The sequence below is a fragment of the Solanum dulcamara genome, chromosome 10 (genome assembly GCF_947179165.1).
Source record: "Solanum dulcamara chromosome 10, daSolDulc1.2, whole genome shotgun sequence".
NCBI classification, from domain to species: domain Eukaryota; kingdom Viridiplantae; phylum Streptophyta; class Magnoliopsida; order Solanales; family Solanaceae; genus Solanum; species Solanum dulcamara.
In genome coordinates, this window is record NC_077246.1 from 5,979,564 (window position 1) to 6,046,325 (window position 66,762).

At 33.9% G+C, this 66,762-nt stretch overlaps 5 protein-coding genes and 1 non-coding gene across 6 annotated transcripts in view; 2 read left to right on the top strand and 4 right to left on the bottom strand.

Moving 5' to 3' along the window:
* The window catches only part of LOC129870297 (citrate synthase, glyoxysomal-like), an 8,531-nt gene extending 6,443 nt beyond the window's left edge, over positions 1–2,088 (bottom strand). The window contains exons 1-2 of the mRNA XM_055945025.1: positions 1,672–2,088; positions 923–1,103 (exon numbers count right to left, since the gene is read on the bottom strand). Coding sequence (XP_055801000.1) covers positions 923–1,103; positions 1,672–1,926 — 436 coding nt within the window. The 5' untranslated portion in view covers positions 1,927–2,088. The remainder of the gene's footprint in view (positions 1–922; positions 1,104–1,671) is intronic.
* A 17,246-nt stretch (positions 2,089–19,334) lies between these two features.
* Positions 19,335–21,483, bottom strand: LOC129871428 (protodermal factor 1-like). Its single transcript, XM_055946338.1, has 3 exons — positions 21,119–21,483; positions 20,123–20,906; positions 19,335–19,916 (listed from the first exon to the last, which is right to left on the bottom strand). Exons 1-3 carry the CDS (start codon positions 21,279–21,281, stop codon positions 19,598–19,600), a joined length of 1,266 nt encoding a protein of 421 aa, XP_055802313.1. The 5' UTR covers positions 21,282–21,483; the 3' UTR covers positions 19,335–19,597.
* Positions 21,484–29,141: 7,658 nt separating this feature from the next.
* On the bottom strand, positions 29,142–32,638 carry LOC129871484 (phosphatidylglycerophosphate phosphatase 1, chloroplastic/mitochondrial-like). Its single transcript, XM_055946404.1, has 5 exons — positions 31,866–32,638; positions 31,680–31,757; positions 30,869–30,942; positions 30,691–30,798; positions 29,142–29,372 (listed from the first exon to the last, which is right to left on the bottom strand). The coding sequence occupies exons 1-5, from the start codon at positions 32,449–32,451 to the stop codon at positions 29,259–29,261; spliced, it is 960 nt and encodes a 319-aa protein (XP_055802379.1). The 5' UTR covers positions 32,452–32,638; the 3' UTR covers positions 29,142–29,258.
* On the top strand, positions 30,144–30,244 carry LOC129871833 (U6 spliceosomal RNA). The gene has a single exon (XR_008762311.1). It is a non-coding gene; the product is annotated as a U6 spliceosomal RNA (small nuclear RNA).
* A 10,776-nt stretch (positions 32,639–43,414) lies between the features above and the next one.
* LOC129870428 (xyloglucan endotransglucosylase protein 1-like) lies at positions 43,415–44,919 on the bottom strand. Its single transcript, XM_055945217.1, has 3 exons — positions 44,602–44,919; positions 44,288–44,481; positions 43,415–43,945 (listed from the first exon to the last, which is right to left on the bottom strand). Exons 1-3 carry the CDS (start codon positions 44,875–44,877, stop codon positions 43,543–43,545), a joined length of 873 nt encoding a protein of 290 aa, XP_055801192.1. The 5' UTR covers positions 44,878–44,919; the 3' UTR covers positions 43,415–43,542.
* Positions 44,920–50,735: 5,816 nt separating this feature from the next.
* Positions 50,736–52,368, top strand: LOC129870392 (xyloglucan endotransglucosylase protein 1-like). Its single transcript, XM_055945164.1, has 3 exons — positions 50,736–51,161; positions 51,284–51,477; positions 51,795–52,368. The coding sequence occupies exons 1-3, from the start codon at positions 50,817–50,819 to the stop codon at positions 52,195–52,197; spliced, it is 942 nt and encodes a 313-aa protein (XP_055801139.1). The 5' UTR covers positions 50,736–50,816; the 3' UTR covers positions 52,198–52,368.
* The last annotated feature ends 14,394 nt before the right edge of the window (positions 52,369–66,762 follow it).

Sequence of the window (66,762 nt, forward strand, 5' to 3'; positions counted from 1 at the left end):
TCATTGTTTACATGATATTGAACCCCCCATCCTATATTGTTCAGCTCCCGATATCCAGTCCTGGGCGTGCAGGGGGTGTTGAGTCCTATATCTACTCAATAGGGATGGGAGGTCTCTTTATATCACTTGAGCAATCCTTACCTCATGAGCTAGCTTTTGCAGTTGAGTTAGGCCCAAGATCCATTTCTTTAACTGCCACACAAGACAACCAGCAGGCAAACTCCCCAAACTAAGAAGGTGCATCAGAACTACCTAGTAATTTCTCAGTTTATAGCTCTACAAAAGTTTTACAGCATTGCAGCTTCTTCCAACTTCTACAATAGAATTCCACGTCTATACATTTGTCTTTTTGCAACAGCAACAAGCTCCCAAGATAATATACTTCACGCTGATTCCTTAATTCTATCCATTTGTTAATGTAAGCTAGGCCTCAACTCAAAGGCGCAAGTTAATCGCTCTGGTTGAGGTTGCATTCATTTACTCATATTCAACTTGACACTTGGGAAGGGCTTACTCTAAGTCTCTACTAGTGTCTCGGGTTGGTCTCTCTCCCTTCCAGCACTATTCCTCCCCACTAGAAAGAGCGATTGAGAATCTCGAGAACCTTTCCAAGCGTCTATCTTCGTGGTTAGATTGGAAAAGAAAGGAGTATTTAATTCTTTTACTGCCATCCATTCCAATCTGGTCTTAATTCTCTTCAAATGCTACAGGTTTGAGGAAAAATCTGTTGTCCTATTTTGTCATTTAATATCAGAAAAAACCTTCAGCATTATTACAATTTTTGGACCTTGCTTAATCCTTATTTTTGACAAATTTCAAGAGTGTTTACACTACATAGAAATCACTCTAGACAACATAAAGATGAATCTGCCAGCACAGTAGAAATTTAAATATATACAAAATTATCATAAGAAACACTTACACAAAAGATATGCAACTTCCAAGAAGGAACTTCCCTCGGCCAGCTCTTCAATAGGGTAACCTCGATATCTAAGGATCCCGGCATCCCCATCTATATAACATATTGATGACCTAACAGGTGCCGTGTTGAGATAGCCTGGATCATAAAGCTTCAGACCCTTATCATTTTGTCCTGTTGTTATCTGCAAAACAATTATACCAGAAATTTATTACTACTCACATTTTCAGGAAAAGATACAGCGCAACATACAGAAGCAACGAATTAGCATAGATCATTAAACAACCACAAAAGTTACATCCACTGAGTATCTGTACCCGAATTGTAAAGATCACCTAGGAGAAGAACTCCATTCTTTTTTGCGCAATTCACTCAATCGCTCTACAGTATCCCCGACTCGAGAAACAATTACATACTATTCGGTTGTGCGTATGTCTCTAGATAGAGGTAGATACACCATAAAGTCATTCCCTCCCATTCTAACTGTATATATATATGTCATCAAAAAAATAATCTAAAGACATGTATGTGTATTTAAATTATTCACGCACCGGTTCAAAATTCTAGATCTGTCTCAACCTATAGCTAAGACTACATACAACGCATAAGCGAGTGTGATTTTTTTTAAAAAAAAAGAAATATTACTAAAGCTACACAGTCAATAATAGCTACTGAGAAATTAAAAATACAAAGGACAGAAATCGTCGTTATCGTAAACAGAGTTCAAAATTCAATCGGAATCTGATGATTACCTTTTTCAAGTCCGTGGCTTTGATAGTGCCATCCTCGGAAACCTGAACCGGATACTTCTTACCGGTCCGTTCATCGATGATCGTCAACGTGCCTTTTAGATTCGATGGAGTTGCGACGCCGGAAACGGCGGATACACCAGAAGTTTCTAGAAGTTTATAGGTTGTGGAATCGGAGACGTTGAGTGAAGCCGCGAGGTGAGCTGAAAGCACCGCCAATCTGCCTCGAGCAACTGCTGAAGAATTTCCGTTCTCCATTTGTATGCTTTTTTTTTCCTCGAAATTTTTGTGTGTTCGCTTTTGATGATTAGAAATTTATTTGATCTTGTATTGGTTATTTATATATATACTGTGTGTGTGAATTTATTGATCTTGATTTTACAGACTGGACATTGATTAGCAATTTGTGATGAATTACTGTTAGAATTTTATTACATTGCGATAATCTTTACTTATTTACTGTATTATGTTAAAATATCTAACAATGCTATTTTGGAATTTTCAAATATTGTCCAATTTATAAATTAATAAATAATTTATCATGATATGTGTATTTTATCATTGCTATTAAATACTATTTATTTTTTAATATTTAAATAACTTGTATTAGATAAGATATCCCTTTTATTTATAATTTTTTTAAGAAGTGTGCAAAGTCAAGGAATAAGTACTATTGGACGGAGGGAGTAATCCTATAATTTATTATTTTTTAATCATTATGTCAAGTTAATAGTAAATAACTATTGTTGGATAGAATAATCTCGCTCTATTCACTTTTACTTGTTCTTTATTTCAAAATATAGATTTTCACTTTTATTTATTCATTATTTCAAAAAATAAAATTTTTATTTTTTGATAATAATTGGTTTTTTTGGTCTTTCTGTAATATTTAAAATAAATTAATTGTTCAATATTTAAGAGAGTTGTTAGAAAAAAATTTCATTTTTGCCCATCATTTATATTTTCTAAGTGATAAGTTCAAGAGAATTAATTGTTTATATTTGTGATTATACTTTGAATTATTTTTTTCAAGAATAGTTTGAGAACAATTAAAAGAGTAAAAATAGAAAGTGGTGTTTAATTCATGTCTTAATTTTTTTCTTGATATGTGTGTATTACTTTACAAATTTAGTTAATATATATACTAGAAGGAGTACGAAAAATAAATTAATAAAGATAATGTGATAAAATAATTATATTAATCATTTTTTAATAAGAATGTCAAATACAAATATAAAAATATCAAACAAACATCAAATTGGAAATTGCTTTTACCAAAAGAAGAGTGAAGTTAACGTGAATTCACAAGTTAAATCAACAAGGATACCAATATCAAGAGTAATTTTTTTTTATTTTTTCATTCGCCGTTCGATATACATATTGAAGCTCGATTAAATTTGAATTCGTATTAAAAAATTCAAAAATTCATAAAGTGTTTCCTAAGTGTGAGGTTTTCTATGTAGTTTGACTTGTGTTTGATATCACATACAACGTGTTAATCTAACCAATTAATTCTTTTATATTTATTCATTTCATATTAAAAGTTATTTCAAATTATTTATTATTTTATAAAATTAAAATAAAATTATTAATTTTCTTTTCATTTTATGCTTAAAATTATTACTTTTAAAAAAACAGACTAATAAATTAATAAAATTAATCTTCTTATTTATAATTTATTTTTAAAAAGTGTATAAAAAATAAATAACTAATATAACACGGAGAATTCGGCGCACGATTGCGCTGGCAAATAAGGTCATTCATTTATAGATAATGGACCTCACATTTATTTATTTGTTATTACTTTTATTTTTGTGTTTTTTTAATTATTTTATATTTCTACGAAGTATTATGATAAAATATGTCTATATTCTATCCTTTTAAAATTTTATTAATAATTATAGTTGTGGTATGACCTGACCAAAATAAAATGATTTGTTATTAGAAGAAAAAATAAATTAGAAAAACATGTCAGTAGTAATTCATAGATAGGCAGTGACGTAACGCAATTTGCCTTGGGATGCACAAAATAATCAACGCCTTATGGATATCATATCCTACTTTCCTGTTGAAAAATATATATTCTGTTTTTAATTCCGCTCACGTTTTCCAATAGGTAGTTAACGACGTTATCACAGAAAGGATATTTCTCCTGAACTTGTCAACCTTATTAAATATATACGGAAAATGATTAAAATTATTTTTTAATTATTTAAAATAGAATATATATAATCTTAAATTATATTCTAGCTTTAAAATGATAAAATAAAACAGTGTATATAAATTCTCTTCTTGTCTGTCTGACCTTCATCTCTATTCTAATATTTATACAAGTTTGTATGGGCCGAAATTGGTAGGAGCCCAATATAAGCCCAAAATATCTTAACCTAATTTTATTTTATTTTATTCTTATTTGTCTAAATCTTCTGGAGACTTCTCATATTCTCTCTTCTTTGTTCAACTTCTGTCTCATCTCATCTTCTCTTTTCTTCAACTCTGTCTCAACATATTCTAAACATAGAAACCATAGATATGGAGGGGATAAATCTCAACACCCCCCCTCAAGTTGGAGGGGAGGATGAAACACCCAACTTGTCCAATAACCGATGGTGAATCGGCCCAGTGAGAGACTTTGTAAACAAATCTGCAATTTGCGAAGCCGATTTAACATAGGAGAGGGAAATCAGACCGGCGAGGTATTGTTGACGGACGAAGTGACAATCAATCTCAACGTGCTTAGTCCGTTCGTGAAAGACGGGGTTCTTTGCTATGTGAATGGCGGCGAGGCTATCGGAATGTAATGGAATCGGCAATGAAATCGGAACGGACAGATCCTCAAATAAGCGTACCAACCAGATAAGCTCAGCTACAATTCTTCGCATTGAACGATACTCAGCTTCAGCTGAGCTAAGATAAATAGAAGCTTGTTTTTTAGATTTCCATGAAATAGGTGAAGAACCAATTGAAATATAGAATCCACTAACTGATTTGCGTGAATCTGGACAGGTCCCCCAGTCAGAGTCACAAAATGCGAGTAGTTTGTAGCATGAGGAAGAAGACATGAACAAACCAAGTCCTGGATCCTTCAAAAGATATCGCAAAACCCAAAATGCAGCAGCAAGATGTGGTTCATGAGGATCTTGCATAAATTGGCTCAAGTGCTGGACTGTGAAAGATAAATCTGGCCTTGTGTGAATAAGGTAATTCAACTTACCCAACAAATGTCTATATAGAGTAGGATCTGTGATTGGACTGCCTGTTTGAGCTTGTAACTTGATGCTGGGATCCAAAGGAGAAGAAACAGGTTTAAGAGTTAATGAATCAAATTCATGTAATAGAACAATTGTAAATTTCCTTTGAGATAAAACAAGACCATGAGATTCTCTAACAACTTCCATACCAAGAAAAAAATGCAAATTTTCCAAGTCTTTTATTTGAAATTCCTTATCCAGAAACATCTTAAGGGAATGTAATTCTGCCTGATTGTTCCCAGTCATTATAATGTCATCCACATAGACTGCAACAATAGAAATGAAAGAACCTTCCTTTTTTACAAATAGAGAATAGTCATTTAAGGAATGTTTGAATCCTTTGAAACTGAGGGCAGATGTCAGCTTTGAATACCACTGTCTAGATGCTTGTTTAAGTCCATAAATGGACTTTTTTAGCAAACAGACATGATTAGTTGAAGGAGGTGAGATACCTGGTGGAAACTTCATGTAGACTTTCTCATCTAAATCCCCATGTAGAAAAGCATTGTTAACATCTAGTTGAAAAAGACCCCATCCTTTCTTAACTGCCAAAGCCAAAATACACCTTATGGTTGTCATTTTTACAACAGGTGAAAAAGTCTCATTATAGTCCACACCTTCTCTTTGAATATCTCCTCTAATTACTAACCTAGCTTTAAGTCTTTCAATACTGCCATCTGAATGCTGTTTAACCTTGTAAACCCATTTACAAGGTAAGGCTTTCTTTCCAGTAGGTAGAACAACCACATCCCAAGTATTATTCAACTCTAAAGCTTCAATTTCCTTGTTCATAGCTTATTGCCAACCAGGATGGTAGGTTGCCTGTGCATAACTAATAGGTTCTTGGATAGTAGAAATAGAGTTAAGTATGTCTTGATTAACAGAAGATAGGTTACTAAAAGGAAAGCATTCAACATTAACTGGACTAAAAAAACAGTTTGCAGTCATATTGGTGTGTGTGATAGCATTGCAGATATAATCTTTGAGGTAGGAAGGAGTTGTTGGAATCCTAGAGGATTGTCTAACAATGGTTTCAACAAGAGGTTCAGGAGAAATAGGAAAAGGGGAGTGAGAGATATCAGAAGAGCTGGGACTATTGATAGGACTAGTAGAAGGACATATAACATTTTTAGTGTCATTGCAATCATAGGAACTAGGATGAGAACCTTGAGATAAAGAGTTATCTGTTGAAATGATGGCTGGTTCCTCATTAGTTGATGGAATTTTAGACTGTGGAAAATAGGGAACAGAAAACAGTTTCTGAGGGTTGTGGGGAGCAAGAGAAAAGAAAGGATAAAATTCCTCATGAAAAACAACATTTCTAGATACTGAAATCTGCATAGTCTTAAGATTCATAACCTTGTATCCTTTCTTATTGGAAGGGTAGCCTATAAAAACACATGGCAGAGCCCTTGGATCAAATTTGGATCTGTGACTTGGTAGAGTTGACACAAAACATAAACAACCAAAGCATTTTAAATGAGAATACAAAGGCTTTGTTTTAAACAAAAGTTCATATGGTGTTTTGGAGTGTAAAACTTTAGATGGGAATCTGTTTATAAGATAGGTGGCTGTTAAAAGACATTCTCCCCAATAGGTGATAGGTAAGTGAGATTGAAATAACAAAGCCCTTGAGGTTTCAAGAAGATGCTTGTGTTTCCTCTCCACCACTCCATTTTGTTGTGGGGAGGATACACATGTGGTTTGGTGTATAATACCTTTAGATAATAGAAAATCTGATTGCACTTTACCACTTCCTAATTCAAAAGCATTATCTGATCTTATTATTTTTACTTAAGAATTAAACTGCCTTTCCACCATGCTTAAGAAGGATTGCAATACTGAAAAAGCATTTGATTTTGTGCTCAATAAATGAGTCCAAGTAGCTCTTGTAAAATCATCCACAATAGTGATAAAATACTTAAAACCATCATGGGTAGGAGATTTGTATGGTCCCCAAGTGTCTATATGTATTAGATCAAAAGCAGATTTAGTTGTGATAGTGCTTAAAGGGAAAGGTTGCTTGGTTTGTCTTGCCATAGGACAGATAATGCAAGGTGAAATAAATTTAGAACAAGGAGAAATTGACACAATATTTTTCATATTACTTAAAGGAGTGTGACCCAACCTATAATGCCACAATTTCTCTTTTACACTTGGATCAAAAACACTGGAAAAAACAGAAAACACAGACACTGAATTAGAAATGCAAATGGACTGATCCTTAGCTAATTTAAAACTAGAACTAGACAAATGACTAGATACAGCCTTAGGAAAATTATTAGAAACTGCTGGCTGATTTGGCTTTAAGATGTAGAGTCCTCCTTGTTCTTTACCAAGCTTCTGAGGGGTTCCTCAGTGAAAGGTCCTGCAAAAGAAAACAGGCACTAGGTGTGAAGAGAAGAAACTTTCTGAGTTGTTTGCACAATTTATGTGCAGATAGAAGATTGAATCTAAAAGAGGGTATATATAGGACATTATGTAGGATAAACTTAGAGGAAATGGAGACAGATCCTGAATAGGTCACTTTGACCTTTTGAGAATTAGGAAGATTGACCATAATGGGCTTAAAAAATGCTTTCAAATTAGTGAACAAACTTCTGTTAAAAGTCATATGTTCAGTTGCTCCACTATCTATTATCCAGGATCTATTATCAACATTGATTAGGCAAGCATTTGAGTTAAAAAACTTAGTCTTACCAGCACATGTTGGATTTGCAGCAGCCTCAGTGGAAACTCCATTTTGCTGGTTCATTTTAACTTGTTCCAAGAGCATCAATAGTTGAGAAATATTGTCTTGACTCAAAGACTTTGCCTCATTGTTACCCCCTGATTGTTGTTGATCATCTCCTGAACTGAATGCATTGTTATATTGAATAGCATTTTGAAACTTTCTTGGCTTTGTAAACTTGAAATCAGTTGGGAAACCATGGATTTTGTAACACTTGTCAATATTGTGTCCTGGTTTCTTACAGTAGTTACAGTAAAGTGTGTTTTTCTTAGTGTCATAGGCAATTTTCTGATTCTTATAATCATTAAACTTTCTTGACTGCTGATTATTTACCATAAAAGAGGATGATTCCCCTAGGTAAGTAGGAGTTGCATGAATTTCTCTTTGTTTTTCATATTGAATAACTAGAGAGTAAGCTTGCCCAATACTGGGAAGGGGTGAGAGTAACAAAATATTACTCCTTACACTTATGAAAGTGTCATTCAAACCCATTAAAAGTTGTAAAAGTCTCTTATCTTGATGTGCCTTTACTGTCTTTTCTTTTGCACCACATATACACTCACATCCATAGGCAGAAAAAGTATTCATTGCATCCAGTTCATCCCATAAGCTTTTCATTTTTGTGAAATAAGTAGAAATGCTAAAGCTCCCTTGTGTTAGTGCATTTAATTCTTTCTGAAGTTGAAATAATTTTGCCCCATTTGCCTGACCAAATCTATCTTCCAGGTCAGACCAAAGTACTTGTGCACTGTGGGAGTACAATACACTCTCAGCAATTTCTTTTGATAAAGAGTTCAGCAACCAAGAGAGTACCATATTGTTGCATCTTTCCCAAGCTTTCTGGAGCACCGGATCAGCTGCTGGAACAGTTAGAGATTCATCAATGAATCCTAACTTGTTCTTAGCTGAAAGAGCTATGATAACAGCCCTTCTCTAGCCTCCATAGCTTCTACCATCAAAGAGAGCACCCACCAGGTTCATTCCTGGATAATCTGATGGGTGAATGTAATATGGATGAGATGAATCCACAACATTAGTTGTAGTGGATCCATCAGTCCTTTCAATAGAAGAAGAAATACTTTCTGGTGTAAGTATTCCATCTCTAACCATTGTAAATTAATATACAGATTTAAGAAAAAATTGCAGAGAAAGGAAAAATGTGATTGTAGATTAAGAACAGACTATAGGATCGTAAATATGACTGAAATCAGACCTGCTCTGATACCATGATAAAATAAAACAGTGTATATAAATTCTCTTCTTGTCTGTCTGACCTTCATCTCTATTCTAATATTTATACAAGTTTGTATGGGCCGAAATTGGTAGGAGCCCAATATAAGCCCAAAATATCTTAACCTAATTTTATTTTATTCTTATTTGTCTAAGTCTTCTGGAGACTTCTCATATTCTCTCTTCTTTGTTCAACTTCTGTCTCATCTCATCTTCTCTTTTCTTCAACTCTGTTTCAACATATTCTAAACATAGAAACCATAGATATGGAGGGGATAAATCTCAACATAAAATATCTTTTTTTATACTATTGACTCAAAAATATCCTTCACGTCATATCATTTCTACCCCTTCGTTTGACGGAATGAATGTGACATTCTATGTGCATTAATTTACGCCACATAAGCACCCCACCCCATCAATTAAAAAATCCAAATTCATTTATTAAAAGATCCAAATTCATCATTGACTCTCGTAGTTATGGTTTTCTTGACTCTCATAGTTATGTCTGCCACAATTAATTTGCAGCAGTTTTTAAGCAAACTATTAATTGACTATTTAATTTGTTAAACTATAGTTTTTCATCTCGTATACATAACTAACAAAGGGTGATAGGTTTAATTTTTCAAAATGACAATTAAGCAAATGTGCTACCTGATCAAACAGTTGCTTTCTTAGGAAGAAGATGGGTGTTGAAGGGCCTGAAGTGAGCTACAAAGCAACATAATCATATGTTCAACGTAATCCATAGATGCTTGAGAAGTAGCTGAAGTATTCTTCCTAAAGTCAGGCCAATAAGTAGAGGTGTTTGACTGCCGCAAATTATTACGGGAAGTTGCTTAAAAACTTCTGCAAATTAATTGTGGCAGCCATAACTAAGGGTGTTAAGAAAACCATAACTACGAAAGTCAAGAATGATTTTGGGTCTTTTAATTGATGGGGTGTGGTGGGGTGCTTATGTGGAGATCCTATGTGATGTAAATTAATACATATGAGATGTCACATTTTATTTCGTCAAACAGATAGATAGAAATGAGCCAATAATATGACATGAAAGGTATTTTTGAGCCAGAATATAGTTTAAGAGTATATGTGCTCTATTTTAAATAATTGAAGAGTAGTTTTGATCATTTTCCATTGATTATAAATATTTGTCATTTTAAAAAATTAAGATATAATAAAGTATCTTTTTATTGTTCTCTTAGCACTTAGAGGTCATTATTAACATTGACTACTTTAGTAGGTATAAGAAATCTAAGTAATTTTTAGATTAACTCATGCCCATTGATTGTTTCATATTAATTGCTTCAAATCTTAACTATACCTCTTCCATTGCATTTATTACAAAACGAAAAAAAAATTACACTAAATCTATTTTACTTATATTTTAGAAATATAATTTATTTGTGTCAATTTTATTTTTTATGGCTCAAATAGGTTTTGAACTTGAATATATATATATATATAGTTTAGCTGATGAGGAGAGTTTAGTATGAGCTAGAGCATCACTCTTAGCTTCTGTCTGATCGAAATCATTAAAAAACCATAGATCTTAAGGGAGGTGTAAATAAAAAATATGACGAGCATTTAGGTAATGGGGATAGCTTTTATTTTGACTCCTTTTTTGTTGGAAAAATTACTTGGGTGATCACTTTTTAATAAATAATTATCGATTTTAGCGATATTTTTTATTTATTATCATTTATAACAATATATAACAATATTATAATAAATATATCATGCATTAAAAGTGAATTATGCATGCAGTATAAATGTATTATATGTGTTTTAAAATATATTATGTTTGTTTGGTAAGAATTTGACACAATATATTATAAGTGTATTAAAGTGTGTAATAAATATATTATCCGTGAATAAAACTTGTATTATATGTGTTTTATAAATTATTATCGATAATATGTATTATAAATGTATTATAATTCGCGCAACATTTGTATACGTTTGTATAACTCACTATACAATTCGTAGTTTTTGTATAACGTTTGTATATTTCACTATACAATTCACGCACAACGTTTGTATAATTCGCTATACAATTTGTAGTATTTGTATATTTCACCATACAATTCGATTCGCGCACAGTTTTTGTATAAATCACGCGAATTATACAAAACTCAATTGTATAATCGAGCGAATTATACAAAATTCAAACTGTAATTACAGCTAGATGTTTTTCACGGACCATAATTAATTCAAAATATAGTTATGTTAGTTAATTAATTAGTATATATTTATTTATCCACGTAATTTTCCCTATTTTTTAGGGAAAACTAAATCCATGCCACATAAAAGTAAAATAATTGCAAACAAGTACCCCTTTATAATTCATATCCCCAAAGCATGAGATTCACGACCAAGATATCGTCGCAGTAGCATATACTGACATGATATCATTGAGGTTGTTTCAGTCAGTAATGATACAACCACAGTATATCTATATACTGTCTTGGTATCATTGATATCTACGTTAATCCTTCAGCTACATATCCATGAAACCATCATATACTGACATGATATCATTAAGGATAGTTTCATATGATCATTAAGGATTGTTTCATACAAATGTTGAATGATACTATCACAGTATATTCGTACATTATCATGATATTGAAAATCCTTAATAAGACACTTTTAAAATTCTCAATGATACTATAACAATGTATTGATACCTTATCGATATCATATAGGATTGAACTTTTTTTTAAGAAATAAAAATAAAATAATTAAGAGTAAATATTAAAATCACAATCTTATTTATTAAACTAATTAGTAAATATATTCTTTGTGATACTCCGTCGGTATATTGATATCATATCAGTATCATATAGAATTGAGTATAATCCTCTGTGATACTCCATTGATATATAATACTCTATCGGTATCGTATAGGGTGGGCACTAACATCAGCATGATGTCAGCACACGAATTTAAAAATAATTAAAGGGAGTACATGTGTAATTAGTTTGGCCGAATAGGTACTTTCCTTTTTTTATTGTCTAACATAACAATAATTTATAACACAAACAACTTTTTAAATTTTGATCTGTTATTGGGGACATTAATATTGTTATAAATAAATTAGGTGTCAGTGTCAAATCCTATAACATTTTGCGACCTCATAGTTTTAGCTCCAAAAATGCTTGGTAGCTCGGAATCAAGTCGTCATTAGTATAAAATACTCACACTATAGCTCAAATATAATCAAAGTATAGTAAATAAAAGATTAAATATAACTAAAAGCCCCGTTACACTCAATATATCTTATAAGTATAGGAAATGCCTTTTCACGCCCGTTGCCAACCATGCTAAAAGTTGTTACTTGCCTTCATTTTTTATTGTCAATTTTAGACTTATGTTGCTAGAACTTATCAAAAATTGATGTTGCACTCGTGTTAGATCCTTCAAAATGTAGTACTCTTAGAGTATCCAATTAACATTCACCCCTCATCATTTTTGAATAGTCTGAGCAATATAGTTGCAGACATGTGAATATCTATCTGTGTAGAAAGATACTAACTAGTTATTTCATTAGGCTCTTTTCTATTGGGAAAAGCAAGCACCAACAAATATGCACAGAGCAATAGCAGAAGAAAACTCAAATCTAATTTTTTTTCCTTCTATTTGAATTAAGAGGAGGCAAACTAATGCAAGCACAAACACTGTTTTGAGCAACAAGTATATCAACCAAATCAAACAAGACAAAGCAAGAATAAATCAACAACACAAGACACCAAGATTTACGTGGAAAACTCTTCAGTGTGAAGAGTAAAAACCACAATGACCAAAAGCTACACTATAATCAACAAGAGTTACAAAAGTGTTCTCCAAAATGGCTACCAAAAAGTGTCAAACAAGGAACAACAACAACTACAAGATAACACAAAAAACTAGAGAAGTAAAAGGAGCAAAATCACCAAATGCAATTATTTTTCATGAGCTAAAATCTGGAGCTATAGGAATCCAAAACAATATTTGTCAGTTCTCAATCAAATATTAAGTCGAAAGGAACAAGATGTCCAAAAATTAGGTCAATTGGACAAGGAACGAAGTGGGAATCTCGATTTGAAAATGGCTGCTAGGGCTTGTGCACAAATTTCACTCTCTCACTTTTCTCTCTTGTGTTTTGCTATACTCTCTAGTGAATATTGAAAAATAAGACCTAGAAAAGTCTTACATATGCATCATAAGAATTGGGCTCATGGGCAAAAGTGGGCTAGTTAAAATTGGACTTTTATTTATCCACATAGGAAGGGAAAAAAACCAAAACCCAGCAATTCTCCCCCTCCCAACTATGTGGAGGAGTCTGCCATTCCAGCGATCATGCAGCATTCTTCAAACTTCCCTCTTGGCAAAGCCTTATTCACCATGTCAGAACCATTATCATCCGTATGAATCTTTTCAAGTTCAAGCAACATAGAATCCAACACATCTCGAATCCAATGGTATCTCACATCAATATGTTTAGATCAACTATGAAATGTAGAATTTTTGCCAATGTGAATAACACTTTGACTGTAGCAATAAAGCACATACCTCTTCTAAGCACACTAAGTTAACCCAAAAATCTCTTCATCCAGAGCAACTTTTTACAAGCTTCAACAGCAGCAATAAGCTCAGCTTCTGTAGTAGATAAAACTATAGCTCCTCCTGCAAAAGTAGTTAAGTAGCCTGAAGTAGACTTATGGGTATCAACATCACCAGTCATAACTGAATCAGTGTAACCACAAAGAATAGGTTTTTCTATTCCAAAACACAAACTCACACTAGAAGTGCCACAAAGATATCTCAAAATCTACTTTACAACATTACAATGCTCTCTTCCTAGATTAGAAGAAAATGGCTAACAATACTAACAACATGAGTAATATCCGGTCTTGTACACACCATCGCCTACTATCAACGGATGAAGCATAAGGAACTTTCTTCATATCTTCTTTCTCACTATCACTGGAAGGACAATGCTTCGTGCTCAATTTAAAATGCATAGATAAAGGTGTACTGAGAACCTTACCTTTGTCAATGTTAAATCTGTGAAGTACTTTCTGAATGTACTTCTCTTGTGATAACCACAACTTCTTTTCCTTTCTATCACGGACAATTTGCATGCCAAGAATCTGCCTTGCTGGTCCCAAGTATTTCATAGCAAATAACTTATTCAACTCTTGCTTCAACTTTCGAATCCTGCAAGAATTCTGACCAACAACAAACATATCAAAAGAAATCAAAACAATGATAAAGAGCCCGTTTGAATTGACTTTAAGTTGGTCAAAATCAACTTAAAGCCCCTTTTTAGCTTTTGGACGTGTTTGCCTAATGCTGACTTTAAGCCATAAAGTTCTTAAAGTCAGTCAAAAATAAAAAGTTAGGATTCCTAAAAAAAAAATCCAAAGTGCTTAAAGTCATTTTCTTTGACCATGGAAATTACTTTTATATCCCTTATATTTTAACTAAATTCTCAAACTACCTTTTTTTATTCTTTTAACCCTAAAATTCACATCATAAACACTTTTATCCAAACACTCAACTGCTTATTTATAATAATAACTTTCAGCACTTCAAAGTTCTAAAAGCACTTCATAAATAAAAGTTACTTTTTTTAACCCATCCAAACGGGCTCAAAGTCATTCTCAGAGAAATTTTTGCATAAAAATACAATGGTCTAAAGAAGTCTTTTTAAAGCCCTACTGACTCATAAAAGAACCAAACTTCCTATATTATTGCCTAGGAGCTTGTTTTAGACCATACAAGCTCTTCTTCAATTTGAAAACATAATTCTCTTTTTCCTTGACTTCAAGACCTTTCGACTACTCCATATAACTTTCTTCATCTAAGTCACCATGGAGAAAATCAGTTTAAACATCCATTTGCTCAATTTCTAAGTCCAGACTTGCAGCCAAGCCTAGAACCACGCGAATGAATGACATATTCACAACTGAAGAGAATATCTCATCAAAATCATTTTTTTTTGTTAAATCTCTTCACAACTAATCTAGCTTTGTACCATGGAACTGGTTTGCCATCTTCACCTTTCACCCTGAAAATTCACCTATTTTTCAAAGATTTTCTATTTTTAGGCACCTTAACTAAATCAAAGATATGATTATCATGTAGATACTTGATTTCATCTTTTATAGCATCAAACCACTTTTTTTTCTTCACTTTCCATGGCCTCGTCAAGACTCTCTGGTTCTCCCCTGTCAGTCAAGAGTACTCATTAGAAGGATAATGAGATGAAGATATTTTCTCTCTAGTAGATCTTCTGACAGAACTCTCTAGAGCATCAATAATAGTTGGTTGCTGATCAACTACATCATCTTGCACTGGAGCATCAACATTATGCTGGTCATTATGAATATGATCATCATCTTCATTATCAACTTGATTTTCATCATTTTGAAGATTTTCTTCTAGTACAATAGTCAAAGGTACTGGATCAACATCAACTAAGTTCTCACTGCTCTGAGAATCAATTTTCTTAGCCTTGTCAATATCTTCAATTGTTTGGTCTTCAAAGAAAGCAACATCATGGCTTCTAACAAGTTTCTTCTCAACTGGTTCAAAAAAACGATAGACAAATTCATCTTGACCATAACCAACCAAGATACATTGCCAAGTTTTAACATCCAACTTTGACCTCTCATCCTTAGGAACATGCACAAAGGCTTTACACCCAAATACTTTAAGATGATCACAAGAAACATTCTTACTAAACCAAATTCTGTCAGGGACATCACCATTCAAAGCACTAGTAGGAAATAAATTGATAATATAGGCAACAATATTAAGTGCTTCTGCCCAAAAGAAATCTAGCATCTTAACATCTGAAAACATACATCTAACCATATCAACTAGAGTTCTGTTCATTTGTTCTGCTAAACCATTTAGCTGAAGAGTCTTTGAAGGAGTTTTTTGATGCCAAATACTCTGCTCTCTGCAATATTTATCAAAAGAATCAATATACTCACTACCATCATTTGAGCGGATGTATTTAAATTTCTTCCCTCCTTGACTCTGAATCAAGGCCTAAAGATTTTTGAACACATCAAATACTTGATCCTTGGACTTGAAAGAGTATACCCAAAATTTGCGAGAATGATCATTAATAAAGTCACAAAATAAAGTGCACCACCATGAGATCTCATCTTAAAAGGACCACACAAATCAGAATGTACCAACTCCAGTAAATTAAGCTTTCTTGAAGGCAGATGACTCTGGAAAGAAACTTTTTTCTGTTTACCGGCTAAGCAATGAACACATTTCTTTAACTTTGCTTGTTTCACTCAAGAAAGCAAATTTGTCTTAGCCAAATTATCAATCTCATTCTCGCTCATATGACTCAACCTTCTATGCCATAACTCTGATGAAGTATCATTCTCCACCAAATTTACCGAGTCTCTAAAAATGTAGCTCTGGAATACATACAAGTTAGAAAACTTGTCACCTCGAGTCACAATCATTGAACCTTTAGTAAGCTTCCACTGGCCAGCACCAATGGTGTTAACATAACCCTCATCATTGAGGTTTCTTACAGAAATCAAATTCAAGAGAACATATGGAGCATGCTTGACATAGTTGAGAACTAGTCTTGAATCATTGTTACTTTCTAAATAAATTGTGTTAATGCCAAGTACCTCAACCTCATTATCTTTGCCCATTTTCAACATTCCAAAATTACCTGGAGTTTAAGAAGAAAATAATTCCTTCTTTGACTTGTCATAAGAAGTAGCACCAGAATCCATAAACTAGCTAGACTCATCACAAACAAGATTAATGACATCTTCACCACAAGCAAGATTAATGACATCTTCACCACAAGCAACAAGAAGATCATCCTTAGCAATAATAGCAACACGATTTTCATTATCGTCTTTTTTCTTTTGTTGTTTCATATCTCTCTTGTACTTGTAGCAATATTTCTTGATATGCCCATTTTTGTGGCAATAGTCACATGTAATATTCTTGTACTTAGACTTTAACTTTCTTCTACTTTTATCTCTATCATTGTGACCTCTGAACGTGCTTCTCCCCCTGTCTCTAGTAACCAAAACATCGGAGTGTGAAATTGAAGAAGATTTTGAGATCTTCTTCTCATCTCTTTATTTATGACACCACTCTTAGCATATTTCATAGTTACAATACCACTGAGAGCAGAATTAGTCAAAGAAACTCGAAGAGTTTCAAAAGAGTCTGACAGAGTATTTTGAAGCAGAGTCTTTGTATTTCTTCATCAAACTCTATACCCATTCCGGACAGCTGGTCAAGGACACCTTAAAAATCATTTATATGATCATAAATAGGATTACCCTCTTTATATCTGATATTCATCAACTGTTTAAGCAGGAACAATTTATTATTGTCAGTCTTCAAAGGATAAAGTGTCTCGAGCTTATCCCATAAACTTCTGGCATTTTCTCATTCACAATGTGATTTCTAATATTATCTTCATCCCATTGTCTGATATAGCCACAAACCTGTAGGTGCTCAAATTCTCAATCCTCATCATTCATAAATTCGGGTTTATTAGAAGCAAACACAGATAAATGCATTTTCTTGACAAATAGAAGATCTTTCATTTTACCTTTTCAAATATGATAATTTCTACCATTCAAACACATCATCTTGCTCATATTTGACTCTATCATTCAAATAGATAATCAGTAAAATGCTCTAATACCACTTTGTTGGGAAAGGCAAGCACCAACAAATGTGCACGACTGGATTATAGTGGAAGAAAACTCAAATCTAAATTTTACCTTCTATTTGAACCAAGAGGAGGCAAACCAATGCAACATAAACACTGTTTTGAGAAGCAAATATATCAACCAAACCAAACAAGACAAAGCAAGAATAAATCAACAACACGAGACATCAAGATTTACGTGAAAAACCTCTTTGGTGTAAAGAGTAAAAATCACAAAGACCAAACAAGGAGCAACAAAAGCTACAAGATAGCACCAAAAACTAAAGAAGTAAAAGGAGCAAAATCACCAAAATGTAGCTACTGTTCACGATCTAAAATCTGAAGCTACAGGACTTCAAAACCACCTTTATCAGTTCCCAATCAAAGTTTAAGTTGAAAGGAACAAGCTATCCAAAAATCAAGTCAATCGGGTAAGGAACGAAACAAAAATCGTGATTTGAAAATGGTTGCTAGGATTTGTGCGAAAATCTTTACTCTCTCACTTTTCTCTCTTGTGTGGCTGATATACTCTCTTGTGAATTATTGAAAAATAAAACCTAGAAGAGTCTTACATATGCAACATAAAAATTGGGCTCATGCGCAAAAGTGGACTAGTCCAAATTAGGCTTTTATTTATCCACGTAGGAAAGGAAAAAGACCAAAACCCAACATATTCAACAATGTTACAAGCAGAACTGGAATTGTAAATGTATGCAAGCAACAGTACTGTTTCACCTCTCGCAGAAATGCAAGGTAAGAATAGAGTGCTGAGGTTGAGAGAGCATAACAACAAATTCAGTTGATGCCATGATCAGAATACCAGCCTATGATTTCTCAGCCTTGCGATTGCTCGGAATTCCTTCCCAGTAGATGTTTTTGAACCTAATCCACATTGCTGTCGCCACGGCCAAACTGCTCTCCAGTTTTAGTAAGCTTCTCTTCACAATCTACCGGGCAAAATCTTGCTATCAACTACTTCAGCTTTAGCAAATTGCTTAGATCTAGCACATGAACTAGAATTTTGTTGGCATTCATGATATGATCAGCTAATGGATGATCAATTTCTACCTCGCTTGAATTTTGACACTATACAGCCTAGATAGTTGATGGATGTATTTATTCACTCTCATTTTATTACCCGAAGATTTAGACAAAATAGCTGGATAAAAGAACTTTAGAATCATAGTATGAGTTTGGGCCTATTATCTCGAATTCGTAGCTATTAATATAGAGAGATGCAGCACTTCTCAAAGTGTAACATTGAAGATATGGAAATGTATTGTAAGATGACTTTGCATTAGCTATACCTTATATGATTAACCTAATGAATCAAGAAGATCATGAGGGGAATCTTAGTAGTTAAGTTGGTTGGTTGCCAGAACTGTTTCCTTATTGGTGAGGGTTCAATTTTCCACCTTGTAATTCTGTCCCCCATTTCCCCTACCCTGCCCCCAATTTTAAACATTTGGCATTTGTAGTGTGTTAATTTCTAGTCTCATCTGTTCAACTTCAAGCTGGGATAGTACGGCCTGTTCATGAGTGGTTAAGTCATGAAGATTCACAACATCTTCAAGATCTCAAGGTTAAACTAGTCAAATTTGATCAAAAATGAAAACTTAGGATATTTTCTTTAGAAATATGTTGCTGCTAATTATTTTCCTGCATAAACATAAAACTAATTTCTCGGAGCTATTTATTTAATCTATCTCAAAGCACACTACCATATTGAGTTTAATTTTTTGCACAGTCGATATACAATAATATGTAACTCTTCATCTTAAGTTCAATATGATAACATAGAAAACAGAGTTTCTGAAATCGGAACGTGGCATTCACCCATAGCCTACATCAACAAAGTCCTAGCCTCTTAATATTGTAACATATAAAAGCACAGAGGAAAAATAAACATTACTAGTATTCAATCTTAAGTAAACACACATGATAAACATACACTATGAAACTAGACATAGCAAGAAACTGAAAGTGACGATTTTGAAAAGAGATCACGAATTCTGCTCAAGCCCGACCCTCGTTGGCTAACTTGAACAGCTGTGCCTGCGCTGCTGCTGACTTGTCTGAACTAAGTGCTGAAACAAATCTATCCCTGACTTGGTTGGTAGTGTAGGTAAAACTCCTGCTCACCATGGAGTTCAATAAAGAAGCTGTTCCTTCCCTATAGAGATCCCCGTAGGCATCGGTACGAGAGTTAGAAAGTGCTTGGAGTAAGTTCATGTTTGACCCAAAACCTGGAACACTAGCCACACCAAATGAATTGCCTACACTTCCCCACCAGCCAATCAAGCCCCATATAAGCGTCGGGTGAGTCCTCCAGTAACTGCAATTTATAACATTTCACGTTAGGACATGTTAGATCAGATCATACTGTAGTTGAAAAGTTTAATGCTAGGATATTTTCCGTTATACAAAAATTATTACATGGACAACATGTTTCTTATCCAACTACCAAATGATCCTTAAGTTCTCAGAGTACTTTATATATATGTAAAATGAAATGGAGAGAATAATTTTCGTTTCACTTACTTGCATGTAAAAGGTGGTGAGTTGGGGTCAATTGGAAAGACACCTGGAGCACTTGGAGTTCCGGGGTCAATGATAGGAGTAGGTGGTGTTTCAATGGTAGGCGTGGAGGGAGTAGTAGGTGTAGGGGAAGGATAGTAACCACCACCACCCGGAGTGCTTGGAGTGCCAGGGTCGATGGTTGGAGTAGGTGGTGTTTCAATGGTAGGTGTCGGTGTAGATGGAGGATAGTAACCACCACCTCCCGGAGTGCTTGGAGTTCCAGGGTCAACAGTAGGAGTAGGTGGTGTTTCAATGATAGGTGTAGAGGGCGTAGTAGGTGTCGGTGTAGATGGAGGATAGTAACCACCACCCCCCGGTGTGCTTGGAGTTCCAGGGTCAACGGTAGGAGTAGGCGGTGTTTCAATAGGAGGTGTGGAGGGGATTGATGGTGTACTAGGGGTACTAGGTGTAGGAGTAGTAGGAGTCGGGGAAGGATAATATCCACCACCCCCTGGAGTGCTTGGAGTGCCGGGGTCAGGAGTTGGGGTAGTTGGTGTACTAGGTGTTGGATTACTAGGAGGGCTTCCGCCTCCACCATGATGAGTTGGTGGAGACGGAGAATAACCACCACCTCCATGGCCTCCTGACGGAGGGGATGGGGTAGGGTTATGGTGATGGTGATGGTGATGCCCTCCACTAGGGGCCGGGGTACCACAGTTCCCACCTGGTGGTTTTCCTCCGCTTCCATGCGAAGGTGTTCCATGACCACCACCTCCTGAACCATGAGATGGAGGTGTATATGATCCTGTCAATCATAAAATATACTATGAGTGTTAAAATGTTATATATATATATATATATATATATATATATATATATATATATATATATATAAATGATTCAAGTTATATACACTGACAATAACGTAAAGAAGTTTATAACTTGTTAATTATAACAAGTAACTTGTCTTATTTGCATGTTACCATATTGTATATATAAAATTATCAGTGTAAAGACCTGAACTTGGAGGAGTTCCGGTATTAGGATCAGGAGAGTGATATGTCTTTTGTTCTTCAAAAGAAGCTCTAGACATGACAGGAATGACCAAATTATGTGTGAGCAATGCAGCAGCAACAGCCCACAAAATTAAAGAGTTTTGCTTGCTTCCCTCCTTCCCCATCTTTGTTTTGCTTCCCAAGAGCTAAAAAAGCAGAGTGAATAAACAGAGAGAGAGAGCTAATAAGAGTTCAGTGATGTTTAGTGACAAAAGAAAGGAGTTAGCTGCATATTATAAAGGGGTAATGGACACACAGAGAGAGAAGTAAATATGAGCAGGTGAAAGAGTATGTGGTTAGTTGTGTATGCTGCAGGTGCATTTAAGGCCTCATTTAAATCTCACTACTGTGCTGTAAGCCTGTAATTATATGGAGAAAAGTCCCTCCATAACTATAGTCTAGACAAGTTCAAAATATGTTCCATGCCTTTAGTTGTGAAACTGTGAAAACTCAATTGACACCTCAGTGACTAGAAACAACTCTCTTTGGATACATTGCATGTAGTATTTATTGTTTTCTTGGTGATATTTGTCCATGTTAGACACACTACTTATGTGTGTGTGACTACTAAGACCTTTTAATGTGACACAATTTAGGGTGCCCATGTTAGACACACTACTTAGGTGTGTGACTACTAAAACCTTTTAATGTGATGCTCTATACCTCCGAATCTTAAAACTTAGATCATGAAAGATCCAATCTCTAGGTCCACACTCGTATTAACACACACACCAGAGTCCGAGCGACTTAGCAGATAGCAGCGGATTCAATAGCTGGCTCCCAAGCACTTGGGCAGGACCGAATCCATTGATTCAGAACCCAATTCATCCCAACACAATAATTTCTACGTGAAGGATGGATTGTTATGTGAAAATCTCAGAAATTTCAACAAATATTTAGATTTGAGCTCATAATTTTAAAAATACAATGAATTCAGTGTTAAGAATCTTGAAAGTTGAATCCATCAAATTAAAATTCTAAATCCGCCTTTATTTATGAGTTGGAAAAAACTCAGCAAACTTGGAGTCTAATTCTATATAGTATATCTTAAAAAAACACAAATATATATGGAGTTAAGTATTCATTTTAACACTTACTCTCACCAAGAAATCCATAAAGTTCAAATTATGAATCGTTAAATTATGATATGCAAATATAATGTAATCCTTACTCTACTCTTAGCTTCCTTGGAGTAGGGAGCTGCGGTGCTGCACGTATACATGTCCAGTTTTATCAGATTTTTAAGTTGTGGCAAAGCCATTTTTGTCCGAGGGGTGTCAATAATAGACTATTTATACCTTTTTTCTTTTTTATGTATATGTATTATATGTGTTGAATTTTTATTTTTTAATATATAGAGAGATATTATATTATGATTATTTTAGTGAAAATTCTGACTCCAACCTATCGAGTTAGTCTACAAAATGGTGAAAATTTGGCCAAAGAAGGACATGATGTTAGCATGATCATAATTTAGTTACTCTGTAAATTATCTAATGCGATTTTGTTGAAAAAGGAAATATAAGTAGAAGGAGCTGGTTCCAAGATAAAAGTTTGTTCTTAGAAATTCAGTGCCATTTCCTCCCTCAATGTGCTTCATTTCTTGGGAAAACTACGTTGTGCCGCCCACCAAAATTATAATCTCTCTAGTCCATATTAAGTAAATTATTGGGGTTTGATAAATTCTTTAAGAAAATTATTTAAGAACATAAATTAAAAGTTACTTTCCAATATATGTATATATATATACCCAATAGACATATAAATACAATTCGTCTCTTTCCTCTCGTTACTCCGTCTCTTGTTTGCTTCTCTTCTCCCTCTTCCCGTCTCGCTTACCTCTCTACAAATCTTAATTAAGCAAACTATAGTTAATGAGCTTGATATGTTTCTAGTCTTAATTAGTTATTTTTTAAATTTCCTCTTTTAAATATGCAGCGTTTGAAAGATTAGGTTTTGTCAAGCCTAACTTCAGAAACAAATGTTTTCAATTTCATATAGCTGCAGTTCAAATTTTTTTCTTTAAATTTCGAATAGAAATATTTAACTTTAGCCAAATATTAGTTATGTAGAGATTAACTAATTATGTATTAGTTATACATGTATTTAGTTATTCCACCTTCTATCTTGCATAAAATATTACATAAATTCCATCATAACTTATACGTATTTAAGTTATGCAGGTTTAAAAATAGCAAATCCAAACACATTATTTATTTTATACATGAATAATTTACCTCTCAATTAACTATCAAACGTAAAATTATTTATGAAATAATTTACCTCCAAATCAGCTCCTAAATGATAAATGATTTGTCTAATGCTGCACCTAAAGAGTTAAAGATGTGTCTAATCACTAATGTTGCACTTATGAGTTAAGATGCTTAAAATCAGTTATAATTCTTTTTTTAAAAAAAAATGGTGAATTTAAGGTTATTAGAGCTGTTAATGATGTTTAAAACTGTCCTTGTACTGCTACCGACAGTCAATGTACCTATTATGTATACTTCAATGTTAATGAATGCTCTACTCAGCTACTGCAAACAAAAAAAAAATCAGTTTTTTTTTAAAAAATTCATATATATTGATTTTAAAAAATTGTTTCAATTTTTAATAATATTTATATATTTATTTATTTCAAAACAATTCGAGATATATAGTTTCTTTAGATAGAATTTCAGATATTCTTTCCTGAAGTTGACACAGAATTAGTTAAATTTCAGTTATTTGTATAAATTTTAGGCAAAAATACCTAAATTTCTTAAAATAAATACTCCCTCTATTCCATATTAAGTGAATTTGTGAGACAATACACACATATTAAGAAAAACATTCAAGGACATAATTTGAACTATAGTTTTCACTATTATTCTTTGTAAAATCATAAATATAACTTTGCAAATAGTGTGATTTATCTTCTAAAAAATATAAAACTTCAATAAATAAAAGGACAAATATGAAAAATGTTTCAAACATCTATCTTGAATTTTGAACAATTCAATTATTTTAAACAATGAAAAATTCGTCAAAAATTTATTTAATATGGAATGGAGGGAGTATAAAAGTAAAGAAAAATGATGGTGACACTTGGAGAGCATGGCATAAACAGTGGGTATTAATCCTGATCTGCCATGAATTATGAGGCATAATAATGGCCCTGCCAGATCTACAGCTTGGTGAAGAAGCACATTGTGAATTGCAGTATAGTAAATTAGACACTTTAAGTATTGTCCCTCTTGTGATATTCCACTTTTATTTGTTCAATTGACAAATTAAAACATTAACTAATTATATTATATCTATTTAACTTTGTTATTAAGTATTATTTATTTCACAATATTTAAATAATTTATAATAACAGACTTATATAATAAAATTACTTTTTTGTGAGTTTTATGGTAAAATTACTTTATTGTGAGATTTATGGTTCTAACTATTTATATTTTTTTTATCTGAGCTATCATTATCTATGTATTAAAACACACATCGAAGCAGATTAGAGTCTAGACCAACTATTGTCTTAGTTGTTTCTTTTTCATATTTGAACTATCATTATCTACTCAACTAGGTATTTTTAATACATAGATGGTGATAGTTCAGATAAGAAAAAGGAACAACCGATAGTTGGGTGTGAAATTGAAAAAAAATGATAATTCAAGTGTATTTTGGATCATTATCCTTTTATTTATTATTTCTTAAAGGGGCGTGTCTAGAGGTGAACTAAAGAGTTGTGAGGGTATTCATCTGAACATGTTCAATAAAAAATTATATGGTATATATAAAGTATTTTTTATTACGTTTTTATTAAGATTTAAATATTTGAATCTGAATGTACATCTTAATGATTAAGATATTATCTTTAGATTTGAACATTGAATGATTAAGACTATTTATTTTTCAACATTTGAATGCATATAATTTATTTATATGAACATGGTAAATATATAACTCAAATAAAAACTAATTAGATATTTAAAAAATTAATAAAATAAAATCATTATTTGATTAAAAAAAATGAAACACTTATGCTTGCTAGTGATGACGGAGGTAGTTTGTAGTGGTGGTAGTGATGGTAATAGTTGTTAGTGGCTAGTAATGATGGTGATAATAATTCAGACGGTGGAGGTGCTTGATATTGTGGTAAATGTCATAATGCGAGCGGCGATTGGTAGTGATTTTGGTGGTTGTATTGGTGAAGTTGATAGGTGTTAGTATTCGTTGATGGTGGTGATAGAAGAATGTGTTGTGGTTGATGATGTGTTTGTGGTAGTTGACGACAATGCTAGTTATGATGATGAAGGTGGTTGGTAGTAAAGATTGACCATAGTGGTGGTAGTGGCTGATAATAGTGATGGCGATGGCGGGAATGGTGGTGGTGACCGAAGAATGTATTAGTTGGAGGTGGTGCTAGTTGTGGTGGTGGAGTTTTGTTGGTAATAGGAATTGACTGTATTGGTGGTAGTGATCGATAGTGATGGTGGAGGTGGCGGCAACTATAGAGACCGAAGTGGTGGTGGTAATGAATATAATTTTAATGATAGAGGAAGTAAGTGTGGTAGCAACTGACGTTAATAACAAGCAACGGTGGTTGTTGTGATGAAAGAAGTGGTTGGTGGTAGATGACGGTAATGGTGGTGGTGGTTGGTGATTATGAATAGAGCGATAATAAATATTATACACACAAGAATACCTCTTAAAGATTTATTCAGACCAATTAAATGCTTAAAACTTAATGAAAACAAATGCACTTAATCATCTAATGTCTAAACCATTTAGATTAAGACCTCTATTAAGTATAAATAAATAAGATCTCAGTGATTTAGAAATTCAAACTTTACGTTGAAGTTTCAAATTTAAATCTCAAACACTATATTTTTATTTTTTCAATTACAATAATAAAATTTTTGAATTTGCTATTATTAGATATGTCAAATCAAATACCAACAAATAAATATACGAATTCTAATAAATTAGTCTTGTATGCTCTCTGTCTGTGTTTAAAGCCACCTTGACTATTTGGCTTCTGAATCAGCAGAAGAAAGTTTGGCTTCCCTACTTCCATCACTGGTGGTTGGATTACCAGCTAGGTTTATACTTCAATTGTTACTTTCTCTTTTATTTATTTGTTTTTTTAAAAAAGTGTTTTTTTTATATTTAATATTTCTTCAATTCACCATTAGTGATTTTTAATGTTTTGATATCAAAAATACATTTAAATTATCACTCTTCTGTCAGTTTCATATTTTAATTATCAATTATTTTATTACTATCTAAATTATCACTTTCTTTGTACTAAAAACATACTACCATATTGAGTTGATTAAATATTATTTTCACTTGATAATAAGTGTGTGTAGGTCAACACAACATCAAGGTATAATTTAGTACAAAAAGAGTGATAGTTTAGCTAGGTAAATGAAACGATAAATTGTTGAAGTATAATTTTTTCAAAAAAGTGATAATTTAGTGAGTGCATTTTTTACCATTAACTCTATTAAAAAATACACAAAATACCATTAAAAGAGTGTTATAAGATTTAATTACTCTAATTACTCTTTAAAAAAAATACAAAGAAGCATTTCAAGGCTTTATAGAAATTTGTTTATATCGTTTATTAGATAATTTGGAAAAGAAGAATTAATAGCCTTTCTTTTTTCTTTCTAAGCAATTTCTTATTTTGGGACAAATTTGAAAGGTTAGAAAATCACATATGTGGACTGACGATACTAAGTCTTAATTCTAATATTCTAATTTCACGCTTGATGATATATCCTTATATAAAAATGACATAATGTTTAAGAGGATATGGTGTTCAAAATTAATTTTATATTTTAAAACTTCATTCTAAAAAAAAAAAAAAAGAGGGAGTCCAAATATTGCAGCATATGTGATAAGGATGTACATGGAGGATCTCTATCGGGTCGGAACTAGAAGTCTGGATACAAATTCGGCTAAATTCAAGAGTTTTTGTTCAAACAATATATTTATAATTTTATATTAATAAATTTTATTAAATATGTATAAATATTAACTTTAAAATTTAATTATCATCATTTAAATTTGTTATTTTAAAATTTAGAACTTATAAAATTAAAATTCTGACTCCACCATTGATCTGTGCTCAATCCTTAGTTTGTATGTGTGAATTAATTATACAAATTAATCCAAACACCTAACATCAGTAAAAGAAGAGTTCTTGAAACAAAAGAAAAGAAAAACAAAAATTTACGCTGGGTATAGTTTAATGATCAATTTTTATAATATAGATTTATATTTAACTGACCTTTACCCTAGATATATTAAGGTATATGTTCAAATTAAAATCTATTAAATATGATACGGAAGGGATACTTATTATGAAAAGGAGGGATCGGAATATATGAATTGAGATTAAAATGGTGACATAATTTTTTTTAAAAAAAGAGAGAGAGAGACCATCATTAATAAGGAGGTCCCATATTCTATTGGCATAATTATTCATAAAAAAACAAGTGGTAGGTTTGTATTTAATGATTTATATTCCAGTCTTCTTTCAACATATGGCAATTTGTTATTTGTGCCCCCGTCATGATGAAAATTTTAATATGTCAATAATTTAGGGTGTGTTACGAAGAGAAAAATAATTCAAAAACGTAAATAAAGTATGTACTTATTTTTCTGTTGTGTTTAATATATAAATAAAAAATATTTTCTTCAAAATATATTTATGTATTTGTCTAAAAAATATACAATGTACAATATACAAAATTGTATATTTTTTTTAGACAAAATTAACAAGAAGAATCATTCTTTATACAATATTTGTATAAAAAATATTGTCTTAAAAATATTTGTCAAAAATAAAATAAAATATTGTCTTATATTTGAACTTTCATAATTAAATTGTGAAAGTTTGAAACTCTAAACACATTATGCTTAAGTTTTACTATCTCCGTCTCATAGTAATTGATCACTTACTAAATTATGATAAAATTAGTTAAATTTTTTTCATTTTATTCCTATAATTAATATGACCTTTTTAAATACGAACAATTCCCAATACAAGTTATTCCTATACTTTGCATATTTTTTCTAACTTATTTTTATGTTCATTGATATGAACAAAAAATAAAATAATAAAATTGATCAATCTATTAATAATTTTTTAATTATCGTATAAAATAAAAACTGTCCATCTAACATGTTACTGAGGGAATACTTGTCAGAGCTTCGAACTCCAACATCGTGTGATGGATGTTTTGTGATTTAGCTAGAGATATTCTTTCACAAAGTTTATTTTCCCATTAAAAATGGATACTTTCCAATTACATTTAGCTAGCGTTTGGTCATAAATTTTTCTAAAAATATTTAACTGTTTCAAAAAAATATTATTTTGTACCTGTAAATTTTAAAAATTATTAAAAACATCTGTAAATTTGTGTTATCATTTTATAATAAAAATGTTACGTTAAAAAAATCTTATAACATAATTGATAACAATCAACATAAAAAAATAACAATATGAATAAGAGCAATATATTAATTAAATTAAAAATAAATAATTCTTTTTTTCCAATCTTGTCACTCAAACTTTGTTTTTCTGGAGGAGATAATAAATAGAAATGTTATTTAATGGTGTTGGTTTGCCACATTAATGAAGTAAATTGATAGATAAATATTAGTTGAAATTAATAAATGATGAATGTTTTTATAAAATATAAAAGTTTTGGAGTAATTTTTAAATTTTGTTTCCAAGTTCTAGTTTTTTCCAGAACTTGGGAACTTGAGATATTTGCCAAATAATGACAAATTATATGATCAAACACTAGTTCTCAAATTTTTCCCAAGTTTTGGTCATCCCGCCTAATTTTTATTATTTTGTCCGGAGGCAAGCACATGAACTATATGGGTCCTGAATGTCTGACAATCCACTGACCCATTTAAGTTGACAGGATCAAAGCAACTGTAGTCAGTACTCAGTACCGTACATCCCCTAGTATGCCCTGTTAAAACAACACAAGAAATTTTCCTGTATATAATAAATAGCTAGTGGTAGTAAGAAAGATGGCTGTTCAACATATACTTTTCCACCTTCACTAAAAGATATCCCTAAAGAGTAAAGACTATAGTAGTTCATCCTTTATACAATGCCGGCAATCAGGAAGAAGCCAGTGACTAATTGGTTTTATCCCTTTACTAGACCATCGGTTCACAAGGGCCATTTCCAGTTTCCGGACCTGCAAGGACCAAAACGAAAGGAAGTGAGGCGGAGGCAGAAGTCCAAATACTAGTCTGGTCGAACTCAATAGCTTTTGGTTAAACAGTGTAATTGTATTAAGAAATTCATTAAATATGTTAGAAATTAAATTTAGAACCCAATTATTAGCACTTGGAGTCATTTTACTGAAATTCAGAACTCATAAACTTAAAATTCCGACTTTGCCGCTTGTGATGAAGGTATTGGTCCCAATTATTAGCACTTAAAGAGTCACAAATCTGTCTTCTTACAATCTGCAAACTAGATAAAATGGCATCACCAGTAGCAGGACAGTACCCATAAAGACTGCCAAGATGCCTTATTAGTTTGTCCTTCATTCAGCAACAATAAAACAACAACAGCAAACCCTAGTGTAATCGCACAAGTGGAGTCTGGAGAGGATAAAGTGTATACATGCCAATTCTATTGAAGACAGGTAGCTTGAAGCGAATGGGTGAAATAAAATTAATATATCAAACGGGCTAATTAACAGCAAGATGCTAAAACTGTTTTAAGCATCAGATGATTTGCTTTGACGACAGATTTGTCATTATAAGAGAAGTGCTAAATTTAGCTGAGATTTTCAAGTATAGGAGAATGGGACATCCTCTCTACAGTTACTACCAAGGATTTAACGTGGAGATGAAATCCAATAAGGAATAACCATTAGTAGACAATTAAACGGGAACCAGTAAGAAGTCTTATCGATATCTGGCTGGGTCAGAGGACTTGAAAAGAACATGGCTAAAAAGTCACTTCGGGAACATCTGATAAATTGAAACGATACAGAGAAGATTAGCATGGCCCTGAGCTAGGATGACATGCACAAATTGAGAAATAGTCTAAATTTTTAAAAAACTTTTCAGAAAAAAGAGAGAGGCTAAGAAGCCTCATCGGCATTCAGAGGTAGAGAATCAGCTTAAAACTCTCAACTTGCTAGCTCCATGTAAACACAAACTAAAGTTATTACCATAGCAAAGAAAATTTGACAATGGATATTGTATAATTGCAATTTAATAAGGTCGGGAAGTCATTAATCAAAAGAAGAGAAGGTCCAAAATCAGGGAAAACATAGAAGTTAGAGAAAAAACATAAGATTGATAGTCCAAGAGAACTTATAACACAAACTGTCAAAGCAGTTTGATAATCTATTTTCCCTTTTTTTTACCTCCTCAGGAAGTTGAAATTCTATAACTCACATGATGCCAGAGGAGTAATGCAACCAATAGGTAATTCATTAGAATAAACAAAAAAGTTTTATCAGGCACATCCGAGAAGGCTGGTTTGAGAAGCCTAACCTGCTTCACAATAAATGGCTCCTGTGAGAGACTTAACGGTGCTGTCAAAATAGTAAGAAATCCATTTCTGTTTCCATAAACTATGTCTGTGAAAGGCCGATCGCCCACCTGCAAAGGACGCCGAATGAAAAACGGATGGAGAAACTGAAAAAAAAGAAGAAAGAAGAATCACTTCTACCATAATAAGTCTCGAGGATTTGCAACCGAATTGCCTTTCAATTTCTTCGGCTGTTCCAGCTGGCTTCTTCAACCCTATAATTTAGTGTTAAAGAATCAGCATATAAAATTGCATTAACTCAAGGCTGGGCTATGTTGTTCGAACTCTTCAAAAATGTTGCCGCACCCGTGTCAGATCCTCAAAAAATACACAAGTTTTCAAGGATCCGACGTGCACCCGGTGCCATTTTTGAAGACTCCGAGCAACATAGAGGCCGAGTTAGGTGACAAAAGAGAATTAACATACAAAGGCTACCATAGTAAATAAGCAATTTGATAATTGACACTCCCATCAAAATTTATACTACCCACAGGGGTGGAGGTAGAATATTCACAATGGGTTCGGACGAACTTGGTAGTTTTTGCTTAGACTCTGTATTTGTATGAGGAAATCTATTAAGTATATATAAATATTTAATTGCAAATCCAATAACTAAGACAAGCTATGGGTGCAATGACAGTTCGAACCTCATAAACTGTAAACCTTGGCTCCGCCTCTGATTACACACATCTGTTTGACGCTATTCAGCTAATAATATTATCCTACACAATTTCATATCTTTCAAGAATACAAATTCATGTAATTCCTCATACTATAAATTTTGATGTGATGCTTTCTCTATTAGACCAACTTTTTAATCAATACTTCAATGCTTACTTCCAACGTAAGTAAAACAACACGCAAAGTCTTAAATATGTCCTAATCAAACAACGTCACATAAAAGTGGATGCAAGTGCACCAAATAGCATAGGCATAGAGAGGAACAACTTACTATGCCTAATAACTTTAATTCCGATTGCACGCTCAAGAATCCGAGCTTTCCTACCATCAAGGTCATATTCAGCTAGTCCTACAAATTCCCAAATCATCAAACACTCAGTTCTGCAGAAAAGCAAAAAAACACCTTTAAAGTTATACGAAAAACACGAAACCAATCAAAAGTTCCTAATGCGATTACCTGCAGAGTTGCTAAAAACTGCAATGTTGTTTCCAAACAAAGATTTACACTGTTCCATGGATGAAGCAAGAGGAGACCATAAGTTTAAAGAGTAAGGAACAGTAATTGTATTGTCCTTGTCGAAAACTACGCCTTCGATTCCCCTTTTCTTCAGCTCATGCCAATCAATATAACTAATATCTGGCACAAACACATGTGGGATTGCCAAATGCTTGTCTGTACAGAAAATCCCAACAGAAAAAGAAATTCCCTCCATGTTAATCCTCTGCCCCAATGCAGCTTTAATCCTCGCCCACCAGCTATTCGATCGAATGCCCGAACGAGCAATCACTTCACCCCCCTGCTCTTTTGCATCATTTCTGTAATGGGGTTTCTCTTTTTCAACAGAAAAATTCATTTCTTGCCAATAAACATCTTTCTGTTTATCTGTTTTTTCTGAATTATTGTTATGCTTTTCTTGTTCTTGGTGACAACTGTGTGTATAAGTGACAAGTGTTTTCTTGAAATGAAGGGAATGTTTGGAGGAAAAATTGTTAGGAATGTAATGGAAGTAAGTGTGGCATGGTGTAACTGAAGTGTACTGCATTATCAAAAATCCCCCCAAAGATTATTGTTGTTGTTGTTGATTAAGGAAGTGTATGTACAATGTGTATAGATAAGGTAACTTTTAATGGAATCTCCATTTTTGCACGTCATTCTACATTTGTCCCAGAAAGCAGTGGGGTGACAAGAATGTGGTCGTAGGCTCTTAGCCACTCAATTTGAGGCACAAGACTTTTAGTTGGAGATTTGATGAGGTTTTGAGAGAAATTGGGCTTGAGTGTATACTGTTGGCAGAGCTTTATAATCATTGGGCCTATAACAACTTGTGGAGGCAAGTGCACAAATAGCCACGGAAATTAGACCCAATAACTTTCAAAATGGATGATTTTTAATTTGAGCAAATTTCAGAAGACTATAGTTTGGTTGCATAGTACAAGCCGTAGCTTTACTTTCGTTGTTTACCATTCGTAGCAACACATGTCGGTGTGAGCCTCGGGAAGAGTTATCTTTTCTGTTTAACAGCTTGTCCATCCTGAAAAAGGCTCAGGCGGAGATAGGGTCTAACGGCTGGAAGAGCATCGCCTGTCGGGGAAGGAAACTGATCCCATCGAAGTGAACAAGGCGCGTCGAGCTTTCTACACAGGCACAAATCACGTCGGCCATCGGCGCTTGACAAGTAGTTGGCTTTGCCCTATGCGTGCAACGCCTAGAGCTTGCCACTAGAGCAACACCAAGACCTCACCACACACATGAAAGCACCGTCGTTTCCGTTCAATAGCCAACAGACCGCCATCAGATGCCGAAGCACCCCAGAGGCGTGCATTGCCTACAACAATCAAGGAGACAACATTTCAGGGGAGGCCAATATCCGCCCCACAACACTACCACAACCCAAAATTTAGGCGCAGTGTACGGGAGGTGAAAGGATGCATGACGTCCAGACATATATGCCCTTAGCCTAATTGATTAGGCGCAACTTGCATTCAGAGACTCGATGGTTCACGAGATTCAAGCGGTAGCCGAAAGGCAAAAGTGAAATACCACTACTTACAACGTTATTTTACTTATTCCGTGAACCAAAACTTGGGCATTACCCCTCTTTTTTTTTTACCTAAGATCTGCTTTGCAAGCCAATCCAGATAGGAGACATTGTTAGGTGGAGAGTTTGGCTGGGGTGGCATATCTGTTAAAAGATAATACAGGTGTCCTAAGATGAGGTCAACGGAATAGAGATTTCATGTGGAACAGAAGGGTAAAAGCTCGTTTTATTCTGATTTTCAGTACGAATACGAACCGTGAAAGTGTGATCTAACGATCATTTAGACCTTTGGAATTTGTCTCTCCGATTCGTCCTCCCCCCCCCCCACCCTCCATCAATTATTTTTTAACTTTTCTAAAAGGAGGTTTATGTATTGCTTTCTTAGAGAAATGTCACTAAGTGTTTGAATTATATGTCCGACGAATCACATCACACAGAGAAAAAATCACTGTATTCATTCGGGTAAAGAATACAATCTGTATCAACTGCATTTGTTTGTTAGAAATGATGAACAATTTAACAAAATAGAAGTCTTGCTAGTCCGTGAACCAATGATCCAAAACGAAATAAAATAGTAGTATCATATAACTACTGATTAAACTAGACTAATAGTACAAATTTATTTTACACCAATAAAATATATAACCTACACCAAGTTGCATAGGAAGTTATGGTCAAAATTGCTAGATAGACAAGAAATCTAGTACTGTGCATAATGTCTTTGACTAGATCATGTCTGGTTAACTTATTAGTTATTGGTTGTAAAATTAATATACATGTGAATTATCACATTATACTACTCATTTATCACATTATACTACTCATTGATAATTCTGCCAATTGCATCTTAAAGTTGTGTACTTCTTTGAGATAAGATCCTCTTTGTCATTCAATATCAGATCTAGGAAAGGAAAAAAGAACTTCTAAAAATAGGTTCTTGTCTCCCTAGAGAATTAAAATATTTAAATTTCAGAATTTTAATTTTTCTTACTACTTGTGTCATCTAGACAGTTGTTAAACATAAATTAGTAGCAATCAATGTCATTTCTTTGGTATATGCTGTTTGGGGAGTAAGCACCACAACTAAAGTTTGATATGATGAAAATAATGAAAATAAATTGGACACGAGAATTTTACGTGGAACAGATAGAGGGAAAAACCACGGGGTAGAAAGATTTTACTATTTAAATATGGGAGTACACTGCTCTCAAATACAAGGAGAAAACAACAATTAACACTCCTCTCTTGTAAAAGGAACAACTACTAAAGAGGACACTCAAGACTAAAATATTTATCTTGGTGTATAACTCTCTTTGTATTTTTACTCTCTCTTTCTGGGATGATATAAATGAGGGCAAGAGACCCTCTATTTATAGGAGAAAGAAAAAGACAGAAGGTTGCTGGCAACAAATTTGTCAAAAAGGTTGCTGCCAACTTTGCCTTTTAAGGCTGCTGGCAGCCCTTTTTGACTTTTGCATTCTGGGCTGGCAGCCCTTTTTGACTTTTGCATTCTCCCACTTGAAGATTTAATTGAGAATCAATTAAGTCTTCACACCATCTTTTCTACCCAACTACTGCAATGTTACGTTTCTGCTAGGCAAATAGAAGATCGACACCATATAAACTTGTTACTGTTGATTGGCTTTGTAAACTTATCTGCTAGGTTGTCATTAGTGTGAATTTTCTGAATATCCACACTGCCTTCTTCCACCTTCTCACAAACAAAGTGATACTGAACTCGTATGTGCTTTGTCCTTGAATGAAATGCTGGATTCTTTGCAAGATGCAAAGCGCTCTGACTGTCACAAAACAGAGCAACCTTCTCTTGTTTGTGCCCTAGTTCCTCCAGTAACATCTGCATCCATATTGCCTCTTTGCTAGCTTGTGTAGCTGCTACATATTCTACTTCCATCGTAGATGTAGCTACGATAGATTGCAGTTTTGAAACCCAGCTTACAGCTCCTCCAGTAAGAGTAAACATATAACCTATGGTGGACTTGCTTTTATCAAGATCACCTGCATAATCTGAATCAACATAACCTTTAACAGTAAAGTCTGATCCTCCATAACACATTGCAATATTTGAGGTACCCTTGGTATATCTCAGGATCCTCTTAACAGTATTCCAATGCTCTCTACTAGGATTAGCCATGTATCGACTAACAACTTTCACTGCTTGTGCAATGTCAGGTCTTGTACATACCATGACGAACATTAAACTTTCCATTGCTGATGCATAAGGTACTCGAGACATCTCCATCTTCTCTGCTTCATTGCTAGGACTCATACTTGAGGATAACTTGAAATTAATAGGAAGTTGGGTAGAAATTGACTTACAGTCTTGCATCTTGAAGCGTCGCAAGATTTTCTTCAAGTAGTTCTTTTGAGAAAGCCAAATCTTCCTATTATTTCTGTCTCGGTGGATTTGCATCCCTAGAATCTTGTTTGCTGGTCCCAAGTCCTTCATTTCAAACTCCCAGCCAACTGTGCCTTTAAATTTGTAAGACGATCTTTGTTGGGGCCTTCTACCAACATGTCATCAACATAAAACAACAAAATAACAAAATCGTTATCACCAAATCTCTTGTAATAAACACAAGGATCTGAACTATGTGTCACGCCCCGGGAGGGTACCCTAGACTTGACCGGCACTCGAAGACCATTGCTGGTCCCTAAGAGAACCACTTGGTCCAATCACACATCCATTCAATATCAATCAACCAACGGAAGTTTAAAATAAAGAAATAATTTAGTGGGCAACTCAAATCATTAATCTAACTCAAAGAATAAAGGCCATGGGCCAACAAATCGAACTCCAATCTATGTCGTTAAAAATAGTTTTACAAGAATAATTCAAGGAAAGAAAATACTCAATCGACCCATTACTATCTAGTCTATGAAGCCTCTATCACTGCTATCTAATTGGTGCCAATGACATGTTCATGGCTACCTCAAATCAAAATGAAAAGGACTAAACTCAACGCAAGAATAACATAAGTGGTGTCCTTCGAATATAGGGGAGGACTCACCAATAAGCTGAGTGTAAATAGATCCTCAATGGTGCGCCTATCTACGATCTCTTAAACCTGTCTCTGCATCATAAAATGATGCAGGTCCAAATGGACGTCAGTACATGGAATGTACGAGTATGTAATATGGCAGAATGAAACATACCTCAAGGTAGAATAATACCGGTTCAAATATCTCGAGTCATAAAGATAAGAGAGACTCAATCAAAGTGTCATAAGTCTAAAGTGAGAATACATTTTTAGACAAAGACCAATCATATACCATACAATCCAATCCAATCATGTAAAATACAGTTCAATCGAATCATATATCGTCCGATTCAATCCAATCATATGCAATCGACTCAACAATCAAGTCAAAGGACTCAACTCAATAAATATGCAAATTAAAACTTAGTAATGTGATATAATCCAACTCAATTATCAACAAGCTCAATCAAACCAATCAAATCATGCACAATCCACTCAATTTGGGAGTTTCTCTAACCGACAACAATCCCACCACCTATAAGTAGGTGATGCACAACGAGCCACGTTGTTGCCACGTCCGTCCATACCTTGCCAGGGCATGAACGAATCAACCAATCATGGGTTCCATCGATCAGTCAAGTTCTATCATTTCAGGACAATAAAATGGGAAACATCCGACTTTAACGGTTCGATCCCATGGGAAACATCCGACTTTAACGGTTCAATCCCTTCCTACGTTGGCGGCGTAGTTTATGGGATTCGAGTATGGACTATACTCTTACCTAATTCGGTGCTCAATACTCCTTCCAAGACTCAATATGCACATATCTATCAAGTGAGTAAAATATTCAAAATACTCATTTAGTCTCTTAGGACTTAGTTTCAAATCAACTCATTTAGTCTCATTGGACTCTTTTCAAAACTCAATCAATTGGTCTTATTGGACCTTCTTTCCCAATCAACTCATTTCAATCATCAAACTCTTCTTTCTGAATTTGATATCATCTCAACTCAATGAATGCAGAAAATATTAGATGCATTTAGAACATAATTCCAACTCCTCAACTCAAACTCAAAATAGATATTTTTATATAAAAATACTTAACTCATTTATACTCAAAATACTCATGTTCAAACATAATTAAAAGACTTCTCAAACTCAACTCATGCTTAAACTATTTGTAAATCATAGATGAAAATAATCATTCTTTAAACTCCAAAAATAGTGTATAAATAGTTTATGCAAAATGTTCACAAATTATTTATTTAAAACTCTTTCTCAAAAGATCATTTATTCTCAAATGTTCATAAAACTCAAATCAAATTAAATTATATAAATCACATATCACATAATCACATTAGACTACAATCCAATTCATCACACAACATCCTCATCTACATAACCTCTTCATTCACATCATCATCAAATATCATCATTCACATCATCATCAAACATCATCATCACATCATCATCAAATATCTATTCCAAAATCCTTATTTAATTCTATGTTCAATTTACAGAGACAAAAGGGCATTCTAACTCTACCAAGATTTCATTTCTTTTTATGCCATTCACATTCATAACTATCCCAATTCTCATATAACTCAAAATCGATTTTATCAAACTCATGCAAAAGAATACCTCATTTTACTATGAAAATAATATTATTTTTATTATACATAAAAACCATCAATCTCATCCTCAAGATAAATTATGACAAAAAAAAATCTCATCTTGAGTTCATATGAATGAATACATGGATCCATACTCTCAATAAAGTCAACTCAAGAACACCATCAATACATATAAATTCATATACAAAGATTCATTTGTGTCAATAATATGAAAGATAACTATTCAAGAATTTAAGTCATAAAAATCGCCAATCAATTTCTAGTACATAAAAATATTCTAGAGTTTAGGAAAATTTCAAGAAAAATCTTCATAAAGGGTTCAAATCTTTCACAACTTCTATCTAACACATCTATGGGCATATGGAAGAACTCAATCCATATTTTAGGTTAGCCTTACATACCTTAGAGTAGATTTTGAAGAAACCTTGTTGTTGGGTCTTCATTGGAAAGCTTAAATCCTTGAATTTTTGAGAGAAAATCTTGTTGGAGATGATTTGAGAGAAGAGAGTGAAGGTTAGGGTTTCTTTGGAGGTGAGGAGGCTGAAAAAATGAGCCTAAAACGTCTTATGTTAGTGTATATATGTTTAGAAAAAATGTCCAAGTTGCCCCTCTTCAAAATCTAAAAACCTGGGCGAAAAATCTTGCTGGCGCTATACTGGCGCATCGCGCCACTGCAGCACCAAGTCAAAATGGGCTTAAAACCCTGCACATCTAATAGTGGCACATCGCGCGAAGGACCAAACTACTGAGGCTTTTTTCTAGTGCTATAGTGGCGCCGGGCGCCACGGGAGCGCCAAGCCTAAAATTCCTGCAGTGGTCGCCCAGGCCTGAAATTCTTGCAGTACTAGTCTGTAGTAAAATGGTCATAACTTTTGACTCCAAACTCAAAAAATTACAATCTTGGTGGCGTTAGAAAGAAGACTCAAAGACCTTTAATTTGGTAGGTCGTGGTATACCCAGTTCATTATATTCAAAGAAATATGGTCGTTTAAAGTTGACCCTTATACTAACTCCTCCGAAAACTTAATCGATTGGAATTCTTTGGACTCGACTTGGTGTTAAAAATACCTTATAACCCCTAAACACATCTAACACACTTAAAATACTTAGGAATTAGTCCTAACTCATATATAAAATTACAAGTCATAAGGTTCGAGTCTACACATACGTGAAGAAATGTTCGAGTCTTTGCGAAAACATTTCTAGGGTGTTACACTATGTCTGTTGTATCCAAGGCTTATAATGAAGGAATCAAATCTCTTATACCAACACCTCGGTACTTGTTTGAGACCATATAGAGATTTGTTCAACCTACAAATGAAGTTCTCTTTTTCCTGTTCCTTAAAGCCTTTTGGTTGGAGCATGTAAATTTCTTCTTCAAGTTCTCCATGAAGAAATGCAGTTTTGACATTTAACTGCTCCAACTACAAATCAAATATAGCATACATCGCCAGGACCACTCGAATTATTGTGAGTCGAACCACCATAGAAAATATCTCATTGAAGTCTATACCTTCTTTCTAAGTGAATCCTTTTACCACCAATCTTGCACGATACTTCTCCACTTGATCATTACCATTGCGTTTAATCTTGTAGACCCATTTGTTTCCAATGGCCTTCCTTCCTTGTGGTAATTGAACAAGATCCCATGTTTTATTTTTATGAAGAGCTTCAATTTCTTCTTGCATTGCTGCCACCCACAAAGATGATTCTTGGCCTTTCATAGCCTCGTGAAAAGTTGAAGGCTCTCCATCTTCTGTTAGTAGACAGTATGCAATGTTATTCTCTATAGAATAATCTGAGTACCAAGCTGGTTCTTTTCTCTTCCTAGTTGACCGTCAAACTTCTGGAGTTTTGATCTCAGCTTGCTCTTGTTCTTCGTGCTTTGGTGCTGCTTCAGAAGAAACTAGAACTGTTTCTATTTCTTCAACTTCAACTGTAGTAGTCTCTAATTTTTCTTTTGAAGTGCTACCTTCTTTTGCTTGTATCTTATTTTCAACAAATACAACATCCCTGTTGCTTACCACCTTGCGGGCTGTGGGATCCCACAAGCGATACCCCTTGACTCCATCAGCATACCCTAAGAAAATGCATTCCCTAGATTTTGGATCCAACTTCAATTTTTCTTGGGTGTTGTACATAACATAAGCAGGACTTCCGAATATATGTAAGCGAGAATAATCAGCTGGTTTTCCTATCCACATCTCTATTGGCGTTTTTAGATCAATTGCGGTTGATGGTGACCGATTGATCACATAACAGGCAATTTTGACTGCTTCTGCCCAGAATGGTTTTTCCAACCCTGCAGTTGCCAACATAGCTCTTGTCCGTTCCAACAAGGTTCTGTTCATCCGCTCTGCTACTCCATTTTGTTGTGGAGTATATGCCACCGTGAACTGCCTTTTAATACCTTCTTATTTACAGAAGTTATCAAATTTATCACCAGTGTATTCTCCTCCATTATCTGTCCTCAAACACTTGATCTTTTTCTCAGATTCAAGTTCCACCCGCGCTTTGAACTATTTGAAAACTGAAAAAACATCTGCCTTTCTCTTAATTGGATACACCCAACTTCTCTTGGAGAAATTGTCAATAAATGACACAAAATATTTTGCTCCTCCTAGGGACTCCACCGGTGCTTGCCAGACATCAGAGTGGACCAGATCTAATATTTCCTTGCTTTTAGCAGAGGAACTGCTAAACTTCAGTCTATTTTGCTTACTGGTAACACAATACTCACAAAAGAGTAGTGAAACCTTTTTGAGTCCTAGAAGAATCTTTTGCTCAGCAAGAATCTTCAAACCTCGTTCCGACATATGGCCAAGTTTATGATGCCATATCATCGTTGATTCTTCAAATGAACTTGCTGACGCGGTTGATGCTTCTCCTTTTTGGTGTGTTTCACCTTTAAACACGTATAGATTTGTAGCAAGTTTTTCCGCTTTCATCACTACAAGAGCTCCTTTGGATATTTTCATGACTCCACCATGAGTCTTATATGAACATCCATTATCATCTAATTGTCCCAAAGACAATAGATTCTTCCTCAAGTCTTTTACATGTCGTACCTCATGGATGGTGCATATCGTGCCATCATACATTTTTATTTTGATGGACCCAATACCAATAACATCCAAAGCATGATCGTCTCCCATGAACACAGACCCTCCTGAGATAGGATTATATTGATGGAACCATTCTCTTCGGGAAGTCATGTGCTATGTATCTCCTGTGTCCATGATCCAGACATCAGTGAAATATTTTCTGCCTTCATTATTTGATATTGCTTCACTACATAAAATATCGCCATCATCCGAGGTACATGCAACATTCCCTTGAGCATTTGATGGCTCAGGGTGTTCATTCTTCTTTTTGAACCGACAATCTTTCTTAAAGTGCCCTTTCTTGCCACAGTTGTAGCACTTGATATTCTTCTTACTTCTTGATTTAGATCTACCATGATTGTGACTCCCAATGGGGCCACATTCCGTTGGTCTTCCTCTCACCATCGTCAAAGATTTAACTTGCTGCGAACTTGCTTGTCTGTCTTCCTTATTTTACGTCGATTTTCTTCTTCTAAGACAGCGGCTGTAATTTCATCAAAAACTAAACTATCTGTATTGTTCGTCAGGTTGATGATGATTTGATCATACGAGTCAGGTAGACTTTGAAGTAGAAGCTCCGCACGTTCAGTCCCTTCTATTTTGCAACCCATTGTTGTAAGTTGCGAAAACAGAGTATTCAAAGTATTGATGTGTTCAGTAACTGACATGGAATCTGTCATTCGAAGAGTATACAATCTTCTTTTTAAGAAGATTTTATTATGCAAAGACTTGGCCTCATACAACTCCGTAAGAATATCCCATATTTCCTTCGCCGTCCGCTTTTCAGCCATATTAGACAACACTTGATCAGCTAGTGCCAAGTGTAGATCAGCAACTGCGTTGTTGTCTATGTTGTTCCACTTGCTGTCATCAACAAAGTCTGTGGGTCTGCCTTCAATTGCAGCTAAGCAATTATCTTTTCTCAGTATCGCTTTTATTTTCATTTTCCACAATGAGAAATTAGTCCCATTGAATTTTTCAATGTCAAACTTTATTGTACTCGACATTGTTATTTGCTTCACACCCTTCTAGATCATTTCTGAATATTTTTGCGAACAATCGTGACAAACTGAACCGTCACCAAAATTTACTATTTATGTGAATAGTACTTTTTGCTAAATTTTACTATTCACGAAAATTTACTATTCACAGATAGTACCTTCGCATAAAACAGACAGAATAATCGAGGGCTCTGATACCACTGTTGGGGGAGTAAGCACCACAACTAAAGTTTGATATGATGAAAATAATGAAAATAAATTGGACACGAGAATTTTACGTGGAAACCCCTCAAACAGATAGAGGGGAAAAACCACGGGGTAGAAGAATTTTACTATTCAAATATGGGAGTACATTGCTCTCAAATACAAGGAGAAAACAACAATTAACACTGCTCTCTTGTAAAAGGAACAACTCACTAAAGAAGACACTCAAGACTACAATATTTATTTTGGTGTGTAACTCTATTTGTATTCTTACTCTCTCTTTCTGGAATGATATAAATGAGGGCAAGAGACCCTCTATTTATAAGAGAAAAAAAATGTGTATACGCGTTTTCAAAACGTGTAAAGACAGAAGGTTGCTGGCAACAAATTTGTCAAAAAAAATTGCTGCCAACTTTGCTTTTTAAGGCTGCTGGTAGCCCTTTTTGACTTTTGCATTCTGGGCTGACAGCCCTTTTTGACTTTTGCATATACCGCACTGCTGAATGTACTATCTTTAATTGATGAGGTCTAAACTAATTTTAATTTATCTATTTGTTGGTCCCTCACTCAAAAATTATTTTTCACCATTACTATATCAAGAGTCAAAGATTTTTGTACTATAAGTTCCTCAAATATTTTTAGGAATATTTTTACTATAAAACAAAACTAGTGATTATAGTACATTTGGAAAAAGGCCAAAATTTTGCCCTTATACTATTAGAAACCAAGCAATTTTGCCCACCTTTTAATTTTTGATCTAATATTACCCTCCGCAGTAAGGAAAATGTCTCCTTTTTCCCTAACAAAACTCCAACATGTAGGGGTAATCTTAAATTATAAGCAAAAGTTGAAAAAAAAAATATCTCGAATAATTTGGATACGTGGGGGTTACCCATTTCATGTTGAGAGTTTCTGTAACAACAAGTGCAAATAGGAGACAATTTGCTAAGGACATAGATATGAATGAACCAAAAGTCGAACGGATGTCAAAGTAGTTCATTTTAAGATAACAAAAGGGCAAACATGATATAAACTTATAGTAATTCCATAACAAAGCCAAACTTGAATTTCAATTACACAACAACAAAAAATAAGTAGCCAACAAAAACTTTTTATTGGTACAAAGAATAAAGAATGTAACACTCCCAGCCCCTAAAATCTTGAACTCTTGCATTCAGCAGAAAATCCTTGAGGAAACCTCTTAGAATCAGCACAGTAATTGTACACCATGTGTCTGCTCTGCACCCATCGGAGCCTATTCCGTCCCTTACCATCAAGTTCATGTGTCTGCCATGGCTTTGCGTTGTTTGCTGAACCGATGGACTTACACGAAGAGGTACCTGATGATACTGCACAACCATCAATGTTAATGTTTCTGTAATAAGCAATGAAAGGTGCAAGTGTCCAATCTGTTTTCACTCTGCCTCCTTGTGTTGCCCATTCATCTGCATTCCACAAGCTGCAGTATACTTTCATTGCTTGACTCTTTGGGAATGGAATTCCGATGCTTTCGTGGTTGTTGAATACTCTAATTGGACTGTTATCTACTAAGAACCTGAATTATATCAAAAGAATTGGTAAGATCAAATGTAATAACACTAATGTAATTACAAGAATTTGGATTCAACTTATATACATTGACTAGTATAACATTTTTTAAAATAGTATAGGTGTAATTTAATCTGTTATAGTAGGTGTATGTCGATATTCACTATCATTGTTTCAAAGTTAATGTCTAAGAAAATATGAATCTAAAATTATATACATTTGATCACACGTTATACGAATTCTCACATATTTTAACATATTGTAGCACGTTATCTGACTTATAGTCTTTTAGGTGATCCAATAGTGTAAAAATAAGAGCATACACGTGAGGTGATTTGGTGTAACTTACACTATGCGGTGAGGATTCCAGACAATGGAGTAAGTGTGAAATGCAGCAGTTGGATCGAACCAAAGGTGAAATTGTTGTTCTTTGTTTCCTTTTCCTTGTGTATATACATTGGTATGGACTGTGTAAGGCTGACCAGAGACATTGCCCAAGAACTCGAAATCAATCTCGTCATGTCCTTCTCCTTGTGAAGATAACTAATGAAGATAACAGAGAACAAGACAGAACAATCCATTATGAGCATGACGACATATTATAATAAGAATTAGGATATTAATAAGAGTTCATCAAATTTTAATAAGAGGCCTTAAACTTACAAAGAAAGTGGTTACAGTGCCAGCAGAGTTTCCGGGGACAAGTTTAAGTTGCATATCGAACCTTCCAAAAAGAAACTCATTTTTGGATTGAAAACCAGAGCCAGAAAGTTTATCAAGAGAGAGGGCAAGGCCTCTACCGCCTTCTTGAATCTTACCGCGTCCTTCGCCCCAAGTAATGTCTACATCTCTGTAGAAATTACCAGCTGAGGCTAGTAATTGGATACACATCAGTATTGAAACAAGAAGAAGAAATGCTGATGAAAATTTAGTAGCCATTTTTCAAGATGAAATTGTTAAAGGAAAAATGTGAAATGCTGATGTTATTAGTTTGGTTAAAGAGGCCTTTTTATAGGTGCAATATGAAGCAGAACATAGTATGAAGAATCTATTGTTATGAGATGAATATGGGGCAACTTGGAGGCAAAGGAATGTGAGCTGGAACCTTTAGTTTATTCACAATTATTGTGAACCACAATAATTGCTTCCGCGTGGTGTTTTTTTTTTCTTTTTCCTCCGAGATAATTTCAGAGACTTTCCTTTGGCGAGAAAAGTGGAAGCAACATTTGTTGAGAGAAGTAGTATTGTTTTAGTGTAACTGGACATGAAGTTTAAGAAATATAAAGAGATTTTTTAATCTCAAACTTTGAAGTTAAAGATACGTGTGCGTACTAAATTTCTTTTAAATTTTGTGGTTGAATTGTCAATTTACTAATTATACTCCTTTTAAGACAAATAAAGAAAAAGTAAGATATTTAAATTGAGATAGATTGGATGAAGTACAAAAGACTTTGGAGACAAATAACGGATTTAGGCCTTTTATTTGAAGGACTTTTTAAATAAAGTTATTTATAAAACTATTTAAACAAAAACTATATAAGTCAGGAGAAAATTAGTCTATTTATTCTTTATATTAAGGATAAGTATATTTAAAATGTTTAAATAAAGAAGGTAAACGTAATATTATAAATCATAAAGAAAGTTAATGAAACCAAATCTAAAGATAGATCTCTAAAATTATATCTTTTCTTTTTCCAATGAAAATAAGATCATGTAATTTTGATTACCTCATCCAAAACATGTCTGTTATGAAATATCCATCAGGATACAGCTAATATGAAAAACCGAAGGGCATGTGACTGAGTGAATTCCTTGGTTTACAGAGTACTTTATGGGCTTTATTTTTGTTCTTTTACCACTAAAGAATAGTTTTTATCATCCCATTTTTTGTTTAAATTATTCCATTTCTTGGATATTGGAAAGAAATGGATCTGAATAGCATGGAACAGATGCCAATCTAATTTTGAATTCAAACACAATTAACTAATATTAGAAAAGATAAAGATTGTTTGGTAAAATATACTTACTAACTAGTGGAAGAAAATGAATGAATCGAGAAATGTCCAGAAGGATACATCAAAATTTCTTTTAATTTTATATTTTTGAACATATCAGGTAGAAAATTAGAATATTACGACGTATTTTTTTACCGTATCTTAACATAAGCGTCAATGAAATCGAAGCGATAATGTTGTGTCAGACTGGTTACTAATAGTGTAAACAGTAATGAACGCACAAGTATATATGTGAAATATTACTTTTTACCGTAATAATTAAAGTTTAACAAAGTTGAATTAATTGAGAGAGATAACTCAGTAATTAAGATTGTGCAAAAGGTATAAGTTGTCTGAATTAGTTCATCTAGTAGATATGGAATACTGAATGATTATACATAACATACTCATAGGCTGGTAAAATATATTTACCAACTCGTGGTATTATTTATACCATACAAAAAGCGTAAGATATTTGGCTTCATGCACACAATTAAGAAATATTAAGCAGCTTAAATTATTAATTATTAAAATTAAAAATTATTTAATTTAGCGTAAACATCGACTAAATTATTGAAGCATATCTCAACCCAATAAGTGTCTATACCAAATATTTGAAACCAAAACAAAGTAGTTCTCATCTTGTGATCTGGCTTGTTTATGCCTATACCAAATAACATATCTTTTTTGGTTGTACCAAATAACATATTAAGTTAAACATATCTTTACATGACATATCTCAACTTAATATGACAGAGGTCCAATTGCCCAAATACTTTGAAAACATGAAAATAATTGGAGCATAAAATAATGCATAATTATTGTAATTAACAATGGGTTAAGCCAGTGTTTTCAATTTTTCTAGTTCTAGAATTCTAATTGTTGGGAGCTTTATAATTCTCAATTATCAAGATGGATGAAGAGAGGGGGTGTGAAAGCTTCACTGGAAATCATGTGCCAGAAATAATTAACCAAACATCATAATTTTCTTTCAACAAACAATGACTAATAATTCAAAATTTTCAAGATTTATACAATCAACTACTAATGGTATAGAGAACATGAATTATTGAATATTAAATAAAACATACTTAAATGAATAATGCGTTTTTGTATAGACAATCTTAATTAATTTGAGATCAAGGCATAATTGTTGCTGTCGTCCAACCGATAAGAAATATGTCAACCAACATGAATTGTGGCGAGATGGTGGAGATACTTCCATTTAATCAGAAGTCTTGAGATTCGAGCATTTGAAAATTTTAAAAAAAATCATGTTAAAAACATTACCCTCTGAAATAATCCTACAATATATAAATTTAAATTCAATCGGACTCAAATACAAGCAACGAACCACGAGTAGAAAAACTAAAAAAGGCCAAGAAACACGTCTTACTCAGCAAATTAAAGCATTTTATTGCTTAGTCCATTGACATTTATACCTTTCTTGGACAAGATCAATTTTAACCTTATAGTAAAAGGATGTGTTTGAAAATTACGATGTAATTTAATTATCTGGGAAGATTTCTGACCAAGTCGCCATTGGCACTCGATATCTAATCAACTGAACTAACTTACGATTCTGAATTATCTATGAAGCTTCTAAAAGTACCCCGATTGCTCGGGACACGAATTCCCAACTTGTCTCCAACTGAAAAAAATGCAAAGAACTGAAAGCATAACATTTAGTAGTGCATATAATTGAGATTGTTATAATAATTCATAAATATCAAATTATGAATGTGATCGTAATTAGCCAGTAATTTCAATATGCAGCAAAATGTGCGGAAGCTCCGGTGGGAGTCACGTGTCAGAAATAATTGACCAAACATTCATTAATCAACTATTCAAGATTTGCCTAATCAACCTTAAATTATTTGAATTTTAGGTGTAATTTATTTAAATGGATGAAAATGGATAATGAAAATTCAGTTGATTTTAATTAATTTGAGATTAGGGCCTAATTATTTTCATCCCGTCAACAAAAAGATGACCGATACGAGTTTAGCCTTTTATTTTATTGCTTATAGCCTTATACTGTCTTTGACTAAGCTTATAGACGAGTTTAGCCTAAAATATTTTGAGGATATTTTAGTTATTCTAACAAAATAACCACTTATCAGTATTTTTTATCATCAAAAAACATCAATCGCTTATTAGCAGTATTTTCAAGACTTTTATCTAAACATGTAACAACTTATTTATAAAATTATTTTAAGCCATTAAAAATACTTTTGAACACAAATGCGGAGTAATGCGTGTTTCAAGTAAAGCCAGAATTTCCATTTGATTTGATCGTCCAAGATCTCATGTTGAATTATAGCGTGTTTGGCTTAATTCTTTTGAAATACATGAATTATAGTGTGTTTGATTAAGTTTCTTGGAAAAATTTATACATTAATTGAACATAATTCAATGTCAGCACTCAGCACAAAGTAACTCAATTTCTTATCAATTCAATAGTTTTCCAAGTCTCTTTAGTTACAATATTCCTTAACATGCTTTCCTCTTAGATTAATATTGGCTATTGTCCCTTCTACACAAAACTTCAATGCATGACTGTCGAAACTAGCTAGTATTGCGATTGATATGGGTTGTGGTGGAAAGGTTGAATTTCTCCGTTTTAATCAGAAGTTTCGGATTTGAATTTTGGAAATTGGAAAAAAATTGTTAGAAGTATGCACTCAGAAATGAGTCTTGCAAAGCATGATTTCGAATTCAATCGGAATTTAATATGAGTATGAGATATCGAATAACAAAAAAGAAGAAGCTAGCTAGTATGTGATATTTGGTATATTTACGTACGTTTGATTATAAAACATTTATCATTTGTAATGTTCTTTTGAGTGTTTTGAATGTGAAAAATATCTAATTAGACTACAGAGATGAAAAGATTTGCAAATTAGGATGAATCGAACTAAAATTGAAGACTTTTAGCTGATAGTAATAAAGAAAAATTCTAGGTAAGTAATGATAAATTAATTAATTAATTAATTATGCCCCATTTTACTTTAAATATTGAATAATGTTGTAACAAACTAAATATGTTCCAAAATATTTGATGTTCTTTTTGTTAAAAAAAAGGTACACTTAGCTTTTAACTTTATATTTGAAATTTACTCTTATTTATTAAATTAGTCGAGTGTTAATTAGGTGAAACGTTTAAGGAAGAGATAAAAGAGGAATAGACAAATATTTCTATGAATAATTAAAAAATGGATTAATGTTCGTTTTGGATGAAATTATAATGTTTAGTCAATTATATTTTTTGGCACATTACTTCTGACATTGTTACATATTTAAATTTTGTTACTTATGCTCCATGCATTAATATTCATGTGTGTTTGGACCTCTGTCGTATTAAGAACCGTCATGAATTATTTTGTACCATATGTTTGGTATAACCATTTATTGTAGGTAGAGATGCTTCCATAAAAGGTAGGTTTGCATAGTGAGTTCAATCTATTTTAAGTGTACAATTAAGAAAAATATTTATATAATTATGTTACTTGAAAACTAGTTACAAATATTTTTTCTCTATTTTCGTTACTATTTCGGTTAATTTGAACGCACTTCGATTATTTCATCTTGTACTTAATATTTCTTACACAAATAAAGAGTAATTCTGTCCATTAAAACTTAAATGGGTGAAAAAAATAATCACTATAGTATTTTTTTTGTCTCCAATAAAATTTGAACAAAAAACTACATAATCCTCTTTATTTTATCAACCATTAGATCACCCCCTTAACATATATTTTTTCACGATACTTCTCCAATATAGTCTAGTTGTACTTCGAGTTTAACTTTTATATCTTTAACAGTTCAAGAAATCTTTTAATTATGCAGATCAGGCTACGTCACGTCGAGTATCAAAAATGTCTATCACGTGAATTTAAGTTATGCATTTTATAGCTATTCACTTTTCTCTCTTGTTACATAGGGCTGCGTATTGGTCGATTTGGTTCAATTTTAAAATTTATCGATTTGACTTATTGGTTATTGGTTTGTAGATATGCTAAACGTTATAGAACCATCAAGATATCAATTTATCCATTTATTGATTATTAATTGTTATCGATTCGATTATTGGTTTAACCGTTAAATTTTCACACGGAAAAAATCATTGAAAATCACTTAGAAACAAAGCGACAAACCAATGAACCATGCACATGAGTTGACAAATTGTATCTTGGTTGAAAGCAAACACAGACATCTTATAGACTAGTCGAGAGTTTGAGACAAACAGAGATGAAAGTATGAAACTAAACCCTTACTTTATATACCGAATGATATAAATATAATTTATTAATTTACTATCGGGTTATAGGTTATTCCGTTAAGAAAAAATTCAAACCATTAAGAATTGATAACCCGATATAAAAATAATAAATTAAAATCGTTACTGAAACCGCTAAACCAATAACTTTTTTTTTTCATTTCAGGTTATTAGTTTCGGTTCAATTTTGAACACCCCTACGTTACAATTAGAATTCGCCTGAAATATCACTTGCACTTCATCATTAGAAGACTATCAGTCCTACTTGACCCGTTCTCATTAGCCCTCCCTTCCGTCAGGGGCATCACAATGGCCCTTGTCATCTTGATTAAAACATTACCAAGAAACTCGTGCAGTCATATGCCTTTTTGTGTTTAGCAATAGCTGTAACCTAATGGTAAAGCACAGACATGTTCAGATGATATAATGCAAATTAGATCTCATTTTCATCCAAAAAGACAGAACCCCACACGCATACAATAATTCTTGTATCCAATGAATTTGAATAAACTAAGGTTTACAGCTAGCCCTTGCCCAATTTCTATCATAAAAAAAAATAGGATCCTTCCTACTATGCTCTGCTTCATATTGCATCCTACTATAAAATGGCTCCTTTAACCAAACCAATAACATCAACATTCACACTTTTTTCTTTAACAATTTCATCTTGCAAAATGGCTACTAAATTTTCATCAGCATTGCTTCTTCTTCTTTCAATACAAATGAGTATCCAATTACTAGCCTCAGCTGGTAATTTCTACAGAGATGTAGACATTACTTGGGGCGAAGGACGCGGTAAAATACAAGAAGGCGGTAGAGGCCTTGCCCTCTCTCTTGATAAACTTTCTGGCTCTGGTTTTCAGTCCAAAAATGAGTTTCTTTTTGGAAGGTTCGATATGCAACTTAAACTTGTTCCAGGAAACTCTGCTGGCACTGTCACCACTTTCTTTGTAAGTTTAATGTCTCTTATTAAAATTTGATGAACTCTTATATAATATCCAAACTCTTAATTATATGTCATCATGCTCATGATGATTTGTCCTGTTTTTTCTTCTCTTTTCGTCTTCATTAGTTATCTTCACAAGGAGAAGGACATGACGAGATTGATTTCGAGTTCTTGGGCAATGTCTCCGGTCAGCCTTACACAGTCCATACCAATGTATATACACAAGGAAAAGGAAACAAAGAACAACAATTTCACCTTTGGTTCGATCCAACTGCTGCGTTTCACACGTACTCCATTGTCTGGAACCCTCACCGCATAGTGTAAGTTACACAAAATTACCTCACATGTATACTCTGGTTTTTACACTATCAGATCACCTCAAATACTATAAGTCAAATAAAGTGCTACAACATGTTAAAATGTGAGAGAATTCGTTATACGTATGATCAAATGTATATAGGTTAGATTCATATTTTCTTAGAGATTGACTTTGAAACAATGAAAGTGGATATCGACTTACATTGATACTTTTAAAAAAAATGTTATGCTGGTCAGTGTATATACGTTAAATCCAAATTCTTTTAAGTCCATTAGTGTTATTACATTTGATCTTACCAATTCTTTTGATATAATTCAGGTTCTTAGTAGATAACAGTCCAATTAGAGTATTCAACAACCACGAAAGCATCGGAATTCCATTCCCAAAGAGTCAAGCAATGAAAGTATACTGCAGCTTGTGGAATGCAGATGAATGGGCAACACAAGGAGGCAGAGTGAAAACAGATTGGACACTTGCACCTTTCACTGCTTATTACAGAAACATCAACATTGATGGTTGTGCAGTATCATCAGGTACCTCTTCGTGTAAGTCTATCGGTTCAGCAAACAACGCGAAGCCATGGCAGACACATGAACTTGATGGTAAGGGACGGAATAGGCTCCGATGGGTGCAGAGCAGACACATGGTGTACAATTACTGTGCTGATTCTAAGAGGTTTCCTCAAGGATTCTCTGAAGAGTGCAAGCGTTCAAGATTTTAAGAGATGAGATCACTTGAGTGGTTGCTTAATTATGAGATGAAAGTGTGAAGCTCGTTATTCTTTGTACCAATAAATGTTTTTTGGGTTCTTGATCTTGTTTTTGTAATTGGTATTCAAGTTTCTCTCTGCAATGAAATAGTACACTGTTACTTGTTTTCACCATTCATTTCAGTTCCCAGCTTCCTTTCTTTAATATCGTTAGACGTTTGAATAAGGTACTATATTGATAGATAACTAAGAAAAATAAGTTACATAAAAAATGTAAGAATTACTTTAAACAGAATGAAACTTTTTTTTTTTTTGGTTTCTCATCCGGTGCCCGGAACCCATAGAGCCCCGATTAAATCGGCACTGCAAGGTTTATTAAGGGGTGGTGCTCCCAACAGGATTTTTTTTATTCTCGAGACTCGAACCCGAGACCTTTGATTAGGGGTGAAGCAGTCCCAACACTGCACCACAACCCATGTTGGTGGAATGAAACCTTATCTAAAAAGACATAATACATAAATATGTCATTTGACTTGGTCTCATTTCACATTTATGCTCTACAACTTTGGGTGTACAAAAGTAGACACTTAAACTTGTATAAAATTGAACAAATAAACACAAATGTCCTACGTGGTATCCTACACGACAATTTACGTCCTAAGTGTATTATGTTACATGGGACTCATATATCTATTTGTTCAATTTTATACAAGTTTAAGTGTCCACATGTACACACTTTAGTTGAACGACATAAATATGAAATGAAGCCAAAATAAAGAGTATATTTAGTGAATCTCCAGATAAATTATGAGGTGATGGTTCACGCAGAACTTAGTTTGAAGGGTTTACTATGTAAAACTTACTTCAAGAACGACATTATTGGGTGTGCACACATAATTCCCATTTGGTTATTGAACAGAAAAAGTAAAATATATATAAGATATGCATAATACATACTTCAACTGTTAATTATAATCTCAAATTTTACTAGTGTACAAGTAGGCATTTTAACTATTCAAAATTTAAATAAATAGACACATTCATCCTACATGACATCCTACATGGCAATTTTGTGTCCTACGTGGCGTCGTACGTGTGTTATGCCACGTATGACGTGTGTGTCTACTTGTTCAAGTTTTGGATAGTTAAAATGTCTACTTGTGCACTAGTAAAGTTTGGGGTCATAGTTACCAGCTGAAACCAAGTTAAGAGTCATATTTATATATTATGCCTATAAGATACGAGGATGCTCTAAAAATAGTAAGGTCTTTTGGAAGCTAACACTGAAGTAAAATATTACTTTCACGGACAAGAACTCATATAAATAGTATTATAATTATTATGTGAAGTGTTATGTCTTTTAGCATATCTAGAAAATTAGTAGCCAAATACAACCTACATAATTGACAAAAGCCTCTGATGCAATATTGATTTTGATCATTGAGAAGCATGTGCAGGTGTTTTTCTTTTGTATTGTAATCATTTGGAGCTTGTATTAGCTAGAGTTAGCTAGTCAAGTGAGATTGCAATAGCTATTACAAGGGAAAGGGATTACGAGTTTGATTCTTAGGAGTACTAGAGTTTGTAATCAAATCATTTACTGTTGTTAGTGAAACGGTTGGTGAAATTCTATTCTGGTAGGTCGTGGTTTTACTTTTTTGAACAAGAATATGATTTCCACGTAAATATCATGTATTCTTTACTTCTTGTTTTGTCGTCATTTACTTTTTGTTCTTATTAATTGTTCTCGGTCAAGGACCTGGTCCCTTGACTGGTAGTGAATTCATACAAGCCATCAACCTCCTTATGTAATTCGGCGACACGAATTTTCCGAAAGTACAGCTTGTTGTGAAACTCCATTGAAAGGAAATACTCTAATTCCGTAATATGTATAGTTTGGTAGCTAAGATCAAATCGGGCCCCAAAACAGACCTTTTCTTGATGAGACAAGATTTTAATAATTAATGAAGATTGGCATGTAATTTGAAAATGTTACTATCTCTTTTATTTCAAGCACCGTCACTGAATTATTTTTTGGTTCCAAATGTTTGGTGTAGCTACTTATTATTGAGTTGAGATGCTTCCACAACTTTGCATAGTCTGCTTATCAGACAACAACAACAACAATCCAGTGAAATCTCACAACATGGGGTCTGGGGAGGATAGAATGTACGCAGACCTTACTCCTACCAAGGTAGGACGGCTGTTTTCTGGAAATCCTCGGCTCAGTAAAAGCATAAATGCATAAAAAATGTTAGATAAGAATAATAAATTAAAAGCTTTATGAGAAAAACAACAAACATATAACGAATAGATAACAAATAAATACAAATAACAAATAACGAATAAATAAATAATGAAAGTGTCACAGATAAAATAGAGTAATCAAAGCATAGAAAGTAATAAATAATAACAGAAATAACAGAAATCAGAAGTCAAAGCGCAAGAGATCGTAATGCACTACTACGCCTATGAATAGAGAAGAATAACGAGACTATGAACTAGCCTTCTACCCTAATATGGGTCCTCCACACCCTTCTATCTAAGGTCTTGTCCTCCGTAAGTTGTAACTGCGCCATGTCCTGTCTAATCACCTTTCCCCAATACTTCTTCGGCATATCCCTACCTTTTCTGTAACCATCCATGGCCAGCCTCTCACACCTCCGCACTGGGGCATCTGTGTCTCTCCTCTTCACATGTCCATACCATCTCAGTCGCATTTCCCGCATCTTGTCTTCCACCGAGGCCACTCCTACCTTGTCCCGAATAGCCTTATTTCTAATCATGTCGCTCCTGGTGTGCCCACACATCCATCTCAGCATTCTCATCTCAGCAACTTTCATCTTTTAAATGTGAGAAGTCTTAACTGGCCAACACTCCGCCCCATACAGCATAGCCGGTCTAACCACCACTTTGTAGAACTTTCCTTTAAATTTTGGTGTCACATTCTTGTCACATAGCACTCCGTAAGCGAGCCTCCATTTCATCCACCCTACCCCAATACGATGTGTGACATCATTGTCAATGTCCCCGCTGCCTTGCATAATAGACCCAAGATATTTGCAACTACTTCTCTTTTGGATGGCTTGAGCACCAAGCCTAACTTCCATGTCAACCTCCTGAGGTGTCTCACTGAACTTGCACTCTAAGTACTCTGTCTTTTTCCTACTCAACTTAAACCCTTTAGACTCCAAGGTATGTCTCCAATCCTCCATCTTAGCGTTAAATCCGATGCGAGTCTCATCAATCAGGACTATGTCATCCGCAAAAAGCATACACCATGGCACCGCACCTTGAATTTGTCGCGTCAATCCATCTATCACCAAGGCAAATAAAAAAAGACTAAGAGTTGATCCTTGATGCAACCCCATCACCACTGGAAAGTGCTCTGAGTCCCCTCCTACTGTCCTTACCCTGGTTTTGGCTCCCTCGTACATGTCCTTGATCACCCTAATGTATGCCACAGGTACACCTTTAGCCTCCAAACATGTCCATAGTATTTCTCTTGGGACTTTATCATAAGCCTTTTCTAGGTCGATGAATACCATATGCAATTCCCTCTTCCTCTCCCAATGTTTCTCCACCAGTCTCCTCATAAGATGGATAGCTTTTGTAGTTCAGCGTCCCGGCATAAATCCAAACTGGTTCTTTGAAATAGACACGTCTCTCCTCACCCTCATCTCTACCACTCTTTCCCATAGTTTCATAGTATGACTTAGTAGCTTAATACCTCTATAGTTGTTGCAACTCTGGATATCCCCTTTGTTTTTGTATAAAGGGATCATTATGCTTGACCTCCATTCTTCAGGCATCGTTGCCGTTTTAAAGATGACATTAAATAACCTAGTCAACCGCTCTAAACCTACAGAGCTCGTGCTCTTTCAAAATTTCCTAGGAATCTCGTCAGGTCTGGTTACTCTTCCCCAGCATATCCTACGAACGACACTCTTAACCTTCTCGACCTTAATACTCCTGCAATACCCTATGTTCTAAATCTCCCAACACAAAGTCTCTATCCCCTTTCTCATTCAAGAATTTATGGAAATATGACTGCCATCTCTATTTAATGAGGGTCTCTTCTACCAATACTTTTCCATGCTCGTCCTTAATGCACTTCACTTGGTCCACATCGCGTTTCCTTCTCTCCCGCGCCTTGGCTAGCCTAAACAATTTTCTATCCCCACCTTTCTCTTCTAGTTCAGCATAAAGACGTTCAAAAGCTGTTGTTTTTGCCGTCGAAACCGCCGACTTTGCCTCCTTTCTCGCTATCTTATCAGACTCTGATAGTTAAATTTACTTGTCCAGTTTAACCTTTTTATGTTGGGTTTAATTGATAGGTTGAATGAGAAATGGAGGAAAAAAGAACTGGAGGGAAAATTGAGTTGTTCCTTCTTGCTTTATGAAATAAGCATTTGTCCACATAAGTGGTGGGAAAAAAATCTCCTACTTAAAAGTAGAACCACTCCTTCATGTTGCTAAAGGGTCAAGAAGAGGGTCTCCCCTCGCGCCGTCGTCGTCGCTCAGCTACGGCTTCGGATTTGGATTGATAATTTTTTTGGACTAAATTTACTTTAATTAATTATTATTATTTAATGAATTAATTAATTAAAAAAATCCTGACCCGTGACTCGACCGATTTCTCTCTTTTCCGAATTAATTTAAAATATTTCCCAACCGATTTTTCCAATGGAATTTTCTGAAAGGTTGCAACCTTTTCTGAAAAGTTGCAAACCTTTTCTCAACAAACAAAATTTTTCAAAAAGGTTGCAACTTTTTCTGAAAAGCTGCAAATAGGCTATATATTACTGTTGATCCTCAGAATTGTTCCATACGAAAATTTCTGAAAAACTATCTTCTTTTTTTCTTCTCTGCACTTCCTAAAACTCATGTGTTATACTGTCTTCAAGTGAGTCGCAGTAACCATAATTTGTTGTACCGCTATTCTGGTGAGTAAATCATTCTATCCTAGGAGAAAAGATTTCAAAACCTCGGGTACGTTGAGGGAATAATTTCCTTAAGGAAACACTGTGCATTCAGTTGGCTCAGTTTTTTGTTCTTACATAAAAAAAAATTGACATTGTTCTTATTTTCAGTTTCTGTCTTTTATTTTCAGAAACTATTATTACTATTTTAATATTTTACAATACAATTTACTAATAATTTTAAGGAAATTTATTGTTATTTTTGTTTTTCTGATTAAACTGTATTCTGTTTTGAAGACTAAAACTTGTGTGGTTTTCTACTCCGTATGAAATTTGGTATTCTGACTTGAAGAGTATAAAAACTTTGTTGCAATATTAAAGTTCATGCTTGTACAATGATTTGAAGAATATAAAAACTTCATCGTTGTTATTGTAAAAAGTCTGATATTTTGAAATATTAAAATAGTTTATATATTTTGACAGTGAAAAAAATGACAAGTACTTCTGCGACTGTTTCTGCAACAAGCCGCACTGTTGTGCCACCGGCGAAAAAACCAGGGAAATTTACTGGAGCCAACTTCAAAGGATGGCAGCAAAGGGTATTCTTTTGGCTTATCACTCTTGGTATGCAGAAGTTCACCAACGAAGACCCTCATGTGCTTGCTGTTGATATGCCGATCAATAAAAAAATTATGATTATTGAGGCATGGACACAGACAGATTTTATATGCAAGGGTTACATCCTAAGTGCTTTGGAAGATGATTTGTACAATGTCTACAGTACTGTGAAAACTTCTAAAGAATTGTGGGATGCACTTGAGAAAAAGTATAAGACTGAATACGCGTGCTTGAAAAAATTTATGATTGTTAAGTTTCTAGACTATAAAATGATAGATAGAAGAACCGTTGGACTCCAAGTTCAAGAACTACAACTTATTTTTCATGACCTTATTGTTGAAGGTATGGTAGTTAATGAAGCATTTCAAGTAGCTGCAATGATAGAAAAATTGTCTCCTTTTTGGAGAGATTTCAAAAATTATCTAAAGCACAAGCGCAAGAAAATGAAGTTAGAAGATCTTGTGATTCGTCTCAAGATTGTGGAAGATAAAAAAACAACCAAAGAGAAGTCGCGTGGAAATTCAACGATTATGGGAGCAAACATCATTGAAGATGCTACTCTAAAGAATAAGAAAAGGAAGAAACCTTTTGGAAAGAATAAGGAGCAGAACAAGAAAAAATTCAAGGGCAATTGTTATAATTGTGGGAAAGCTGGCCACAAAGCCCAGATTGTCGTCTCCCGAAAAAGGATAAGGGAAAGGGACAAGCCAATATGATGGAGAATAAAGAAGGCATGGATGATCTGTGTGCAATGTTATCGGAATGCAACCTGGTAGGAAATCCCAAAGAATGGTGGCTTGATTCAGGAGCTACGTCGCATGTTTGTACAGTCCGAGAAGCCTGCTACTTATTCCCCTGCTGCTCCAAATGAAGCTATATATATGGGAAATTCTACAACGGCTAAGATTGAAGGATATGGTAGAGTATTTCTGAAATGACATCCGGCAAGGTGGTGACGCTGAACAAAGTTTATCATATTTCAGAAATGCGAAAGAACTTGGTTTCTGTAGGTCTTCTTATCAAGAATGGATCCAAGTGTGTTTTAGTTTCAGACAAAATAGTTGTCAGTAAGAATGAAATATATTTAGGAAAAGGCTACCTCACTGAGGGTATTTTCAAACTAAATGTAATGGTTGTTGATGATAATAAAGTTCAAACTTCTTCTTACTTATTTGAGTCAAATAATTTATGGCAATTACGTTTAGGACATGTCAATCATAAAACCTTGCGAAAACTAATTAGCTTAAATGTATTGCCTAACTTTGATTGCAATAAATCAAAATATCATGTATGTGTTGAATCTAAGTATGCTAAGTATCCTTATAAATCTATTGAAAGGAATTTCAGTCCCTTAGAATTGATTCACACAGATATTTACCATATGAAGTCAATACCAACTTGTAGTGGAAAAAGTATTTTATAATATTTATTGATGATTGCACTCAATATTGTTATATGTATTTGCTTAATCGTAAGGATGAAGCAATTGATACATTTAAGCAATACAAAAATGAAGTGAAAAATCAATTGAACAAAAAGATAAAAATGATTAGAAGTGATAGGGGTAGAAAATATGAATCTCCTTTTGCAGAGATATGTTTAGAATATGGAATTATTCATCAAACTACTGCCCCTTACACATCAAAATCAAATGGAATTGCGGAAAGGAAAAACCAAACATTAAAAGAAATGATGAATGCTTTATTAATAAGTTTCGATTACCGCAGAACTTGTGGGGGAAAGCTATTCTTACGGCAAATTGAATACTCAATAGGGTGTCTACAGCAAAACACAATATATTCCATATGAACTATGGAAAGGAAGAAAATCCAACTTGAAATATTTCAAAGTGTGAGGATTTTTAGCAAAGGTCCAAGTTCCTTTCCCCAAAAGGGTAAAAATCGGACCAAAAATCGTGGATTGTGTTTTTATTATCTATGCTACAAGCCTTGGAAACAGCCTCTGGCAGAAATGCAAGGTAAGGCTGCGTACAATAGACCCTTGTGGTCAGGCCCTTCCCCGGACCCTGCGCATAGCGGGAGCCTTAGTGCACCGGGCTGCCCTTTTTAAACAGCAAAGCTTGTTGATTTTTGATTCACAAATCGGTTAGTCCCAAAATTTATGTTAATACAGTAATTGAATCTGATAATGCTGAATTCTTTAAAAAATATTTATCCGTATAAAACAGAATGTGAGTCCTCAAGTGAAAGATCTAAACAACCGCGAGAAGAACCAAAGGAAAGTAAACCAACCGAAAAGGATCCAAGGCATAGCAAACGTCAAAGGATATCTACTTCTTTTGGATTAGATTTTGTGACATTCTTGCTTGAAAATGAGCCTCAAACATTTAAAGCTGCAATGCCTTCTTCTGATTCAGCATTTTGGAATGAGGTAATCAATAGTGAGATTCAATCAATTTTTAACAACCATACATGGGAATTGATTGATCTTCCTCCTAAAAATAAACCTTTAGGATCAAAATGAATTTTTAAAAGAAAAATGAAAGCTGATGGCACTATTGATAAATATAAGGCAAGACTTATGGTCAAAGGATATAAATAGAAAGAAAGCCTTGATTACTTTGACACATATTCGCCAGTGACAAGGATAACATCTATTCGGGTGTTAGTGGCACTTGCAGCTATATATGTTCTTGAAATCCATCAAATGGATGTTAAGACGGCTTTCTTAAATGGAGAATTAGAGGAAGAAATTTACATGGAACAACCTGAGGGTTTTGTAGTTCCAGGTAAAGAAAGGAAAGTGTGCAAACTTGTTAAGTTACTTTATGGACTTAAAAAGAACCTAAACAATGGCATGTGAAATTTGACTAAACAATGTTGAAAAATGAATTTAAGATTAATGAATGTGACAAATGTGTTTACATTAAAAATACTCCAAATCATGAAATCATTGTTTGTTTATATGTTGATGACATATTGATAATGAGTAGAGATATTGCCGATGTAAATGATACGAAGCGTATGCTTGTTAGCAAATTTGACATGAAATACTTAGGGGTTGCTGATTTGATCTTAGGAATTAGGATCCATAAAACTCCACAAGGTCTAGCATTATCATAGTCACATTATATTGAAAAGATACTTGATAAGTTCAAGTATTTAAATTTCAATGTTGCAAAGAATCCAATTGATGTAAACTTTGCACTTCAAAAGAATGAAGGTAAAAATGACTCATAATTGGACATGCACGAGTTTTGAGAAGTTTGATGTATATTATAATTGTACATGACCATATATAACATATGCTATTAGCAAGCTGAGTCGATTACGAATAATCCCAATCAAACTCATTGGATGGCAATGAAATGAGTATTGGGTTATTTGAAACACACTCAAAACTATGTTTTGCATTATAATAAATATCCCGCAGTAATTGAAGGATATAGTAATGCAAACTGGATCATCGGATCATCTGAAGTTAAATCCATGAGTGGATATATTTTCACCGTTGGTGGAGGAGCAATATCTTGGAAATCATCAAAATAGACATGTATCACCCGCTCTACAATGGAATCTGAATTTATAGCTTTAGACAAGGCCGGTGAAGAAGCTGAATGGCTCTAAAATTTTTTGGAAGATATTCCATTTTGGCCCAAACCTTTGGCACCTATATGTATACATTGTGATAGCCAAGCGTCAATAGGTAGGGCAGGAAGCGTTATATATAACGAAAAATCGTGTCACATTTGATGGCAACACAATACTGTTAGACAACTACTCTCTAGTGGTGTTATCACTATTGATTACAAAGTCAAGAGATAACGTATCGGATCCACTAACAAAAGGCCTATCTAGAGAGGCAGTTGAAAGATCATCGTGGAAAATGGGGTCAAGGCTTAGGACAAGTCATTATGGAGGTAACTCTACCTAGTAGACTGGAGATCCCAAGAACTAGGTTCAAAGAGATCAAACAAAGTTATGAATGACGGTTCAACATTATCAAATAACTCAACCCATTCTCATGATGATATCAATGTTCAGAAACAAGGATAAAACCTTAAGGCTTTTTAATGAGTTAATAAAACATTAAAGTTTTTTAATGATTATCTAAGTCTGGAAGAAAATGATTAGATAGTGTGTCTATAGGATTACACATTTAGAAATAACCTATGTGAGTGTGAAGTATAAGCCGCTTCAAGGCGAATGACGGTAAAGATCCATTCTCTATGCATTCACGAAATCAGGTGGTGTTCATGGCTGAAACGAACACAACTGTGAGAACCATAGATGGTTGAGGGTTAATTGTATGATTTATGTTGTCTAGTTATACAATAAAGTTCGACGATTAAAAGATATCACATCTACCGATTGATCGAGTATATACTATATAAGTTCACTATGAAAAGTTCAAAGGGAAACCTACTTATCCAGATGCAATTAATCTTCACTTGTATATCACACATTTATCTGTGCATTCCTTTATCTTATAGCCATTTCCCATTCATGTGGGGATTTATTGGGTTTAATTGATAAGTTGAATGGGAAATAGAGAGAAAAAAAAGTGGAGGGAAAATGAGTTGTTCTCTCTTGCTTTATGAAATAAGGATTTGTCCCACATAGGTGGTGGAAAGAAAAAATCTCCTACTTAAAAGTAGAAGCACTCTTTCATGTTGCTAAAGGGTCAAGAAGAGGGTCTCCCCTTGCGCTGTCGTCATCGCTCGCTCGGCTTCGATTTCGAATTTGGATTTGGTCAAATGATTTGATTGATAATCTTTTTGGATCAAATTTACTTTAAGTTTTTAATTAATTATTATTATTTATTTAATTAATTAATTTTAAAAATCCTGACCCGTGACCTGGCCCATTTTTTTCTTTTTCGGATTAATTTAAAACATTTCTCAATCGATTTTTCCAACGAAATTTTCTGAAAGGTTGCAACCTTTTCTGAAAAGGTGCAAACCTTTTCCCAATAGACAGAATTTTTCAAAAAGGTTGCAACCTTTTCTGAAAAGCTGCAAATAGGCTATATATTACTGTTGATCCTTAGAATTATTCCATATGAAAATTTTTGAAAAACAATTTTCTTTTTCTTCTTCTCTACACTTCCTAAAACTCGTGTGTTATATTGCCGTCAAGTGGTTCATAGTCACCATTATTTGCTGTACCGCTATTCTGGTGAGTAAATCGTTCTATCTTGGGAGAAAAGATTCCAAAACCTCGGGTACGTTGAGGGAAATAATTTTCTTAAGGAAACACTTTGCATTTAGTGGGCTCGGTTTTTTGTTCTTACATAATTTTTTTTGACACTGTTCTTATTTTCAGTTTCTGTCTTTTATTTTCAGAAACTATTATTACTGTTTTAATATTTTACAATACAGTTTACTAACATTTTACACCATATATCTAGTAGCAATTAGTAGTACAATTTTTCTCATCACACCAGTATTGGTACAAGAAAATAACCAAAGAAATTTGGCTAAAAGTAAAACACGAAACTCTCCTTTTATGTTTTACAAATTATCTCTATCCTGATGGCAATTAAAGAAGATATATGTTCAGATGAGGTAATTAAAATTCCATCTCATTTTGATAAAAAAAAAACCGAACCCCACACGCATACAATAATTCTTATTCTAATGATTTTGAGTAAACTAAGGTTTACAGCTCACCAGTGTCCAGTTGCCCATATTCCTCACACTAAGACAGATCCTTCCTACTATGTTCAACTTCGTAATACACCTACAAAAAGGCTCATTTAACCAAACCAATAACATCAACATTTCACACTTTTCCTTTAACAATTTCATCTTGAAAAATGGCTACTAAGTTTTCATCAGCATTGCTTCTTCTTCTTTCAATGCTAATGTGTATCCAATTACTAGCCTCAGCTGGTAATTTCTACAGAGATTTAGACATTACTTGGGGCGAAGGACGCGGTAAAATACAAGAAGGCGGTAGAGGCCTTGCCCTCTCTCTTGATAAACTTTCTAGCTCTGGTTTTCAGTCCAAAATGAGTTTCTTTTTGGAAGGTTCGATATGCAACTTAAACTTATTCCTGGAAACTCTGCTGGCGCTGTCACCACTTTCTTTGTAAGTTTAATGTCTCTTATTAATATCCTACTTTTATAATAATATGTCATAATGCTCATGATGAATTGTTCTGTCTTTTTGTTTGTTCTTCCATATTTGGCTAGTTTTTTTTCTTATAGGAAAAGGTTTATGACTCTATAAATAAAAGCTTATTCCTTCTAATTTGGGAGCATTCATAATGTAGTCATAGGAACTTTGAGAGTTTTGTGTAGGGGAGAAACGGTGAGACACAAGTGTTACGTTAGCACTTATGTGAACCTCTTTTTATTCCGAGTGAATTGTGTGAGGTTATTTCTCTCGATTATTTGTACTCTCATATTTATAGTGAATTGTCCATCTCCTCTTAAGGAATACAATTCTAGATTTATTTCTGTCAACAATCAGCATATTATCCACATAAAGTAGTAAGATAATAAATCATCATCAGAGAACTTCTGAAAGAATACACAATGATTTGAAGAAGTTTTCTTGTATCCTTGATTTTCGATGACAGATTTAAACTTTAAGTACCACTGCCTTGGAGCTTGTTTCAAGCCATACAAGCTCTTTCTCAATTTGCAAACATAGTTTTCTTTTCCTTTAACCACGAAACCTTCAGGCTGCTCTATGTAAATTTCTTCTTCTAAATCACCATGAAGAAAAGCAGTCTTGACATCCATCTGCTCAACCTCTAAATCTAGACTTGCAGCTAAGCCTAGAACCATGCAAATAGAAGACATTTTCACAATAGGAGAGAAAATTTCATCAAAGTCAACTCCCTTTCTCTGGTCAAAACCTTTGACAACTAACCTTGCTTTATATCTAGGTGTAGATGTATGTTGCTCTTGATTTACTCTGAATATCCATTTATTTGTCAAAGATTTCTTACCTTTCGGTAACTCCACTAACTCATATGTGTTATTCTCATGAAGTGACTTCATCTCATCTTCCATGGCTTCTATCCACTTATCTCTATGAGTATCTAGCATGACTTCATCATAATCTTCAGATTCTCCCATGTCAGTCAAAAGTATATACTCATTAGGAGAATAACGTGTTGACTTTAGCTTCTCCCTAGTAGATCTTCTACAAGAGGTTTCTGGAGCATCTGGAATAGTCATTTGAATATGAGTTAGTGGATGATCAACCATAACATCATTACTAAGAGCATCTTCAAGTTCTACACTCTGATGATTATTTTGATCTTGATCCCCATCGACATTAGTATCTTGTATTCCTTTATGTGCAAAAGATGTGTCAGTACTAGGAACTGGATCAACATCAACCCAGCTCTCATTAATCTGAGAATCTATTTTCTCATTCTTGTTAATATCTTCAATTGTTTGGTCTTCAAAGAACACAACATCATGACTTATGATAAGCTTCTTATCAATTGGATCATAAAAGCGATATCCAAACTCATCTTGACCATAACCAATTAAGATGCACTGCTTAGTTTTAACTTTCAGTTTCAATCAATCATCTTTTAGAACATGTATACAAGCTTTACACCCAAAGACTTTCAAGTCATCATAGGAGACATCCTTTGCAAACCAAACTCTGTTTGGAACATCACCATCCAAAGCAACAGTGGGAGACAAATTAATAACATAAGCAACAGTGTTAAGTGCTTCTGCCCAAAAGGAATTTGGAAGTTTATCCTCTGAAAGCACGCATCTATCTCTCTCAACAAGAGTTCTATTCATCCTTTCTGTCAAGCCATTCAATTGAGGCATCTTGAGAGGAGTCTTCTAATAATGAATTCATTGTGCTTTGCAGTAGTTATCAAAAGGACCAATATACTTACCACCATTGTCAGTGCGAATACATTTTAATTTCTTTTTAGTTTGTCTCTTAGATAAGGCTTGAAACTCCTTAAACACATCAAGTACTTGATCTTTGGATTTTAAAGGATATACCCATAACTTGCGAGAATGATCGTCAATGAAAGTTGCAAAGTAAAGTGCACCACCTTTTGATTTTACTTTAAAATAACCACACAAGTCAGAGTGTACTAGCTCCAGTAGTTCATCTCCTCTTGTGGAGGTAGGTCGGTTGACCGAACCACGTTAAATGTTTGTGTCTCTTTTGGTATATTTCTCGTTTTTCTTCTTACTCATGGTCATTCGAGATTTGCTTTGCTAGCTTTCGTATGACACCTAATTATTTTCGTTCCTAACATGAAGAACAAACATATAGTTTACAATTACTGTGCTGATTCTAAGAGATTTCTTCAAGGATTTTCTGAAGAGTGCAAGCGTTCAAGATCTTAATTAAGAGATGAGATCACTTGAGTGGTTGCTTAATTGTGAGATGAAAGTGTGAAATTCGTTATTCTTTGTACCAATAAAAGTTTTTGGTGGTTCTTGATTTTGTTTTTGTAATTGGTATTTCAAGTTACTCTCTGTAGTGAAATGTAATTGGTTACTTATCCCGTGGACCTATAACGTGTATATCATGTATCTTCAATTTTATAATTTTATTATTAAGAAAATAAGTAAAAGTAAAATTTTTAATAATTTTACAAATAAATTTAAATAAATAACAAACAATATAGAAAAAATCTTCTCATCTACTAGTCCTTCACATCCTCAACTAATATTTGCACTGATTATTGTTTATATTTCAAAGAAGGAGAAGGATAAAAAGTTATGAGTAATGAAAAAAAAGGAATAAAGTCGCATCAAAAACACAGTGCTATAAAAGCTTCATCCTATCAATTTCAGGCACAATTATCTAAGAAATTACTTATAACAATGTCATTTTCTGTGAGAGTTGCTTTATTTATTTATATATTTTTAGAAAAAATCACTACAAATTGATAATCATGATAGCATAAAATATAAATATCATTACACCAATAATAAAAAATACAATTTGAAGCAAAAATGCTTTAAAACAATTAAAATCAAAATTTTACTTTCGGGATGTATTATGCCCGGGACTCATGCTTTTACGCTCGGGGAATGACGCCCCAAATTCTAGGACTTACGCCATATGGATCT

Coding starts and splice junctions, on each gene's coding strand:
- LOC129870428 (XM_055945217.1), bottom strand. CDS start 44,877: ATGGCTACTAAATTTTCATCAGCATTTCTTCTTCTTGTTTCAATACTG. Junction 44,482..44,601: donor GCACTGTAACCACTTTCTTT/GTAAGTTTAAGG, acceptor TATCTTCATTAG/TTATCTTCACAAGGAGAAGG. Junction 43,946..44,287: donor TGGAATCCTCACCGCATAGT/GTAAGTTACACC, acceptor GATATAATTCAG/GTTCTTAGTAGATAACAGTC.
- LOC129871484 (XM_055946404.1), bottom strand. CDS start 32,451: ATGCAGTACACTTCAGTTACACCATGCCACACTTACTTCCATTACATT. Junction 30,943..31,679: donor AATTAAAGTTATTAGGCATA/GTAAGTTGTTCC, acceptor ACTAAATTATAG/GGTTGAAGAAGCCAGCTGGA. Junction 29,373..30,690: donor AGCCATTTATTGTGAAGCAG/GTTAGGCTTCTC, acceptor TGGTCCTTGCAG/GTCCGGAAACTGGAAATGGC.
- LOC129871428 (XM_055946338.1), bottom strand. CDS start 21,281: ATGGGGAAGGAGGGAAGCAAGCAAAACTCTTTAATTTTGTGGGCTGTT. Junction 20,907..21,118: donor CGGAACTCCTCCAAGTTCAG/GTCTTTACACTG, acceptor TATGATTGACAG/GATCATATACACCTCCATCT. Junction 19,917..20,122: donor TCACCACCTTTTACATGCAA/GTAAGTGAAACG, acceptor TATAAATTGCAG/TTACTGGAGGACTCACCCGA.
- LOC129870392 (XM_055945164.1), top strand. CDS start 50,817: ATGGCTCCTTTAACCAAACCAATAACATCAACATTCACACTTTTTTCT. Junction 51,162..51,283: donor GCACTGTCACCACTTTCTTT/GTAAGTTTAATG, acceptor CGTCTTCATTAG/TTATCTTCACAAGGAGAAGG. Junction 51,478..51,794: donor TGGAACCCTCACCGCATAGT/GTAAGTTACACA, acceptor GATATAATTCAG/GTTCTTAGTAGATAACAGTC.